Source organism: Leucopleurus acutus (genome assembly GCF_964270905.1).
Source record: "Leucopleurus acutus genome assembly, chromosome: X".
Taxonomy (NCBI): Eukaryota; Metazoa; Chordata; class Mammalia; order Artiodactyla; family Delphinidae; genus Leucopleurus; species Leucopleurus acutus.
The window spans coordinates 34,956,151-35,026,924 of record NC_139148.1 but is presented as its reverse complement, the minus strand read 5'-3'; the positions used below and the strand labels follow the sequence as shown (position 1 = coordinate 35,026,924).

The 70,774-nt window shown below is 51.1% G+C and overlaps 1 protein-coding gene across 4 annotated transcripts; it reads left to right on the top strand.

Moving 5' to 3' along the window:
• Positions 1–14,835: 14,835 nt before the first annotated feature.
• On the top strand, positions 14,836–39,009 carry BCOR (BCL6 corepressor; the record flags this gene model as incomplete). Of its 4 annotated transcripts, none has more annotated exons than XM_082864115.1 (14): positions 14,836–14,921; positions 16,223–16,301; positions 17,264–20,104; positions 20,770–20,823; positions 21,295–21,481; positions 26,776–27,036; positions 27,492–27,734; positions 28,330–28,655; positions 28,990–29,244; positions 34,096–34,262; positions 35,444–35,589; positions 36,019–36,096; positions 36,299–36,455; positions 37,922–39,009. In XM_082864115.1, the coding sequence occupies 14 exons, from the start codon at positions 14,836–14,838 to the stop codon at positions 38,211–38,213; spliced, it is 5,172 nt and encodes a 1,723-aa protein (XP_082720241.1). In that variant the 3' UTR covers positions 38,214–39,009. The 4 variants fall into 4 exon arrangements, with proteins under 4 accessions (XP_082720241.1, XP_082720239.1, XP_082720242.1 ...); XM_082864113.1 differs by having other exon boundaries at positions 27,390–27,734; XM_082864116.1 differs by lacking the exon at positions 20,770–20,823.
• Positions 39,010–70,774: the final 31,765 nt, after the last annotated feature.

Below are 70,774 nucleotides of genomic sequence, written 5' to 3'. Positions count from 1 at the left end.
CTGGAAACTGGAGCAGAATTTCTGTAAGTTCGTTCCAGAGACAAAAGCCCATTTAAAGGTGTGAAGAGGGTCACTTGGAAACACAAAAAGCATTCACATGCATACATCCATGCTTAGATACACAGGCTGAATGACAAAAACTCCTCAATGCCTGATGAAGATTTTCCTGCCCAGTGAGACAGAGCTGGGCACGGAAGTGTGGGCCACACAACCACATTCGCACACTCATTCACTGGGAAATAATGTGTCTTTGGCTAGAGGGAAACTGAGGGCAACGGTGCCTAGCTAAGGGTGGGTGGCCCTTGGTTACTAAGATTGCTTCTTGTTACAGTTTCTTCCCATGTAGAGTGGGGAAGAGACTTGAGCTGGTAGGAGGATTTCTGAAAGATTTCTGAGTTCTTGACCCTGAGAGGATGGATGGTGGAGGAAAAAGAGGAGTAGCTTTGCATTCTGGGTCGGGAGCAAGGGATGTTGCGCTCCTCTAAGTCCTGTTTGCTAAGGTGGCGCGGGGCCTAGTGAACTGATAGAGACTGAACCGAAAGAAGTGCGAAGCTCGGCCTCTGGGCGGAATCGAGGGGAGGTATGCTTTCTTTCCCTTTTTTTTTTTCCCCCTTGAGGAGACCGTGCGGGGACGGCCAGCGTAGGGAGGATTAGCAGGCGCCTCTGTGACCCCAGACGCGCGCGTAAACTCGGCTTGGGTTTGGTTTGCCCGCGGCGTCGATTTGCCGCGGTCCCTCTTTGTCTGAGCCCAGCCGGGAATTCCAGCTTTTATTGGGAAGACCGCACTCGGGTGGAGTCCGCGCTGGGTCGGGCACGACAGCCGGGCCGCGGGGCTGGGCAGGAGGCTCGCCGGCCTCCGAGCCGCCCGAACCCCAGGACGGTCCTCGGGAGTGCCCGGCGGCCCCGGCAATGCCACCTCGGTGGTTTCCTCGAGGGCGGCGGGCCCGGCAGACCCAGCCCGGCGGGGCGGGGGGCCTCACGGGTCCACTTGGGCCGCCGTACCGCTCCCCTCCCCGCTGGCCCCACCCCTCCCCCGCCAGCCCGAGGCCGAAAGGAGCTCTGAAGGCCCTTTGTTAAGCTCCAGGGTCACACCCGTGCCCCGGGGGCCGCGCAAGGGCGGGAGGACCTTCTCCTGGCTGGAGGCCTCCAGCCCTCGGCTCACACGGTTCGGGCCTGGAGGGGCCTCGCCCAGTCAGGGGAGGGGAGGCCGAAGCCGGCCTGGCCCGACCGGGCTGCTTCGCCCGAGTGTACGGCCGGCAGGATTCCGTCTGTTTGCAAGGCTGGCTGCGCTGCCGGGGCCTAGATGGTGGCGCTGGCTTGAGAAGCAGCCGGGGCAGGAGTGGAAGGTCTTCTCAGGCCACCCCCGTGGCAGCCGAGCCGCCTGTGCCCCGAGCACTTGGCCGGGGACGTCTCCCAACCTCCAGCCCGGCCCGACGGCTTTCGCTGGTTGCCCCCCATGTGTTCTTCCGGAAGGGATAGCTGACTTTCTGTTGGATGGGAATTAACCAACGAGCTTTTCCCCCGCAACGTTTCTGTAGAAGGCCCCCTTTCCCAGCGCAGGCTCATTTCCGCCTGCCCCTAGTCGAGGGTGTTGGAAATGGCGGCGGGGGGGGGGCGTCCCCGCACTTTGTTATTTCTTAGAACCATGTCTCCCCGGTCAGCCATCGCCTCTCAGCACCCATGGGCTCCGGCGCCCCGTGATTAGACTAGCGGGGAAGTCCGCTAGGAGAAGATCCCGACAGCATAAAATATAATTTGATCTAAAAGACAGTTTCCAGTATAATCTCATTATGCATCACAGACTCCCGGTGTTATTTTGTGGAAGGCGGACAATGATCAATTTACATTGACCCGGGGCTGGGCGAGCTTTTAGATGGTAATTGCCTATTGATTTGCATGCAAAAAGGAGACCTGCTAAAATTAAAGACCGGAAGCTAAATTAAACTAAATTTATTGTCTAGGTGCAAACCAGAGGAACTACTGGGGGGAAGAGGGTGAGTCAGGTCAGGGTGCCGGGGCAGAGCAGGTGAGAGGTCCAAGAGCTCCGGGAGGTCACAGATTTGGGAGCGGTCTTTGCCCTGGTGATTTCAAAACGTGAGGAGGGGGCTTGTTTAGGGTACGGGGACCCAGCAGGGAAAAGTTATAAACAGGCACTATTGCATTGAGGGCACTGGGATCTTTTAATGCTCATAGTAAGTGCTGGGGGGAGGAGAGGTTTATAGGGTTATAGGGGTCTTCCTGCACCATTTCCGGCACCCCCCATTTCTATTGTTCTACCCGAGCGCTCATAACCGTGCCAAGGGCACCCAAATTCTTGCATCTGAAGAGTTAAATTTTTTTTTTAAAGACAGGCCTTAAACTCCCTCCGCCCCCCCGTCCCCCGCGTCAGGTCTTTCGGAGAAAGCAAGAGTAGGGGGCGGTTCTGCATGCCGCCGCGGGCAGGCCTGGACCTTTGCAGGCTGCGGGAGTTCCTCCCCGGACGCAGCAGCAGTCCCAGACTCGGCCGGACGCCGATCGCTTTGGGAAGCGGCTCGCTCCAGGTGGCCCAAGTGGCGGGGGCGGGGAGGGTCTGCCGGGGCCAGGGACTCACGGTGCCCGGGGGCGGGGGTCACCTCCCTGGAGGTTGGAAGGGCCTCCACGGAGGGGGCGGAGGAGGGAAGGCGGGGGCTGGAAATCCTGTCCCAATAGGCGGTGATCGCCAAGGCCGGAAAGTTTAAAAAAGAGAGAAAGCCACAGGCTGCGAGCCACTGGCCGGGGCGTGTTTGGCTGGCTCGAGGGGTGAGGACCCGGCTCCGCCATCGCCTCGGTCCCTCCCGCTGCGGAGGCCCTGGCCTGCCCCAGGCGCTCCTGGAGCCATTTCACACATCCGGAGCCTCGGCCGCTGGAGGAGCCACCCGCCCGGGGCCGGGAAGCCGCAGGGGCGGCCGAGTGTCCGGCGCTCCTGCCCGTTCCCCTTCCCACCGAGCTGAGCTGGAGACGGCCCTCGGTCGTGGAGCCTGTGGCGTCTGTGGCATCGGGTGTGGATAGTTCCCGAAGCTTCTGAAAGCCCGGGGCCGACCAGGAAATTGAGGATGGGGTGGGGAGGAGATGTTGAGCGCCGACCCTGCGCTGCTGGGATGAGAAGTTGAGGAGAGGAGAGATCACCCCAACCTCCGGCTTGTCTTGGGACTTGGCTTTTTGTGGGGACCCCCAGGAGTCCAGGAGGGTCTAGCATCTTGCAAGCCGCTTCCCCCTCAGTTGCCTCCCCAGTCCACTTTGGTCCCTGGGTTGTTCATTAAAGTTCTAGGAAAGGTACATGTAGGCACTCTTTCCAAAGGGCTTTTGCTCTGTCTAGATAATTTGATTTATTGCTTTATGTGGCAAAACTAGTGTGGCAAGCCTTGTTCTAGTTCCAGGTGTCAGCACTTTTTACAGAGACCTAAGAGTAGCACCCACCTCCCACTGCTTGTTCTGGGCTCCTGGAGGAGGGGAAAGCGGAGCCTTTTGGGGATCCCTGGCCTCACACCAGGGTGTTCCAGTCTAGGGAGATTGGGTAGGACGTTGGCAGAGATTTCGAAAGACTTCACATGGACCAAGAGATTTCTGGGTGTAGGAGAAACTAGGGTCCAGGCTCCTTGTGGACCGAATTTCATAGGTGTTCAGTGCTATCCTTTTGCTGTGTATTGGAGTCCAAGGGCTAAGGGAGCCTCCCAAACTTCTTGGGGATTCCGGATGGCACAGTTTGACCAATCATTGGCTCCTCTCCGCAACTCCAGGACTGAGTTTGACCGTGGCCCATTTTTACTAGCTGTGTGACCTTGGGGGCAGGTTATTTATGGCCTCCGAGCCTCAGTAAGTTTCTTCATTTGTAAGACTGGGAGTAATTATCCACCTTTAGGATCAAAGAATACTTGGCACATAGTAGGCCCCGAGGATTAGTAATTGCTTTGAATGACTGGTCAGATTCCTATAGTTGCTTCTCTGTTCCTTGCTGCCCCTGAGATGCCCGCCCCCCCCCCCCAACAAGACCTGCGTAGGCCAGTGTCTGGGGACCAACCTGCAGGTTAAGCTCCCCTCCAAGGGTATTCCTGAGGCTGTGCCTCCAGGTCTGCCTCTGTGGGCTCCTCTTTCCCTTTGTTACAGTTATTTGCATTCTGGGCTTTAAAGGATTCCATATGAAAAGGCTGGGATTGGTTAGGAATTGATTCCAGAACCGGTATCTAGGTGCTCTTTGGCAAGTCCTCCCGTCATTCTTTCGGGGGGAGGGAACCAGCAGCGGCTGGAGGGGAGAGACCTGGTGGGATGAGGTGAAAGGGTCTGGCCCGCTGCAGAGGCCAGAGGTGCTGTGGTTTGTTTGATAGGGATTAAGTCCGGATGTTATGAGGTCTCAGTGTGGTTTTCAATAAAGTCTGTCAGGGATTGCTTCTTTTATATCGATATGTATTTTAAAAAATTACTAGCATGAGAAGAAAACCAGACCTGTGTGGATCCAGGCCGGTAGTAAGCTACTGTGATCAGGTTTCCTACTAGACTCCCAGAGGGGAAGTCAGCGTTTGATTGAAGCTACACTTGGTTCTTGACTCTCTGGGGATGCCTGCTCTGAAACAGGAGCCCTCCCTTTCTCTCCCCCCCCACCCCCCTTTTCCCTTCTTCCCCTAAAAGCCTTTGTGCTGAAAGCTTCAGTAGGCATGAGTCCCTGGTACCTCTCTAAAGAATGCCTTCCAGCCTTTGCTGACATTGTTTTGTGAACAGTGGGTTTTACCAGGCCAGCAGTTTTTCCCCCATCTTAGCTCACTATTTTAGAGGTTCGAGTTATGCCCAGGATGCGCCCAACTGCAGTGCTTTCCAGTGTGTGTAGCCAGGAGGGCCTTGCCTGTAATCTGAAGACACCTTAACCTTTGCCCTAGGTGCCCCCCCGGGGGTTGGTGGTGAAGGTGGGGAGAGCAAGGACAGGGGATTGTTGTTGAGTGTCTGTTTGTTTTCTCCAGCCACAGAGGCAGAGGGGTGGAGTGGGGCGAGGCCGAGAGTACGTTCCAGCCTTGGGTCTGATTTAAAACTTGGTTTAATTGGAGAAACTCTTAGGCATTTAACAGTTCTGTACAAATGCAAACTTGAAATAGCTCTAGGCCTACGTCATTTAGGAAAGAATAAATGAAGTACAGAAATGTCCAAACTATGTAAATCCTAGAGTTGTCTGCCCTCCCATAAACACATGACAAGTGCCAAGGCATTTCCAGTCAAAACACCCATGGAACCAGCAGCCTCCATCCTTTGTATTTATTATTTTATTAACAGCATTTTACACAGCATTTAACAAGCACAGCCTGCCTGCTTTCCACCTCGGCTCTCAGCAGACTGAGGGGTGGAAAACAGATGGGGGTGGCGAGGAGTGGTCTCTAGAAGAGACTTCTAAGCTGGAGAAATCTCTTCAGATGGGCATGGAAAAGGAACATTTGGGGTTCCTTTCTCCTGGCCCCAAAGAGAAGACACAAGTAATGCTTTGGAGGAAGAAATCCCCTCTCCCTTCTCCGGAGGGAAGTTGTGCAGATGTGGTCTGTCTAGTCTCCACTTCGATTCCAGAAGGTGTGAAGCAGGGCCTACTTTCCCAATACTCTGCCCATCAGTTATTGGTGCTTTTCAAAGAATAAGTATTTGTCTGCTATCATTATTCTATATCCTGGTGGAAAGTTTATAACGAAAACTAATGCCTTTCTTAAGTCATAAAATGAGCCTTGTATGATTATTTAATTAAAATCTATTTAAGGACCGATTAGGCGTGTAATTTGTGCTAATAATGACGATTATGGAAATGTTCGACTTAACCAAAAATCATAAAGGAGACATTTTAATCAGTGGGGCGACCAGGAAGGATTCAGGGAGTTGGACGGTTTTCCGAAGCACGTGAGGCTTTGGGCTGCAGAAAGTGCCGAGCTGCCTAGCCTCTGGGACACGGTAGAGAGGGCTGCAGGACCCCAGGCCTGGCCGGGGCAGGCCGACCCACGCTTTGCTGAGCAGAGAAACTGACCCTGGGAGTCTGAACAAGCTTTATTCCCAGCTGAGGAAATGGGGGAGGGGGCCTGGGAGGAGGAAACTCTGGGAGAGAGCTGATGAACCCCACAGAACTCTGCGCGAAATGGCTGTGTTCTCTTGCCTTGACAATCGGCAGCGACACACGCATTGCTGCCTCGGCTAGCCTTGGCTGGAGCCTGGAGGGGTGGGGGGAGGGGGGTCTCTTGTTCCGGAGAAACCTGCCAGCTGCTGGGCTTGGTGCGAAGGCAGACACAATGCTGCTGTTGTTGGTTTGATCTCTAACTGTGGATTGTTAGTCTGGCTTTAACTATGTGGTAAGGGGGGAATGTGAAGGCTGTTTACAGCGAGTGCAAATAATGTGACAGCTGTTGGTGCACGAGCAGCGCTGTGCCTCCTCGGCGCTCACACAAAGCGCGCACTATGCAGGCCCGCGGAGAGCTGCAGAGGTGGCCGCCCCTTGCTGGCCCGGGAGCCCTCGGATGCGCTGCGAGACAGCCCGCGGCGGCGGCGGCGGCACCCGCCCCCCCCCCCCGCACCCCGCGACACGCATCTTTCTGGCTCCTGGGATCGTGGTGGACGTGCGCGCTGGTTGGTATGTTGTGGTTTAGGGAACTTGTTAGGCAGAGGTGGCAGGAGAAGGCCTGCGGGGTCACGAGTGTCAACTGTCTGGAGGGGTTTGGCCGGGATCTGTTGACCTGGGGCCTCAGCGGCTTGTGACCGGGTTGTTAAGATTTGGGAAAATAACTTTCCGCCCTAAAGCAAGCCTGTTGGAAAGAATGTATTATTAACTGAAGGCTTTCTGGAAATTGCAGAGGCTCTGAAGGCCGTTGTTCTTCCTCTGAAATGGCCCTGTTATTCAGACAAGTTCAAGAGACAGGCGGCCGCTGTGTTCTATGCCCTCGGCCCTGTTTCCTGGATTGGAAACACAAGTGTGTAGGTTCAGGACCCGAAGGGGGGTGAATGGGGGTGGGGAGGTGTGCAAGTCGGCTTTTGATTACCCACCTCCCTCTGCCTGCCCGGTTTTTAAGAATGCACTTGCCTTTCAGCTGCAGGACCAACGGTGCTGTCTTGAGGTCTGCCCACAGCGCCACCCACTCTGTGACTTAATCAACTAGATGCCCACAGCCGGGCCTTCTCTGAGTTCCTGGTCCTCTGCCAGGCACTGTGGGGAGGCGCCAGGGTGGGAGGGAGAACAGTTGGTGGGTGGCAGCAATACCCCGCTGGGCCGGTCCAAGCTGGCGGGCTCTGGATGGTCCGGAAGATGGGCCTGCTGCCCCTGGGCTGTCCTGGGGCAAGCTGGGTGTAAAAACCACTCCCCCCAATCTCAAGGTTGAAGGCTTCGCAGCCCTGGCCCCCGGGCTTTGGAGGATCACTTAGAGCTGACTTAATTCTATATCCTGCCCTTCTGTGTGACTTTGGCCCCTGAGTGTACAGCTTGCAGGATATCTGCAAATTATGGGTCCACCTCCCCCCCCACCCCTGCCCCCAGATCTACTCTCTGAGTTATAATGTGGACTTCTACATCTAGTTGGGTTCCCTAGTGGGGAGCTGGGAGATGCTTCTGGAATGATACATGAACTTCGGTGCCAGTTCTATAAATTGGTCTCTTTTTATGACGTGTGCCATTTTCTGTAGGAATGTTGCTTGCAAAACGAGTTTCGCCTTGGAGGAAAGGCGGAAAGATAAACAAGCCTGCAACGCCAAAACACTGGCAGTCTTTCCCTCCTTCCAGCTCTCTTAAAGCAGCCGGGCTGTATTTCCAGGATTAGACTCGTGCTTGTGAAGAGGGACTCTGGTTGGCTTTTTTTTTCCCCCCAAGCAAATGCAAATTAGAGAAAAATAATTTTCTTTCAACGATATGCAATGTATTAGTCACTTGTTATCGTGCTCCGAGGCAGGCCTCATTTGCGCGTCTGCCAGCTCGCTCACATCTGCTCGGCGCTGTTTGGGGCATTTTAACCTTGGCGGTGTCGTGTCTGGTCCTACGGATCAAGGAGGAGTAATTAAGCTCTGAACGGCTAGAAAAATTCACGGGCCCCCACGTCTACCGCAGTTTTCCCACAGCTTTGTTTGGGGTGTTCCGGGTTCCAAGATGAACAGACGTGGGGTTCCTATTGTTCCTTGTAAAGAAAGTGGGAGCCCCTGTCCTCCCTTGACCCTCATCCCCAGCCTTCCAAGGACTCCCAGTCTGCACACAATCAGCAGGGAAGCCGGGTGCAGATCACAGGACCCTGTGTTTTACGCATCTTTTATTCGTAAAAAGTTCCTTTGTGCTTCCTGTGTGTACTAATGATAGCTGTCGTTAATAGCTTTATGGTATAGCTTGTTCCTTGTGGGGGGAGGAGTTTACAGTGAGTTCACTTTATTTCTACAAAGCCCTGATGGAGGCTGCAGTGCAGTGACACCCCCTCTAGAGTTGTGGTCTATGGATCGTTCATTCTGGGTTTGCCTCCAGGTTGTGTAGACTCCAAGTGGGACCCCAGCCTGTAGGGACCAGACCCGAGGGGGTGTGTTGGCGGGGAGGAGAGGAGTAAGGTTGATTCATTGCATTCAACCTAGGTTTCCTGTCCTGGGCTGCTGCCTCCTGTCGAGGGACACCAGCTTCCAAATGGGGCCCCCTCTTGCATACACACGTGGTTGTGTGTGGCACAACCGTGAAAGAAAGTGAAAGGAACAAAAAGCCGAGGCCTGGCGTCGGGGGTGGGGGGTGGAGAAGGGGAAGTGTCTGAGGTTGGTCCAAGAGCTGACGGGGAGGTGGGGTGGGGGACGACACGGCTCTGTTTTTGGGAAAGAGGGTGTGTGGCGGGCAGCCCCGGTTTGGCAGCGGCTCTCCCGGTCGATCCTTGCTGGTGCCCCCCTCCCCAAGCCCCCGAGCCCCCTTTTACAGTTGGCTACACCTGGCTTGCATCTTTCAATCGGGGAAGGTGGGGGAGGCGTCCACGGAGAGAACACTCCAGACTGGCCGAAGGGAGCGCAGGACGATGGCCCGGAGCGGTCTCCAGTCAGTGCCCACTCCCCTGGGGCGCGCCGCCGCACATCCTGGGTTTTCCGTGCGCCCACCCAAAGTTGCTTTTTGTCAGAGATTCAGCGGCAGGCGCCTGGGAAGGGGGAGCCCAGAGGAGCGCAAGGGCGGGGTGAGCTGGGGTCGGGGGCTGGCCGAGAGAGCCGGGGGTCCTGGAAGGTCGGGCGGGGGGTGCGTGTGGGGGGGCGGCCCCGCGCTGGGACCTGGCGGAGGAGGGGCGAGGAGCCAGCGGCAGCGCGGGTGTGTGTGGTGGGAGAGAAAATCCCTTTGTTGCCGACCGATCGCGCTCGGGGCTGAGGCGGGGGAGGGGGCGCCCCTCCCCCACTCGCAGCCGCCGCCGCCGCTGCGGGCCAAGTTCACTCCCGACTGACCCGAGTGGCTCGCTGCTCTATTCTGGCGCCCTGGGAGGAGGCAGGGAAGGTTCTGGTTGCTCGAAAGGTCAGGGCCGGCCGCGTGAGTTTCCCGTCCCCCACCCCGTCACACCCCCACTCCTGCTCCGCAGCTCTGTTACTAATGCAAAACTTGGGTCGTGAGTGGGGACGCCTCTGGAGGCGGCGACAGCCATGACTTGGAGTGTGCCAAGAGACAGCGCCTGGGCAGGCTGGATCACTCCTCCCACCCCCCACTCCCCCCCAGCACTCATGCCCGGCTGCAGGACCCAGTCGGCGACCTCCTTCAGCCACACCCCAGGAAGCCTGCGACCCTCCCTCCGACCTGGGGGCATCCTTGGGGTTCCCCTCTCTCCACTGCTACACATACTGGGGAAAACATCCCAGGAGGACTTGCCCCAACGCTGCGCACCCTGGACCGCTTTTTCTCATCTCCCACCTCCTCGCGGCCCCCAGTCCTAAAATAGGAACTTCTTCATCCCTCCCTTCCTTGACGCCAATAGAGAAGCGCCTGTGTGTGACTCAGTCTGCGCTTGGAGCAGTCCCAGGAAGGGCTCCCGCGCCATGAGCTTTGGGCTTCCATGAAAGCCACACACTCTGCAGAAGGTCACCCCTCCCGGGCCCCCTCTGTGTCCCTGCCTCAGCCTTCCCTCTGCCGCAAAGAAACTATGTAGCCGTTCTGGGGTTGGTTTGTTACATAGTATGTTTAGTAGAGTCAGATGCTGTTTAATGGGTTAGATGTGGCCTGCACCAGCTATTGCCAGGCAGAACTCAAGTCCATAGTGCAGTTTAATCCTCTGGAAAACACGGTGCCAAATATTTACAGATGAGGGGGCCAAAGTTGAAGAGGTCCGGCCACCTGCCCAGAGACACGCCGTGGATGAGAGTGGGAGCTGGGAGGCTGTGGTGACTGCGCGCGCGCGTGCGCGCGCGTCCTCCACAGAGAACCAGCCATGCCCATGCAGTGAGGGACACCCCTTCCCCGAGGAGGTCCCCAGCCTACGGAGGACCGTGGCACATGGCATGCTGGCTGGGAGCCCTGCCGTCTGCCCGGCCTTCTGAGCCGGAAGCTCCCCAAAACCTGTCCAGGTCTTCTTGGTCACTAACTGGAAAAGTGCCTGATGCGGCAAGGGGTGCCTAGAGAGCGAGGCCCTAGGAAGGGGCACCGTTAGTATTGGAGTGGAGTTGGGAGGGTTTGGTGACGCTGCTTCCCATTCCGTCGCTGTCACTTGACAAGCGTGCTGTGCAGACTTGAACCAATCCATCAGCGCCTCAAGGGCGGAGGCAGTGGAAAGTGGCCCGATGCCAGGAGGAGCTGGGGTGGAGAGAAAGGAGAGGTGCCAGGAGTGGCCTGGTGCTGCCTCCCTGCACTCACGCCAGCCTCTCACGGCCACTGCTCCTTCCTTTGCAACCTGTTTGTTGCCTGCCAAGGGAAGTCGCCTTTAAAGAAAAAAACAAAACAAACGTTCTCTCCTTTTCCTCGTTCCATAATGGTGTCTTCATGGCAGGGGTCGGCAGAACGGTGGTGGGTGCAACTGGGGACCCGTGTGCCCCCTCGTGTCTTTTCACAGAGGGCCAAGGTGCCCTCACTCAGGGATGCCGAGGTTGGGGTGACAGCTCCTAATTTTGGTCCCTCTGACCTCTTTCCGCCAATCAGGCTCTTCTCCCCAGTGTCCAGGCCAAGCTCCGATGCTAATCATAACTCTTGGCTCCTGGACCAGATGACGGCCCAAGTCTGTCGAGGGAGACTCAAGCTCTCCTGTGCTTGCCCTTAGGGCCAGACCGAAAGCCGGAGACCACGCTGCCGAGTCTGCGTTTTGCAAGCCGGGTCTCTCCCAGAACTGGGTGTTCAGCGGGCAGCCACCACAATTCCTGGTCTGTTCTTCAGAAACCAGACGCTCCTCCGTCTACCCGGCTGACCCCTTCTCTTGGCCACCTTCCCTCTTCATCCCTATCCCACATCCTTGCCCCCTTCTCTCCACTGCTGGGAAAAAGGGTTAAAACCCAGAGCCAAGGTATAGCTTAGCAGCTCCCACTGGAAACAGGTTGGTGCTTGTAAAGTGCTTTTCATGACTGACTTCACACATCTTGGCACTTCCAGAAGCATCACCCACCTGTGGAAGAAAAGGGGGGGGGGTCGTTGAGAAATAAGGGCAGATGAGCCTCTTATATACAGCAGCAAAGCGCCCGCTCTGTCATCTGAATCACGTCATTTGCCCCCCTGCACCATGACCCACGGCCAAGGGTCAGGGAAGTCCCTTTTGAAGAACTTTTCCTAGGAGGTTAAAAAAAAGAAGAAAGTAAGAAAGACCCCCCAACTGTTTCAATAGTCGCTTCTAGAAGAGGAGTGGGGTGAGCATGGCTGTGTCTCTGACCCCGTCTCTGTGTCCCTTGTGCCCAAGATCCCCTTAGTTAGTTCTGCATCCCAGCGAGATGGGGGGTGGGCCCGTTCGTCAGTGATGGTGGGGTGTAAGCAGTATGGCCTTTGCCCAGGATGAGGGCTGTCACTCTGGAGAAGGGCCTCACGCCAGGCAGGGCCCCGGCTCCTTGGCCCTTTCCACCCAGGTCCATCTTTGGCCCGGAACCTGAAGAGTTAAAAGTCTTTAGCTCGTTGCAATGAAATTATGGCTGGCAGTGGCGCCGCTGTTTGTTCAACAGACCTCCACTTTTAAACAGTTCACAAAAAGTTCATGGGGCAGCTAAAGATTATAAGTGTGTGTGTGTGTGTGTGTGTGTGTGTGTGTGTAGGTGTAGCCAGCAGGATCCAATACTGAGCCTTACCCCTCCTCCTCTTGTTTCTTCACGGCCAGCCCCCCGCCCCGCCCCCACTCCCATGACACCGGACCACGCTCAGGGCCTCAACCCTCCATCTGACCCTGTGCACGTAAGAACACTTCATCCTGACACTGGGTGTTATTTATCTGTGCGGCGTTAATATTGAAAACCCCACCAGACAAGACCTGGAAGGGCGGGGAGAGACTCTGGAAGCACCCCGTGGTCCCAGGTGTCTCTAAACTGCATTCCCCTCTCATGCTAAGTCCAGGCCGCCCTTTCTAAAGAAAAGCCCTTTCAAGGGAAGGGGGCTCCTGGCCCTTTTTGAGGGGAGGGGAGAGGATTCAAAAGGATGATTGTGGCAGTGGCCTTTCTGTTTCCTCAGTCAGGTGCTCAGAGGTCCTTGTCCCAAGGTGACAACTAAAGGAGACATGTAAGAGGCAGCTTGTGTAAGTTTTGAAGCCTGGGGCACCAGAAGATTGGGGCTTCGAGGGCACACACGCTTCTTCCCTCATCCTTTTCTTAAGGGTTTGATGGAGTGACCCTTTGGCTTCTGGTATAATGTCCAAATTTCATCGTGACACCCAGCCAGGGGGTGGCACGGTGTGGTCCTCCCGCTGCAGCCACGGCCAGGACACTTGCACCGAGGAATGTTGCTCCTCCACCTTTTAGATGAGGCTTCCCTGGACATCTTCCTTTTGGTCTTCCTTTCGTTAGAAGGGGCGGCAGGGGTTAGCGAGGGGACACTGTTGAATGTGCCTTCTCGTCGGCCCTGCACTAGTGGTGGCCTGCCCCCAACTTGATGTGTATGTTCGAAACACGGAAGAACAGCCCATGAGCCCCCCACAGAACCTTCCTTGATGCCCAAGTCCATCTGAGTCCACCTTTTCGGGGCACCGTGGCCAGCCACTGGAAGTGCCCCAGTCTGTCTAAAGTAAGGGATGCTTCCTAAAGAAATAGCTTCTCTAGAATCCCACCAGGCCGGACACAACTGGGAGATCTCTGCCTCTCCTCAAGCTTCATTGTTGAGTTCTAACTACGGGCCGTGTGACTCTTGAGACGGTGTTCTCTTCTGTATAGGGGCCGCCGGCGGGGGATGCTGGTGGACAAAAGCCTGTGTTAGGACAAAGAAATGCAGAGGGATAGCCTGACTGGCTTTGGGATTCAGGTCTCCCAGGTGCTCCCTGACCCCACCCCTAGTCACTCTCGGAAAAAGAGTCCCCAGTCCTCGGTGGCTCCCACCCAACAGACCTGGCAGTCAGCTCCGTGTGCTAAAGTGTGAAAGCAAGCATTTGCATATTTTTTCCTGCTAACAAAGGAAATGTGTCGACTTAGGGAACATTTGGGCTTTCGGAAACTGTGTGGGTGGGTGTGTGAGGGAGGAGAAAGAAAAGTTCCCCCCATGAGCTGCACACCAGTGATTTCACACTCAGGTTTGGGCCCTGTGTAAAGAGGTCGTGGCTGGGGGGGGGGCCCTCCCCTCCCCTCCCCTCCCCTCCCCTCCCCTCCCCTCCCCCGCCACCCCGCCCCGGACAAGGGAGTCTTCGAGCAGGGGAATTGCCTAGGGCCATCGGTCCCAGGCATTAAAGTCTCCCCTACTTATTAACCCAGCATTTAACAGCAGGATATGGGGCTGAAGCGCAGTCAAAAGAAACGGCTCAACCTCCAAAGAGCAATTAAAATCCTGCACGAGGATAAATCACGCGCCGTGATAATCCTGTTAATAAAATGCAGCTTGTCCTGACCCTTCACTCATGCAGCAAACTAGAATGTGATGTGGGTGGGGCTGGTGGGCCGGGAAGTTAAGGAGGGGGCGGGGCTCTCCCCTCCGCCTCGGCGGCCTCCCCCCTCCTCCCGGTAGACGGTTAACGGGTGGCTTCTGCTTGCTCCCCGCGGGCCGGAAACTTGCAGCCCCAGCCCCAGCCCGGCAGCCTGGGCTGCTACGATTTCTGCACTCGCTACTGATTGCTGGTCCCCAGCGAGCAGGCGTCGTCGAATTACTCCGCCGCCTCCCTCTGCAGCTCCCAGGCCAAACCACCCAGGTTTGGGGCTTAATCTAATCTAGGGCCCGGGTGGGGTGGCTCGCCAGCCCACTGACTCTTTTTAACCCTCCATCTGTAAGTCACACGCACCGCAGCCGTAGAAGTGAGTCGCCGTTTGGGCCGCCACACCGGACCGTTGTGCCTTTTATCCCACACCCCACCCCCGTCCCCAATCCTTTCAGCCGCAAGAAGAATCAGTGTGGGGCTCCCCGGAATCAGGCACCGTCTGCTTTCAATCCAAGTGTGTTCTCCGAAAGGCTGGGAAAGGGGAAGGGAGAAGGGCAGGTTAAGGGTGACATGTGCTGTACCTTGAATGGTGTGTGGCCTGTGGCTCTGGAACCCTCTCTGCATCCCCAGCGCCTCCTGCCAGGGAAGTTCCAGCTCCCTCCTTGAACCTCTGGCTCAGGCGTGTTCCTTTGCTCCTGGCCATCTGTAGAACATGGAGCAGGGTCTGCCTTCCCAAGTGCGTTCTGTATGGAGTGCCTAGAAGGAGGGTTTCTCTTGTTCCCTCTTTGGCTCCTTTTTTATTCAACCTTCTGGGATTCTTTTTGTTTTAAACAGACTAGACGCTTGAAGAAAAGCTGCCATCCAAGAAGACGACATGCTTTCAGCAACCCCCCTGTATGGGAACGTTCACAGCTGGATGAACAGCGAGAGGGTCCGCATGTGTGGGATCAGCGACGACAGGTAAATGCGCGTGTCCGGCTGAGGCCTGGGGAGAGCGTGGGTCCTTCCCCAGGGCTCCTGAGCAGAGCCCCCCCTTCACGTCCTCACAGCCAGAGTGGGCCCAAAGGGGGTAGGGGGTCGGGGGGAGATCTCCTGCCTAGCTGGCGGCCCTTGATTTACAGTTTTAACAGGCAACCTGGCTCAGCGAAGCATTGCCGCCCTTTAAGAGATTAGCCCCTAAAGCGGCCTTTCAGTGCACTTTCGTCCTTAATTTATTATTTCATATTTATGAAGGAGAATTAATCCCAGTCTATATGCTGCTTTAACTCTAAATGTCAGGAGTGTGGGCCCAGGTGGATCGGCATTCGATGTGCTTTTAAAACAAATAGTTTGCTCAGTAATAAATGGGGCGATAGCCACCCTTCACATCATTGAAGCCCAGGGTTTCTCTGCGTCCTCCGCCGTCTGTTCAGCGAGGCCATTGGCTCCTGGTTTCAGTCACCCGACAGCTCTGTTATGCTTCCTAATCAGTAATTTTGGAGTGCGGGGTAGAGGCAGCTAAGCAGTAGATAATTGAAGCTGCTCTTCCGGGTAATGATGAAACTTTTCTCTGCCGCTTGTCAGTGATTTTATCCTGGGGATTTGGAAGTCGGCACCAAGCACTTTCTTTACCGATGCTCTCTGATAACAAGTTCCAGGGCAGCCGCAGCAGCCTGGCACAGATGTGCGGCTTCCCCTGGAGCAGCTGACATTTGTAGAATATTAGTGTGTATCCCCCATCATTTTGATAGAGGCAGTCAAATATGGCTTCATTATCACCATGGAAACCAGTTTCGTAGGACATGGTACCTAACTTTGTTTGGGGAAAGGTTTTTGAAAGCCTGTCCTCACGGGTAACACAGAAGTGATTGATGTAGCCAGCTTGCAGACTCCAGCCTTGAGGTCCCCACTTTGGCTTTGGACATTGTATTACTTCATGCCTGTCTGCTAGGACAGCAGAGCCTGGACTGCCCTGCCCGGCCTCTCTAGAGAAAAAATTGTGAGGGTGACGTGGTTGTGCAGAATTTCTGCCTTACCCAACTCGAGGACGTATTTGTGATTTCACATCCCTGTTGCCCTGCCTTTCCGTTGTTTTTCCCAGTCCTGTTGGATCACCATTCGGGGACAACTTTCAATATGGGCCATTTGGGGAGGTTTTTTTTTTTTTTTTAAAGGCAGCTGGAAAAACGGAGTTATTAGAAACTGATCTATTCTGGGGCAATCTATGAAAGATGGATTAAGTGAGGAATGCTTTCATGAAGTTGGTGTGTCCTTCTAAATAGGAAAATTCCTGTAAACGATGGTGACGCTTCAAAGGCCAGACTGGAACTAAGGGAAGAAAATCCCTTGAATCACAACGTGGTAAGAGATTCATGGCTTCTGTTGATGTGCTGAGTATCAGTGATCTGTAAATCAATCGTGCATTCATTTGCATACCATTAAAGGGCCTTTTGGGGGCGGGGCGGGGCGGGGTGTTTCAGGGCAGGGTTTGAGTAGAAAGCAAGCCTAGGCCGCAGGACGAAGCCTCACCCGATTTCTTCCTGGCTCCATTTCTTGGCTGTGCTCGCCATTTACGTCCTCGTCCCCTGGCGACTGGTGGGATATGTGCCGCCTTTTCTTCGATAAGCTACGTGCCACGTCAGTGCTCCCAGCTGGATAAATTTGTAGCCTCCAAGTAGACCCTTAGGGTTTACCTTCCCAGTAAAATATGAAACAGAGCTGTCTTCAGATACCAGGGAGAGGAAGTCAAAAGACACAACTACAGTTTGACCCATGGCCTCTTTATTGATTTAGAAACGAGGCAGCTCAAGTCCTTCATTCCTTACTGTCCCCCTGAAGATTGTTTTTTGTTATGTTAAATAATGCCTCGCTACATCCGGGGTGGGGGGGGAAACACGGTGAACATCGCCCCGCCCCAACCTGACAGGGCCTGGGGAGGGTGAGTCCGAGTTCTGTACCCCACGAGGGTGGTTCTGAGAGCAGTGGAGTTGGTATCACCTCAGTTGCAGCAAAGAATTTCTGCTGAGAAGGTGGATCTTCCAGAGTGAATAGATGGCTGAATTAATGCAGGGGCCTCAAGTCTAAAGGCACCAGCGTTTTACGTGCTTTCAGGATACTAGTTGGACAAAAGTGAGACGGCAGGCAGGAGGAGGGTTCTGGATAAGCGGGGAGGGGGCCACAGACCTTGTGAATCCTTTATTTTTAAACCCTTTCGGCTCAGATGTTGAGGCTGATGTCCTATTGAGCTAGTCCGCGGTTTCTCTTTGGGATGGGCTGCTTTGAAGGCGTGTCCTCGGTAATACCCATGTTCTTCTTCTGCGAAGGTGGACGCGACCACGGCCCATCGGATCGATGGCCTGGCAGCGCTGAGCATGGACCGCACCGGCCTGATCCGGGAAGGGCTGCGTGTCCCCGGAAACATCGTCTATTCTAGCTTGTGTGGACTGGGCTCAGAGAAAGGGCGGGAGGCTGCCACAACCATAGGTGGTCTGGGGTTTTCTTCCGAAAGAAACCCAGAGATGCAGTTCAAACCGAATACGCCCGAGACGGTGGAGGCCTCCGCTGTCTCCGGAAAGCCCCCAAATGGCTTCAGTGCTATATACAAAACGCCACCCGGAATACAAAAAAGTGCTGTCCCCACGGCAGAAACACTGGGCTTGGACAGACCTGCTAGCGACAAACAGAGCCCGCTCAACATCAATGGTGCTAGTTACCTGCGGCTGCCCTGGGTCAATCCTTACATGGAGGGGGCCACGCCAGCCATCTACCCTTTCCTCGACTCGCCAAATAAGTATTCCCTGAACATGTACAAGGCCTTGCTACCTCAGCAGTCCTACAGCCTGGCCCAGCCGCTGTATTCTCCGGTCTGTACCAACGGGGAGCGATTTCTCTACCTGCCGCCACCTCACTACGTCAGTCCCCACATCCCGTCGTCCCTGGCCTCGCCCATGAGACTCTCGACGCCTTCGGCCTCACCAGCCATCCCGCCTCTGGTCCACTGCGCAGACAAAAGCCTGCCCTGGAAGATGGGCGTCAGTCCTGGGAACCCGGTCGATTCCCACTCGTATCCTCACATCCAGAACAGTAAGCAGCCTAGGGTGCCGTCTGCCAAGGCGGTCACCAGCGGCCTGCCGGGGGACACGGCTCTCCTGTTGCCCCCCTCGCCTCGGCCTTCACCCCGCGTCCACCTTCCCTCCCAGCCCGCTGCGGACACCTACTCCGAGTTCCATAAGCACTATGCCAGGATCTCCACGTCGCCCTCGGTCACCCTGTCCAAGCCATACATGACGGTCAGCAGCGAGTTCCCCGCGGCCAGGCTCTGCAGCAGCAAGTATCCTAAGGCCCCAGAAGGAGCCGAAAGCACCCAGCCAGCTCCCGGGCACACCCGGAAAGCAGCAGGTCAGGACAGAAAAGATGGCAGCTCACCTCCTCTCTTGGAGAAGCAGACGGTTACCAAAGACGTCACCGATAAGCCACTAGACTTGTCCTCTAAAGTGGTGGATGTAGACGCTTCCAAAGCCGACCACATGAAGAAGATGGCTCCCACGGTCCTGGTTCACAGCAGAGCTGGGAGCGGCCTCGTGCTCTCCGGAAGTGAGATTCCGAAAGAAACTCTATCTCCTCCAGGAAACGGCTGTGCTATCTATAGATCTGAGATCATTAGCACGGCTCCCTCGTCCTGGGTGGTGCCCGGGCCAAGTCCTAACGAAGAGAACAATGGCAAAGGCCTGCCGCTGAAAAACAAGGCCTTGGACTGGGCCATCCCGCAGCAGCGCAGTTCTTCGTGTCCCCGCATGGGCGCCGCCGACGCCGTGGTCACTAACGTTTCGGGGTCGGTGTCGAGCGCCGGCCGCCCAGCCTCTGCGTCGCCGGCCCCAAATGCCACCGCCGAGGGCAGCAAGACCAGCAGGAGCTCCGTGGATACCACGCCATCCGTCATCCAGCACGTGGGCCAGCCCCCGACCACACCTGCCAAGCACAGCGGCGGCACCGGCAGCAAGGGCGCCAAAGTCAGCAACCCAGAGCCGAGCTTCAAAGCGAACGAGAACGGCCTCCCGCCGAGCTCAATATTTCTCTCACCAAACGAGGCGTTCAGGTCCCCACCCATCCCCTACCCCAGGAGTTACCTGCCTTACCCAGCGCCCGAGGGCATTGCCATAAGTCCCCTGTCCTTACACGGCAAAGGCCCTGTCTACCCTCACCCGGTGTTGTTGCCCAACGGCAGTCTGTTTCCTGGGCACCTCGCCCCAAAGCCGGGACTGCCCTATGGGCTCCCCACGGGCAGGCCGGAGTTCGTGACCTACCAGGACGCGCTGGGGTTGGGCATGGTGCATCCCATGTTGATACCTCACACGCCCATCGAGATCACTAAAGAGGAGAAACCGGAGAGGAGGTCCCGGTCCCACGAGAGGACCCGCTACGAGGACCCAAGCCTCCGGAACCGGTTCTCTGAGATGCTGGAGGCTGGCAACACCAAGTTACATCCAGAAGTCCCCGCGGACAAGAACCTAAAGCCCAGCCCCAGCTGGAATCAAGGGAAGACCGTAGTCAAGAGTGACAAGCTCGTCTATGTAGACCTCCTCCGGGAAGAGCCAGACGCGAAAACCGACGCTAGCGCGTCCAAACCCGGCTTCACCGCTGAGAGTGTCGGCCAGAGTGCCGAGCCCACCAAACCCCCGCCCGACCCGGCCCTGCAGCCACACCGGGATTTCATTGCCCTGAGAGAGGAGTTGGGGCGCATCAGTGACTTCCACGAAGCCTATGCTTTCAAACAGGCTCCGGGCCAGCCAGTCTTCGGCTTAAGCAAGGAGAATGTTCCGGCGGGAACCAACAAGGAGAACCTGGCGATGCCGGTCTCGACTTCCTTCCTGGAGCCGACCCTGGGGAGCGATGGCTCTGCGGTCACTTTCGGGAAAACCCAAGAGGATCCCAAACCGTTTTGCGTGGGCAGTGCCCCACCGAGTGTGGACGTCACCCCCACCTATACCAAAGACGGAGCTGACGAGGCAGAATCAACCGATGGCAAAGTTCTGAAACCGAAGCCATCGAAGCTGGCAAAGAGAATCGCAAACTCCGCTGGTTACGTGGGTGACCGGTTCAAGTGTGTCACTACCGAACTGTACGCAGACTCCAGTCAGCTCAGCCGGGAGCAGCGGGCATTGCAGGTGAGCCCCCCACCCGAATTTCAGGAGCCTGACCAGTTGTCAGGTTTTTTTTTTTAATGTGTGAAGAGGAGGGGGCCGGGGGTATGATAGGGCAGGACACCGGGCTGATTTGGTTAATGAAGCTTATGATAATTTAAATGTTTGAAATGTGTCCAGTAAGGGGACGTAAGTGGATACTTAAGTTATTCTGTAGATTTTAAGCGAACTCCACTCGAATGCGGATAACGGAAGTTTTAATTATTGCGAAGGATGTCTAAAAGACTGCATGACATTTACCTATCAATCGCTTTGATTTCTCTGCCGTTACTGTACGTTAACAGATATACCTAAAAGCGCTGCTTAGAATGCCTTACGTGATACTTGGTGGAGGTGTGTAGCGGCCGCATGTCTGTGAGATTCGTGCAACTTTTTTTTTTTTCACCAAAAAAACAAACAAACAAAAAAAAAACAAAAAAACAAACCTTGCTTAAAGGGATAGAGTATGTATTTAACTTGCTAGTGAATGATAGATGTTGTATAGGAATTTCCTTAAGATATTTTACTTTTAATTAAAAGATAAATAAAGCCAAATTGTTTTGCAATGTTAAGAAAAAAATTGGTTTATGCTTATAAAAATGGATGAAGTTATCTAAATGATCCATTGAGTGCCCATTTTAATTACATAGATGGAAGGATTACAAGAGGACAGTATTTTATGTCTACCCGCTGCTTACTGTGAGGTCAGTTCTTCAAATTTTTATTACTAGAATCTTACATAAACCTTTTGAGTTAAATTTCATTTCCAAATATACAAAGGGAAGTTTGTGGGCCATGGTCGTCTTTATTCACTGTGCATTTGTTTTCTTTTCTGTTGTGTTTTTGTTTCGCTTTCTTTGCGTTGTGTTTTTGTTTTGTTTTATTTACCTTCGAAAGAGAATGTCTGTCTCTATGCCACAGTGTATGTATGGCTATACATACACACCACATATATCTCTACATACATATGGCTTTATGAATAAAGAGTGTGTGACTAGTTACATATAGACACTCTTACATTTTTATCGTTAAATTTTAAAATATCTCAGTTGTATCATAAATTGTGGTTGGTTTTGGGCAAACTTTTCTTTGAAGATACTTTCCTTTAAGGTAAGGGCAGTGAAGTAGCTTTGGTGGTAAGGTGTGTCTTTTTTCCATCTCCGTTCTCTTTCTAGCGTGCAATGATGCGCTTCTCAGAGTTGGAGATGAAAGAGCGAGAAGGTGGCCACCCCACGACCAAAGACTCCGAGGTGTGCAAATTCAGCCCCGCTGACTGGGAAAGGCTGAAAGGAAGTCAGGACAAAAAGCCAAAGTCGGTCGCCCTGGAGGAGGCCATTGCCGACCAGAACGACAGTGAGAGATGTAAGTGAACCCGGGCGGCTCGCGTGTGGTACCACGTCGGTGGGAACGGGGCGGTTCCGCTCCCAGTGCTGAGGGAGGTGAGAGGAAACAATACGCTTCCGATGGCCCAGCATCTGGGTGGTGGCTGTTTGGAGAACGGGCTGCTCTGGCCATCCTTCCCAGCTGTGGATTGCAAGGCTGGTCGCCCTTTGGAGCGCTGCGGCATCCAGGAGTGGAGCGCCTATGAAATGTTGTTTCCTGGCACGCATCTCCTTTTTCCGGAGAAACGCTAGTCCTGTAGTTAGTAATAGCCCGATACAGTGGGGCAGAGGAATGGCAGTGCAAGACCTCCAGCGTAGCAGGTATGTGTTCCGTTTTGTAGCAGGTACGGAGGCAGGTTTTTGGTAGCAGTGTGGCATGACACTTGCAGCCAGAGCCAGACCCTCCAGAGTGACAGTCTCCTATGGGAGGGAGTGGAGAGTACTCGGATTCTCCCTCCAAAGGCAGAGGTTTCGTTAAAATGAGATGAGGGCTGATAAAGGCACCAGCAAGATGAGCATAATTATTTTCTATGGCAGGCTTGTTTGCAGTCATTAGGAGTTGACAACACGCTCCAGGGGCGTGGGATAAACGAGGGCGTTCTTCCTACCAGACGGGGTGTATTATGTTTTGGAGGCAAAGTTGGAGAGAAAGCTAGCGTCTGCCTCGAGTCACACTCTGCGCTCCCAACAGCTGCTTCCGCACTGGGGACGACTTCGGGCTTTGCCCTCGAGACTTCCCGGGCTAACGAGATGTTGTTGGCAGCAAGTGGAGGTCTTCCTCCCGCTGTCTTCAGTGTGCGTGCTTGTGGCCTGCAGCCCGCTCCGGACCCCAGAAACCTCACCGGTGATGGTGAATGAGGGCATCTAGGTGAACGTCGAGGACAGGGTGGGCGTGAAATCCTCCTGAGACAGGACAGTCGGGGGTGGTGGGCACGTCTGGGAGGTCCAGGCCCTCGGACCCAGTCATAGGGTCGGCGTTCCCGCACACGCTTAGGTCCCGGTTGCCTGATGCAGTTCGGGAAAATTGTGGTCAGCGACAGCGTGTGCCTCTCTCAGCTGCTTGGAGCACTGCCCTCCCTCAGCTCATCTTTGGGGTCAGACAAAGGCCTGTGGCCGGGGTTCTGGGGAAGCCGCACCGGGACCGGTTTGTCCTGCGTGGCTCCCGTGGAAGGGGATTTCTGTGGCTAGTCAGCGGCGACCTTACCCGAGTGATGGGGCTCTTGATGTGCCTGGAGTAGACGATTCCGAGCTCCTCCCCCTCGGGATTGGAATGAAAGACGGAGGGTCCAGGCCGCCCTGGAGTAAAGCAGCAAGAAAGCCTCCCTCCTTGCCTGTGCTCACAGCTGACACGCAGCCCTTACCCTCCTGAGTGGCCTCAGAGCTCAGCTCTCGGGGAAGTTTCTCAGAGAGATCTGATAAAAGTGGGCAAAGGCCAAGTTCACGGGGATGCACTTTTCTGAGGAGGGGCTCTGCCTGTTCTGGGTGGATGGTGAGGGAGGCTGGAGGAAGGGAGCGGGAAGTTAACCGGCCTCGAGTCTTCTTGCCCTTTTCTCCAGCAACATGGCCAAACCCAGGGTGGCCGCTGCCCTTCATGTCTCAATGGCCTCACCCCGCCCTTCTTCCCAGAGAAGTTTGTGTGTGTCCTTCCCAGTCTTTCCTTCCTGCTGAGCGTGGAGACAAGAACTCAGTGTGGCTGATGGGGAGCAGGGCCTGAGCCCCAGATGATTCCGAAAGCCCCCTCCCCCCACTGCCCGCCTCCAGTCTCAGACCGACCGACGGGTCTCTTCCTGCAGCACCCGGGACATGGCCCAGTGAGCCATGAATCTCCACCATGGGAGGGCGGGAGAAGGGTTGGGGAAGGTGAGGGGCTCCGTTTGAAAGATTGGGGCAACGGAGGTGGGTTCACCATCCACCCTCTGTCTTGTAGAGACTTGTGGTTTGTAAATAGTTGGTCAAGAAAGGTCACCTAAAGGAGCCATTGTTCTTCCTGCCGCCTCCGCATGCAAGGTGCACAGCAGGTGTTCATTCCATTCAGCTGGAAATAAATGGGCCTTCTTGTTCTTGGGCCATCACGTTTTGAGCTGATATGGACTCGGGTCCTTCTCATGGGCGTCGGTGTGGCCGAGAGCCGAGCTGTGAGCACATGGGAGCTGGGGCGGGGAGTTGGGGCGGGCAGGGGTCACAAAGAGGGTCCGGGACGCCTTCCCCCTTCTGAGGCAGCCCCTATCCGTGGAGGGACCAGGAGCTTCTACGATGGTGGGTGCTATCTGCGCGGCCCTGGTTGGCCCGGTGTGGGTGCATCTTGTTGCTAGGGGCTTGTTTAAAAAATGAATTAACTTGAAAACACAGTGGCTGAGATGTTCATTTATTCTGTATGATCGCATGGGTGGCTGAGTTAAATTTTTATTTTGGAAGTTCACCAGATGAGTTTGGAGGTTCCTCAGACTTGGAAGTTCATTACTAGGAACCCTCAGTGGCGTTTGAAGATGGGGCGCGGCAAGGAGGCATTGGTCCCTTCCTTCTCGAACTTGGAGTAACCATCTCCCTTGCCAACCACTTGGCTGGGACAGGCCTAGGCCCTGCTCAGTGGCAATGCCTGGCCAGGAGCCGGAGGAAGCCTTGGTCAAGGGGCTTCATGAAACTTCTTTGCTCGGGGAACTTCTCTTCCAGCTGAGCACCTGCACGTTTGTAAACTACTTTGGAACAGAGATCCCCTGCACTCCTTCTGTAGAGGGTGTAAGTTTTAACAAGGTTAGCCCTTACTGGAGGTGCTATAGTTAAGCTACAGAGAAGGGGGTTTTAATCCTGGGGAGCCTTCCAACAACTCAGAACCCTCTCACCTTGTTTAGGCCTCACTGGGCATGGCTCAACAGTGGTGAGGGCGCTCTGTTGCCACGGTGACTTGTATATGTTGCTATGGTGATGCTTCTGTGAGGTGATGCTATGGTACAACCATAATGAATTTGGGATATATGTGCTGTGAGTCATATGACCATGCTGCAGGGAGCAAGAATTAAACCTCAGACAATACAGCCACGTTCACATCTTGCTTAGACTGGGTGACCAAGGGCACATGGCTCCTGTGGGTGACCAAGGGTAATCCTCCTGTGGGTCGTGGTTAGAACAGTCGTTGAGAAGCTCCAGGTGACACGGAGCCTCTCCCCCATAGCTGGTGGCCGTGGGTATCTTGGGCAGTCGGGGTGGGTGTCCTTCAGGGTTATTACTGGCCTGGGTAAGGTCACACTAGCGTAAGGTCTTGGGGGGCCTTAGCTGAGGGGAATTGAGATCTTTGCCCTAAAAGGCTCCGGGGCTGGGGGAAGGGTGGATGGACCTAGTTTGGAAAAAGAAACTTTAAAATTGGACACGGGGGGTTCTTAAGGTAGCCCTTACCTTCCTCCATGGATCCCCTCCCACGGAGCTCTTAGGGAAGGCCGATTGGACCAGAGAAGTCCAATGGTGTAACCAGGAGGGCTCACCTCTTAAAACTTCATACATTTCAGGCCTGAAATTGAGGCTGGTCTGGCGGTCTTGGCGTCTTTTGGTTAAAGGGATCTTTCCAGCCTTTCTCTGTGCTGAGCCCGGCCCGTGATTATGAAGCCCACCCCTGGGAGGAGGCTAGCAGTAACATTCCCACTTTACAAGAGCAGCCGGAGTGAGAGTTGCAGCGCACCCTCTTCACCGGGCCTGCAGTAGCGTGGGCTGCATCACCCGTAAGCACAGGCCAGGAGTTTGGGGTTTCTCCTGCTGCCATGACAGGAGACCCTCGCGGTTGGGGTGATTCCACCATTCCGGCAAGAGTAGACAGGGATCTGTCCCACCTTGGGATACCCTTGGAGAAAAGTGGGTTCCACCATTGAGAACACAGGTCAGGCTAGCCAAGGCCAGGGTGAGGTTCATTCCCACAACTGACTGCCGTTAAATGCTGGGAATGCCCCCCAAGAGAGGCTGATTAGGGGACCAGCCGGCTGGGCAGAAGTGGGAGTGATACTTGAAGTGGTCTAGGGAGAGGAGGAGGAATGCTAGCAGCATGTGAGGGGTGTGTCCATGATTTCATCTAGGAAAACGGGGCTGTGGGAGCTTAGCTCAGGTGTTAACGAAATACAAACTCATACACCCACCCCCACCCCCGGCCGGTGACGGACAGGCTCATCTTCGGGGAACTCGTTAACATCACAGTGATCGTTAGGGAATTATTTGTGTGTTAGAAACAGTGTGACTAGCAAAGCGGTTGAACTGTTTCTTTGGCTAGAGCAAAAGTGAGGAGTGATGTTAGGCTGGGGTGATGGGAGGAAAAGCCCCAAGTGGATGCTAGGTTGAGCAGAGAGGGCGGAGCTGGGGTGTGAGCAGTTTAGCCCCCGCCCCCCTCCCATGAAGGGGGTTGGAGTCGTGTCTTTGAAATGTCCTTAGATGCTTGTTGCCTGGGAAGGAAGGCGTGGAGAAGTACCAGGTGGGGTGACGGGTGTCCCTGTGGGTGTGCCTAGTGTCACTGAGGGCCTTCTTCCGAGACAGGAAGTAGGAGCAGCCCCTTGATGGCAGTGAAATGCTTTTCCCCCCACGGGCGTGGAAAGACGACAGACGGACTTGTAGCGATCTGGTTGAGTTCTTTGAAACTGCCCCTGACCCTTGTGTGTGCACCAGGAAGCCTTTCCCTTAGCTTTGCCAGGCCCCTCTTCCCTTGGTCTCCCCAGCTTCCCAGCCTCCCACCATTCTTTCCTTACCCTCTTTCTTCACCTTTGCCCCTGCTGACCCAAGTGAACATTGGTGCTATCTCTGTGTAGACGACATTTGGGGGACATTTGGTCTCTTTATGACATCAGCCTTTTCTGTTTATTAGAAGATAATGACCTCAGCAGCTGTTTCCATAGTAATTTGTAGCTCTGCCCTGGATTGGTTGGATCTCACTGTGAGGTCACTCACCCTCAGTTGAAGAGTAAGCCACCTTGGAGAGTTAGGCAGTTAGGGAGTTAACATCTCACGTGCCTATAGAAGGGTCATCTAGGCGCCTCTCCTTGAATCACTACTGCTCCGGCTATGAACCGGAGGAAGGGAAATTGTGAGTGGGCTACACGCCTCATTTTCTGCTTTCTTTGCTGGTTGTGTTCAGCTGCCCTTCCTTTGGGACATTGTCTTTCTGAGGGTTTTGTGCTTCCTGCGTGCGAGGCCCCTGGCCTCCAAAGGAGGGTCTGTTGGTAGCAGATTGCCTTGGGCATGGGGGTCCTGCCTGCTCCTGGTGACCTGTGTTCCCTCCTTTCCGGGTTGTCTCCTCTCCCCTAGGCGAGTATAGTGCTGGAAACAAACACGACCCCTTCGAAGCCCCAGAGGACAGAGATCTTCCCGGGGAGAAGTACTTCATGGACACGGAGCCTGCCAGCGAGCCCCCCGCCGACCAGGCGGCCCCGGACGTGCCACGCAGCCCCACCCTCCGGCTGGACAGAAAGCGCAAGGTCTCTGGCGACAGCAACCACACCGAGACCACTGTGGAAGAGCTCCCGGAGGACTCTCTGCTGAAAGCCAAGCGGAGACGGGTCTCCAAAGGTGAGCTCGGTTTGGCTTCGGGCCCGCAGGGCACCCCGCGGAAGTCCTGGAGCGGAGCAGTGGAAAGTTCCAGTCCCACCCTGGAGCCCTGGGGGAGCCACTCACACCTCCCCACCCCCCCACCCCACCCCCACCCCCACCCCCCACCCCCCCAAAGCCAGGTGCCGGGGCTGGAGCCCAAAGATGGCCAAAGGCAAGTAGGCCCCCTCCCGAGACTTGGTGACAAGTTCCAGCCAACACAGTGACCACACCCCCTCCCCTCCCCCCACCCCTCTTAGTGATGTGTAAGACAGTTTGTTCCCCCCCACCCCCCGGGGGGCTTCTTCATTAATTTGTAGTTATTTCTCCATTAGATGACTGGCCTGAGAGGGAAATGACAAACAGTTCCTCTAACCACTTAGAAGAGCCACATTGTAGTGAGCTGACCAAGCTGAAGGTGTGCATTGAATTAACAGGGCTCCATCCCAAAAAGCAACGCCACTTGCTGCACCTTAGAGAACGGTGGGAGCAGCAGGTGTCGGCAGCAGAGAGCAAACCTGGCCGGCAGGGCAGGAAGGAAGTGACCCAGGCGGTTCAGCCTGCGGTCACCCCCCAGGGCAATAGCATCTCCGAAGAGAAACCTGGCAGGAAAAGGGCAGAGGCCAAAAGCAACAGAAGCTGGTTGGAGGAGTCAGTTAAACACACTGGCAATGAACAAGGTACGCACGGGGCGGGGGGCGCTCCTGGAGGGTGGATCACCCGCCCTCTGTGGGAAATGGCCCTGGAGGGGACCTGAGCGCCATCCAAGTTGACAAGAGTAGCGTGTGGCGAGCGGGGAGTTTTCTTCATGAGGTCCTTTCAGCCTGCACACTTCCTTATGGAATGTACAGTGAGGCGGGAACTCGGCTTCCTCATTACCCAGCGCGCGGCTGGGCAGGAAGGGAAGTCTTGGGTGACCCCGGGCGCTTGTCAGCGTCCTCGTTCCAGCCTCAGGCTGTCCCCAGTCGCCCTGTCCCGAGCACCCAGGCCCCCCACGGGTGGGGATGGGAGTGCACGAAGGGCTGGCTTCTGCCCTCTCTTGCGGCCCTTTGAAGCACCTTGCCATTTGGCGTGTCGTGGGTTAACCTATTTGCCGGTTGAATGTGGGATAATTAAAATATTAATGCTTTGAAAACATAATTGGTGTATCTTTAAAAACTGAAGCCGCTCCAATGATCAGTGCTAACAATGGGCTTTTCTTTCCTCACTGGCTACAACTGTGTAACGCCCGCTTCTTCTCCCCCTGCCTCCCGCCCTCCCCCCCTGTGGATTCAGCCTTGCCTGTGTTCTCCGGCTCTCCGCCCGTGAAGGGCCTTTCATCCACCAATGCAAGCGGCCGAAAGCACACTCAGCCAGGCTGCACGCCAGCCTCAGGACTGCCTACCAAACATGACCAAGTTAAAGAAAGCCAGAAGACAGATGTGGTGTGCATGGACGTCGAAGAGGACTGCCAGGCCACGTCCCTGCTGCAGAAATACACCGACAACAGCGAGAAGCCATCCGGGAAGCGACTGTGCAAAACCAAGCATCTGATCCCTCAGGAGCCCAGGCGGGGCTTGCCGCTGCCAGGGGACTACTACGTGGACAATGCCGATGGCAAGGTACCTCTTGCCCCCGGCTCTCCCCCGCCCCCCGGGCCCGTGCGAGCACAGCCCGCCTGCCTACTTACTTCTCTGCTTCTGGGGACAAAGCTTTCCTTTTCCTGAACCCCTCCCCCCAGAACGTCACTGCCCCTTCCTAGGGGACCTGTCTCCTGGGTGGTGGTGAAGTTTCCAGCTAGTAAAAATGCAACCCCTTCCTCCCACCCCGCCTCCCCGAGACAGAGAGGAGGAAAAGTGCTTTCCTCCACTCAGGTTTGTAACTCAGGGAGGAGGGGAACCAGGCGGCTGGTGGAAGGACAGCCTGAAATGTGTGCGCTGTGTGGTTTCGTGATAGGTGACCGTCCGGAGATTTCGAAAGCGGCCTGAGCCCAGTTCCGACTACGATCTTTCGCCGGCCAAGCAGGACCAGAAGCCCTTGGACCGCTTGCAGCAACTGTTACCACCTTCCCAGGCCTCGCAGCTGACATGCGCGAGCTCCCCTCCAGAGACCACCCAGTCCCGCCCAATGCCACCGGAAGCGCGGAGACTCATCGTCAATAAGAACGCGGGCGAGACCCTCCTACAGCGGGCCGCCCGGCTTGGCTACGAGGTGAGCATCCTCGTGGGTGCCCCGGATTCAGGATCCGCCGGCTGCCGCTCCTTGGGTGGGAGACGCACTGGCTGGGGATGGGGGGCGGGTCTCAGAGCCACGTGGCGGGCCGGGCTGGGCGTTCCAGCAGAACGTTTGTGTTGGCCCCCCCCCCGCTCACACTGCCGGCTCTTCGGTGGCTTGTTCAGTCGTGGTGTGAGAAGAAAGGCCTCTCTGATGTTCCGTTCACGTTCAGGCAGGTAGGCTGCTTCGGCCAGTCCGGCTCACTTATCTCTGATATAAAATCTGACCTAACCCAGGGCTTGGCGACCAGGGGAATTTTAATGAGCCCTTTTGGATCCCGAATAGCAAGAGAGAGAGTAGTTATTAGCTCTATTGGGTTACTTGTGCTGTTTGGGGCGGGGTGACGCCCCTGTGGGGTAGCGGGTGGGAAGTGTCTGTGCAGAGTAGGGGTGGGAGTGGGGCAGACCTGAGCAGCCTCTTTCTGAGAGGGCACAGGAGCCGAGGGCTGATGGGCGGGGGGGGGGTGGGGTGTTGAGCCTTGCACAGAACTCCCTGTCCACACCGCTGTATCCCAACCCAGCACGGCTGATGACAGTGATAGTCTCTATTGCTAGAGCAACGTAGACAGAAACATAGCTGATATCTTTCTAAGCCCGTGTGATCTGTAGTAACTCCTTTCACCCTTTTAACATCTTCACGTGGGAGTAACTAGTACTAGCCCACTCTCGGATGAGGAAACTGAGCCCCAGAGGAGTTAGCTGATGCCCGTACAGGTAGCCATCCAGCAGTACTGCACAGCCCACCACTCCCCACCACGCTTCTCGCCAAGACTGGCTCACATTGGAGTTGCCCTTTTTACAGTTCAAAACCTCTGTGAGACAGATTACTCCCTCTGCGCTGTGCAGTTCCCCCACCATACTTGTCGGTAGAAATTGTGATGTAATAGCCCACAGGGCAAAGGCATTTTTTTGTGCTGGCATCAGCCCTCTGGGAGTTGAATGGTGACAGTAAAATGCGGCTCAGCAGGCTGAGGGTGGAGGTGTGGACGAGCACTGGGGTGGCAGGACCCAGGCTGGCCCGGAGCCCTGGCGCCCACACCCTCAGCCAGCTCTGTGCCCCTGTCCCCCGTCTCCCCCCCCACCACCGCCACCGTCCATAGTGCCATGAGCCCTTCGAGGTGAGCCTGCCTTGGCCCTAAGGCATGACTGTGGGTGGGAAGTTGGAAGCTCTAGGGCTATGCTTAGTTTGGGGGGGTTTTTTTGTTGTTGGTTGAATGTGCTGTTGTTTATATCTACACGTCTCTTGGAGACCTCTCCACTAGCTAGAGAGCACTTTCTGGTAGTTAGCACGGTTACTTGGAGGTGAAGTCCAAGGAGCGCGCAGTTGGTTTCCCAAGAGCTGAGAGCAGCAGCGCCTAGGAGGACAGAGCAGACAGACGTCGCACAGAGTGCTGAGCTAGACCCCCCGTGGTTGAGAAAATAGACTCCTTGCTTCCAGCAAACGCTGGAGGTGGGGGGGAGCCCCCTAACCCCAACTTTTGGGTTAGGGTTGAGAAAATAGATTCCCGCTTCCAGCAAATGCTGGAGATGGGGGGGCGGGGTGCTCCTGCACCCGCCGTGGAGGGCGGGGCTCCTAGCCCCACCTGTGAACCTGGCATCATTTCCAGCAGTCTCCCTTTGGGACCAGAGACCTCAGAAGACCCTCGTTGGTCTTCTAAGAGAGTTTCCATTTCGGTTTGGTGGGTCTGAGGCCTGGACCAAGGGGCACTTGATCCATACTTTTTCAGGCTACCTGGCCTTTGATCGCACAGGAAGCCTTGGGAATGTTTATGGTCGGATTTGGTTTTTTCTTCAAATGTAAATTTCAATATGTAGATTACACAGATCACCAGTTTTGATGCTGAACGTTGTGACAAGTAGATGAACGCTTTCAACTTTGAATCCAACTTTCTGGGATTTCTCTGGGCAGAATCTTAAATGTTGGGATGATGGCCCAGTTGGGAGATGGGGCAACTTAAACCTTTTAAAATTGAAGGACAGTTTGCTTAACCAGATAAGGGTGCGGTTTGGGAGGGTTTTCCTGAAGTTCTGTCTTCAGCATTCTTGGTTGTTTTCTTCTGCTTAGCCAAAGATACCATGTGCAATATAAAGGCTGTCTGAGCTTTATGTCGTGATAATCTGGTTCTGGAAGTCTAGAAACACACTCTGGCTTCAGATCCGCGTTCAATAGATCACTTGCGTGGCCAAAGACCTCAAACCTTTCCCTCCCGGGAAAAAGGCTTCTATTTCTTCGGCTAAAACGCCAGTGTGCGACCACGTGCTTGTGCCTTTAGCGGTGATGGTTAAATTTTCTATGAATTGAATAAATCATGTTTTTTAAAAAGTTAATGAGGCATTTAATTAATTAACAACGTCGGGTTTATGGCCTTTATGGTTACATTTTGCGGGTAATGGCATTCGGCTTATAGCCGCTGAACAGACAGTTGTCCAACAAAAGCAGTTTGATTTTGCTTGGGAATGGGTGGGCTGCCCTTCAAACACTCCCGTTTATTTCTAGCGGAGAAAATAAACCAAGAAATGTGTTGCGTAGACAGACTCGCCCCACCTCTTCACCTTTCAGTTAGAGAAACTGTTGGTGACGACGGTTGCCATCCATTTAGACGCCATCACCCTCCTAGCTAGGAGAGTGTAGTTAGCCCACTTGACCCCCAACAGAGAAGGCCTGTGGGATGCTCGTCACAGCTGGATTGCATCCCTCTAACTGGGGCCCTCTTGGGCCTTTTGAATCTTCCCAGCTGACCAGGTACCAAAGACCTGAGTTACAGGTCTAGTAGTTCACGTTAATTGAACTTGGGGTTTAATATCTCTGGGCCTCAGTTGCCAAGTGTTGAATGAGGAGGATAGTACTACCTTCCTTTCCTGATATCTCCTGGGTTCCCGTGGGTGACAGAAGACGTGGTATCAACGTGGTTGAGTTAGGACAGCCCGTGGCAAAAAGTCTGACCTGGCCGTGGGGCTACTGCTGCCTTTGCTGCCATCTTCCAGGAGGAGAAGAGAGTTGACTTACCCATCAGCTTGGACAGCCTTTCGTTTCTAGGTACCCTTGAATCGGCCCTAGCAGTGATGAAGGTTTCCAGGTGAAGGCCATGATTGTCACAGCAAATAAACCCAGGGTTGCGTAAATTGATCTGTGCACAGCAGTTGGTGGCGTTCAGACCTGATCCCAGAGCCACGTGACAGGGCCTCTCCCTGGCTGGGGCACACAACTCATTAGCTTGCAGCCGTCCACTCAAGTCTGGCTGGTGAGGGCCTGCTGAAAGAGCAGCAGCTTCATGCGGTATCCTGGATACCAGGGCTCGGGGCAGGTGGCCTGGGAGCCCAGAGGATTGTGGGCTTTACGGCAGGTTGGGATCTGAGCGGAGAAACGCATTCGTGGGCGTGCCTTTTCTCTTCCTCCTCTTGTTTTGGAAGGGAGCTGCCGCAGTGACCTGAAGTAACAGGGCACCGATGGCCAGGTTTACCAGCATGCCCCATTAGGTTCACGTGGTGAGCAAATGGAACATTCTGGTTCGCTCCCAAGTGAGTGGCCACCTTTGATTGGCGTGTCCTCCAAAGGGCATAAAAGGTTTCACAGAACCTATCTCGCACTTACGGGCGGCTAGAATGACCCCCGTTTTAGGTTTAACAGATGAGTTGCCTGAGAGATGTCACAAGGAGGCCTGCTCTGATCCCATCCCATCCCCCCTTACCCAGCCGACCATGTGTTGGGCCACATGCAAGTTCTGCCTACTCCCAGCTCTCAGAACCTGACAGCTCTCTGCTGGGCGTGACTTAACCAGTATAAACAGTATAACGTATTTTCTGGTGGCAGACGTTTTCGACGTGTTTGAAAACTTTCTTAAGGTGATAAAACATTGAATAAATTACTGCTCTGCTTACTGGGAGTGGCTCATATTAATATTTTAACAAGCCAAAGAAATAAGATTAAGAACAGTGATTCTGATGCACAGCGTTGACACAGAACACCTTCGGAGCGGGGGAGGGTGAACGTTTTATTTGAGTCTTAAAATGTGGACGTTGCAGCCTGTGGTATATCAGGTTCCTGTCGTTAACTTGAGTAAATATGAAAATATTAGACTGATTCTGCCCCGAGAAGCTGGAGTGAAGCAAAATACAGGGTGGGCTTATTGGAAGCATTTTGTGTCATTCCTCGAGGATGGAGAGAGAGAGCTTCTCTTTAACTCTACTTAACATACAAACAAGAGCGTCTGAGGCCCAGGTTCTGATTTGGGGTCTTAACAGGGGGCGCGAGGATGTAACCGACCTGGGTGTCCCTCCTCGAAGCTGGGGATGTTCTCTGGCTGACTTACGCTCTCTTTAAGCGTTGGTCGGCCATACTTTGATCTAAACTTGTGTTATCACCCACTGCCACCGACTGAACGGACCCATCAAGTGAGGATGGTCTGTGCTTGGCGATGTGGCATCTAAGATGTTAGCAGCCGTGACACCTCTGTACTGGTCACGTCGGGCCCTGGGCTGAGGGCTTTCGACGCTCTCCGAATGCGTCCTCTCAGCAGCCCTGTGGACGCTTGGAGAAGTTCAAGGGGAACTTGCCCATGGCCAGGCCACTGGTGCAGCAGAGCCTTAGACAACACTATCTGCATCTCCAAGCCCTTCGCACGCACTCTTGCCCCCCACTAAGATGCCTGCCGCCTGCCCGCGCCATGGTGGGCTTTTGGACCCACGGATGTATGCCTTTGAAAGCGGGCACCACCAGCCTATGGAGAGGTCACCCTTGCAAGGTTCACTGTATGGTGGTCTGATGGCATCTCCTCTCCTCTCCCCGTAGGAAGTGGTCTTGTACTGCCTGGAGAACAAGATTTGTGATGTGAACCACCGCGACAACGCGGGTTACTGTGCCCTGCACGAGGCTTGTGCAAGGGGTTGGCTCAACATTGTACGACACCTCCTTGAATATGGCGCCGATGTCAACTGCAGTGCCCAGGATGGAACCAGGTCGGTGGCGGTCTTGCTCTTGACCTGGCCCTGCTGGGGCGTAGGCAGTGGTTCTCAGGGTGTGCGGGGAACCCCAGAAGGAAAGATGGAGAGTGAGTGCCATGTAAGCACACTGATGGCGGAGTCCTCTAGAATGGAATCGGACAGATCTTTCTGGCAAATTTCCACAGAACTTTAAAACTTTGTGACGCTGTTATTGCAGGGACAGAAGTCCCTGAAAATGTTGGGCCTGCCTGAATAATCTTTTAAGACCCTGGACTCTCCACCAGCGTCTGTTGAATCACAATATTTAAAATATATGTGAGTTGAAAGTGCTCGGAGTACAGACAGGTCCGATGGCGACTGGCTTGATAGGACCTGCCGTGTCCACCCACATCCCCGGGCCTGGCCCCCACTCTGTCCTTGACCTCGGTTTAGTGGCCAGAGGCCCAGGTCAGCCCGAGTCAGCCCGAGCATCTTCCTGGTTGTGGCTGGGATGCTACCACGAGGCAGGGCACTGGTGCTTTCCTGACAGTCATAAAATTAGCAAAACCGAAAGGTATTGGGTGGTTCACGGTTTCCAAATAGCATTCTTTCTGGATGGGACTGCGGACAGTGCTCCTGACCCCAGCGGACAGAGGCAGGAGGACTCTGTACCCTCCTGAGAACTCGCCCCGCCTGTCGACTGCTTCTGGGCGAGAGGGTTGATCTCTCATCTCCAAGTTGGTTTCAGGAGAGGTTCCACTTTGCCCCTAGTTTCTTTTACAAACTGCACTTTTTTGGGTTTTGTTTGTAATGGTATAACGATTGCTTGTCGTATTGGCTTCCGTCATGCTGGGATTCTTCCCCCCACCCCGCCGTAAAGTTATCTTCTTACAGTCTGTCACTATTTAAGTTCATTGGAAACGTTCTCGTCGTGGCCTGAGTTCCTCCTTGGGCCGTGCATTAAGAGAGATTTGCGTTTAAGAATTAGGCCTGAGATAGTCCCTTCACCTGTCCTGTAAAGGGTTATGTGGCGAACTAACAGAGTCACGGGCCAGTCACAGTGCCTCCGTTCCCTACGTGGAACGGCAGTGACCGTACACTCGCCTCCTCGGTGAAATAGCGCGCCTACAAGGCTTGGCCGCACACGCTCGATTTGGCCCTGCGTCGCTAGAAGCGCGCGTCGCGTGCACAGGTGTAATCCCCCGCGCCTCTCCTAGGCCTCTCCACGATGCTGTCGAGAATGATCATCTCGAAATTGTCCGCTTGCTCCTCTCCTATGGTGCTGATCCCACCTTGGCTACATACTCAGGTAGAACCATCATGAAAATGACCCACAGCGAACTTCTGGAGAAGTTCTTAACAGGTATGACGGAGGTCAAGAAACGGTCTTGTTCAAGCATCTAGACGGTGACTTCACAGCCTTTCACCTGGCTTCCCCCTATCCCCACCCCCCCCCCCACCCCCGTTTACCCTAAGTGACACTTTACCGGGAAAAGTGGCCTAACCTTGGTCTGTCAAAGAAGAGATACATACTTTGAGTTTGGCAGGGGAGTGCTGGAAAACTCTTAGCTAGCCAGACTAGCTTTTGTTTGGCAGGCTGGGGCGCTGAGGCGGGCAGTCCCTCAGGGAGGTGGGTGGACGCGTGGGTAGGTTTCAGTCAGATACCTGGAGGCGTGTGCAGTGGGACTTGTCGGCCCCAGCGTGAGACGTTCCCGAACTCCAGCGGCGTTTGCCTCTTGCCAGCAGGCGTTATCTTGTCTCTCTCTCTCCCTCTCTCCCCCTCTCTCTCCAGACTATTTAAACGACCTGCAGGTTCCTGATGACTATGACCCCAGTGGCTCTTGGGAGTTCTACGGCAGCTCTGTGTGTGGTGAGCAGCCTTGTTCGTTTCATTTGGGCGGGATGTGCGCGAGTTACAGAACGTTTCTCTCCGGTGCGGGCGAGGGCTTGCGGGGGCGGTGGTGCTGTGAGCAGGGCTCACTCGGGAAATAATTTTTCCAGGGTCCTTTTTGGAGAACAGCTGGAATCCTGCTCCAGCTCACTGACCTCTCTCTTGTTTGCCTCCCGGTTAGAACCAGATGATGAAAGTGGTTACGATGTTTTAGCAAATCCCCCAGGACCGGAGGACCAGGATGACAGCGACGAGGCCTATGGTGACCTATTCGAATTTGAATTTTCCGAAAGCCCCCTTTTGCCATGTTACAACGTCCAGGTGTCCGTCGCTCAGGGGTGAGTGTGGCCAGTGTGTGGTCGAGAGCCAGCCCAGCTGCTCTATGGGGTGGCAGGAGTTAGAAATCCCCTTCAGCAGATGAAGGTGGATGGGTGGGGGGTGAGTGAATTCCTCACCAAGTGTCCACCGACCTCACGTAATGCAGTAGAACTTTTCCAGAAAAGTGTGGGGGGTGGGAGGGCTCCCCAGCAAACTGCCTTCATTGGAACACACCCCTAGGGCCCAAAGGACACGGGAGTCAGTGACTGGAATTGCACAGTTTCAGTCACTAAACTCTTGGGGAAGGGATCCTCCCCAAACGGCTACCGTAGGGGCCTTCCAAGGCGCGTGAGGTCCACGGGACGATACTGATGTACCCTCTTCTCGTATAGGATTAGAGAAAGCCATATGTGGCACCTGGGTTCTTATGTGTCTTCAGATTTGCTTAGATCGAGTCTTGTCCCCACGGTCGGGCCGCTGTGCCCCATGACCAACCCTTCGGAGTGAACACGTCAGGAGACCTTGCTCTGCTGTGTGTTGACCCCGGGGCCTAAGGAGTAGCATCCTCCTTGGACTCTGAGGCTGGGAACGTGTCTGCCTTTGTGGTGACATTCTATTCGGGATGGAGGCCATAAAGCGTGGCAGGGTACCAGGAAGGATTGCACCACCACCCTTCTCGAAAGAGCCTCACTCCCGGAAGCATTGAGGGGCGGGTTGCAGGTGTGGGAAAGGAAGGGAAAGCCAGGGGACCTCAAGTGAGGGCCGGAGGGGAGGAGAGATCAAAGAGGTGTTTGCCATCTCCCTTGGGTTGGCATACAGACTGGTTTTCCCCAGTAAGTTTTCCCCAGTGCACTTACTTGGAGAGGGGTGACCTGAGCTGTGACCAGAGCCAGGGCAGCACCGGGGTGGCCCGCAACGAGGCTCGTTCAGGGACACTGCTCCTTCTTTGGTCTAAGTTGGCTGATCCGCCCTAGATGGTCTCTTAACACATGCACACGAGTCCAGAGTTCCCCCCCTAGAAGTAGATCTTCCGGGCTTCCCTGGTGGCGCAGTGGTTAAGGATCCGCCTGCCAATGCAGGGGACACGGGTTCGAGCCCTGGTCCGGGAAGATCCCACATGCCACGGAGCAGCTAAGCCCGTGCGCCACAGCTACTGAGCCTGCGCTCTAGAGCCCACGAGCCACAGCTACTGAAGCCCGTGCGCCCAGAGCCCGTAACAAGAGAACCCACCGCAGTGAGAAGCCCGCTCGCCGCAACTAGAGAAAGCCCGTGCGCAGCAACAGACCCAACGCAGCCAAAAATAAATAAATAAATAAAATTTAAAAGGAAGTAGATCTTCTAAGGACAGTGAGAAGTGGGGTGGGGGTGGGGTAATCAAAGTGGAAGTAATGGGCCCTTTCACCGCCAGGAGACGGGTAGTTCATAGTTGGGAGCGCTTCTAATTTTGCCGGAAACTCAAACCACCACTGTCCTTTCTCTGGTGCAGGCCTCGGAACTGGCTGTTGCTGTCAGACACGCTCAAGAAATTGAAAATGTCCTCCCGCATATTCCGCTGCAATTTCCCAAATGTAGAAATTGTCACCATTGCGGAGGCCGAGTTCTACCGGCAAGTGTCAGCAAGTCTCTTATTCTCTTGCCCCAAAGACCTGGAGTCCTTTAATCCGGAAAGTAAGGAGCTCTTAGATCTGGTGGAGTTCACGAACGAGCTTCAGACTCTGCTGGGCTCATCCATGGAGTGGCTCCACCCCAGCGACATGGACTCAGACGACTACTGGTGAGCTCGCCGGGGCCCGCCGTGTACAGTGTGTCATAGTGTTAATCCTTGTGCATATGTGTCATAATACGACTATTTCTGTAAAGAAAGGACACTATTACATATGAAATATCTCTTCTTTATATAAGAGACACGACTCCAGTCGGAAGGACTTAGAAACATGTTTTTTCTTTTTAAACTTTTAAGTCAGTTTTTATGAAGTTGTTATAATGTTTCTTTACTTTTCAATGCACACATGCTTTGGGATATGTTTGTTTTTACTCGGAACAATTGTTTCTTTTCTTTTTTAAGGAGAAAAAAAAATAAGGAAAAGGAGCTCCACACTTTGACTTAATTTCGTACAAAGCTCCGACGACAGAGGCCATAACTGTTGAGAGTGTGGTCAGAACCGTGTGGTTGGTTTGGGGGGTTGAATTCGGGGAAGGCACTTGGCGACGTTGTAACTTTATGTTTTGTTTACAGAGTACCTGCTCAGGCCAGGTCAATGCTATTGGATGTGATCCAGTAGTGTGTAATATAAATTCAGACCATATCCACACACAACAACTAATTGTATGAAACTTTTATATCCTAATTTAAAAGCTGTGAAATTAGTTTTCACGCATCAAACCGGATTGTTTATATGTTTAAACATTTTATGCTCTTATTTAAAGAAGACTTTGAGCTATTTTTTTCTGTACCCTGTAAAATACTGAAAACTAACATAATATGTTGAAGTTGCTTGAAATTGTACATAAAACTAAAATTTTCTGAATTGTGTGTTTATGTTTGAAATCTGTGTTTTAACTTTGTAAGTAAATTCTCTGCCTTTGTATTTATATTTTACAAAAATTTTCTTAAAAGGCAATAAACCTGTTGAGGAAAGGAGAAGATTGAAGTACCTTGTTTCCTATGTATTTTCCTAAAACATTACTGTTGTCACAATTTTTTTTAAAGCGGTGTTGACGGTCGGTTCCCCATAGATAACTTTAGGGCAATTTATAGTCTCTATGAACTGAAACAGACTAGAGGATTTCAGGGGAGTGAGACTCTGAAGACAATTTGAAGTTCTATCCTGAAAACTCAATTCATAGACATATATGTTAATGTTTCTCAGATCCTTCTCAACCCTGTCTCCTCTGATGCCCTAGTAGGATTTTACATTGCCTTTGACCCTGAGGGACTACAGTAGCTTCATCATGGCCAACCCTTTATCTTTAGGAAGACTTTTTCCAGAAACAAGACTTTCATTGTGTCACTTCTCCCTCCAGACCTCGTGTTTTTCTGTTACCTTTTAACATGAAGTCCAAACCCGCTTGGCCCAATAGTCAAGGCTTGTAGTTTTGACCACTCAGCTACTCTACTGCTCTTACTTCTTGCAGCAGTATCCCTGTTGGGTACTATCAATTTCCATCCTACATCCTTTTAATTCCTTCTTTCATTGCAGAGGCTAGAAACCTGAACACCACTAGACTCCCTTGCCGCTAGGATTCTGAATGGTCGGTTTGGAAGGCAGAGCGAGGTAGAGGCATCTTCCTGCTCTACTGGCTGCTGGTAAGAAGGGTTAGGGAGACATGCTGGCCAGTTTTAGTGACTTGACCAGCCTTCCAACACTGGGTCTTCAGCTTTGTGGGTAATGAGACGCAGTAGTGATTGTGGTGACGCCTGGATGACAACCTCAGCAGACTGTTCTTAAATCCAGTGGTTCCGGTGTCATCCCCGATTCACATTCCTCTAGCCCAGCATCTGATTCCTTGTATCAAGTCCACTCGGGATCAGGATGCCCTTAGTGCTTTTTAGTCTTGCAATGAACCCTGAGAACACCTAGGCAGAGTAGACGGAAGGGGCCATGGCGATGATGTACTGGAGTGGGGTCGTAAGGTATGCAGAGGGAGGGGACCTGCAAGCTCTGTGACCTGGCAGGTGGGAAAAGTGAGCCATGTTTGGGAATGGGGAAACCCAGCACTGTCAGAGGTGGAAATGAGAGAGAGCCCATGTTGGTGAGTACCAAATGATGCTTGGGCTGTATCCTGAAGACAAAAGGGAACCGACAGCGTTCTTGATTTACTAATTTTTTGATCATAAACAAGTACACTTTCATCGCTTTAAAGAAAAATCCCAGCATTCCAGAAATAGAGGTTCTTGTCACCCCAAGCCAACCCTTCCTCCCATTCCCCACTCCGGAGTTAAAACCAGTGTTCACAGTTTGCTGAATATTGTTTATTAGGAAGTCATCTGAAACAACAGGAGAGAAAGACAAAGTAACTAGCAAGACCTGAAGAAATGATCGAAACGAAAGAATACCAGTGAGTCTGAACTTCTATAGGTAACGAGGAGCTCCTAAGAGCCCAAATAAAAGCAACGAACAACTCCAAGTTACTTCGCTGTATTTGTGCTGGCAGTACGGGGGGGGCCCGAGACCAACTGAGGTTCTATCCTGGATGAAGGTCATTTTATTAATAAAGCCAAGAAAATAAGTGAGAGCCACAGGTTTAAGGGGTGCAGGGGAAGTAAGTAATGGGCTCGGTTTAGGAGACATTTCAGGTTGTGGTTTATGCGGTTGGAGGAGCTGTTGTTGAGTTAGAACATTTATTGTAAGAACCATCAGGGTGTTAGAAAACGTGGACAGAGGATAACTAGGGTATCTGACCCAGGGTATAGATGAGCTGCCCATGGCCTAGAAAAGTTTGGATGTCAAGGAATTCCCCATGGGTAAAGAGGAGGTACCGTAGGTGTAGACGCCCCCGCCCCCCGCCCCCCCCCCTCCAATGGGAGCAGAGGGAGTGCACCCGCTGGGCGTAGAGGAGCTCTCCACAGTGAAGATAGGGTATAAATGAGGTCATACTGGCTGCAGCGGGCTCCCAGGTATAGATTCGCTCGTACTGCTTACCAAGGTGGAGAGTAGAAGTATGGTTCTTCTGAAGGTGCCTCTAAAGGTCAAGGTCATTCCCTTTGTCTGGTCCTACCTCCTGGCTACAACGTGGTTGGGACCGCTATAGCCACAGCACCCACCCTGGACCATGAAGCATGGAAGTCAAGCACTCAATGTGTTTGGAGGAGCCTGGGTACCTGAGGACCTAGTGGCACAGAGCCACCATACCAGCCCTGCCCTGCTCTGCCTGCCTTTTTATGTTTGAGAAAAATAAACAGTTCTGTTGAAGCCACTGTTATTTTGAGTTTTTCTGCGACTCCCACCAAATCTGATCTTAATATGCTTATCATCTGTGTGCACTTGGGTATCTTCCTCTTTCAGCCTCATCAAATTGGCCCAAGAGTGTAACAGCAAAGGAGTGAAAACACCCAAATCACCATCAGCCGGGCCCTGTCTGAAGTAACAGTGGTACATCTGCACAGTGGGTACTGTGCAACTGTACAAGGAATTGAGAGCTAGCTCTAAATTGCTTTAGAAATGGTTACCTCTGGGTGAAGAAGAACAAGGTGCCAGGAAAAGGGGTGGAAACTTCACTTCTCTGAATGTTCTTACAATATTGATCTGACTTTAGAGTTTACATAATTATAAACCAAAAGCAACGTCAAATCAAAAAGCAAAATGAAACCAACCTTAACTATCCAGTCAGAAGCATAACCACATGGAAAGGAACTACTTCAAGTGACTTTAAAACACAATAAAGTGATTGTATAATCCCTTGCCCTAAGGACAAAAAAGTACAGAAACGGTTTCGATTATTTTCGCTAATCCTATCCTTGGCGATAGTGTCAGCATTGTTACGCTGTCCTGTTCGTGTCCTGAGATTAAGCAAAAAGTATTTGGCATGGTTGAGATCTGGGATTTTTAGCATGGGAGAAAGGAGGTGCAAATATAGGATTGGTGAGGTTAAATAGAAATTGTGTAGTCCTTGGGAATTCCCTGGCAGTCCAGTGGTTAGGACTCCATGCTTTCACTGCTGAAGGTGCGGGTTCGATCCCTGGTTGGGGAACTAAGATCCCGCCAGCCACGTGGTGTGGCCAAAAAAAAAAAGAAACGAAAAGAAAAAGAAATTGTGTGGTCCTGAACTTGAATTGGAAGTATCAGTATGCACTCATGATGAATTTAAAAAAAAAAAGGTTTCCTTCTGTCCACTGAAAATGCTTAGAAATAATAACTAATAGAAATGAGCACCACCAACTCCCAGACTGTGGTTTCTAAATACCTTTTCTCACTAAAGAGAATTGAGGTTCCTTTGAGAAACGGTTGATCCCAGTGAGAGTTGGCAGGGAGTGTGGACATACACAATATAAGCTGGTAGGGCTGTGTCAGACTCAGTAGCCAACTTGGAGAAGCCCCTATAAATATGGGCCACTTTTAGCATCAGTGAGGATAACTGCAAAGAATATAAAGTAGTTCCCTACCCCACCCCTCACATCTGCAGTTTCGCTTTCTGAGGTTTCAGTTACCGACAGTCAACCTTGGTCCGAAAATATTAAATGGAAAATTCCGGAAACGATTCATAAGTTCTAAATTGTGCACCGTCCTGAGTAGCATGATGAAATTTTGCTCCGTCCTGCTCAGTCCTGCCCAGGACGTGAATCGTCCCTTTGTCCAGCTTATCCACGCTGTATATGCTACCTGCCTGTTAGTCACTTAGTAGGCAACTGGGTCATCGGATCAACTGTCGCGGTATCGTAGCCCCTGGGTATAGGGTTTGATACTGTCTGCAGTTTCACGCATCCACTGGGGCGTCTTGGAACGTATCCCCCATTGATAAGGGGGGAGTACGGTAAACATTAAATATGTTCAAATCCGCGAGTTCATGATGAATGATATATATAAAACAAACTCATGGATCTCTTTGGAGGGATGATAGGGAAAACCTCATCATTTGAAACTGGCAAATATAGGAGGAAAAATGAAGCATTTCCCTGCCTTTCCTACATGAAATGTTTTGCTTTACAACAGTACTACAGCCAATATAAGGTGTTACCAGGTTACAACCCTTAATGAGGTAGTAGATCCAGGCAATGACCATTCATGAATGCCAACATTACCGAAAATAGAAAGAAAACATGAAAAGGAACAACCAGGTATTCTGAGCCTCCTGATAAGCAAACACTTCACCTCCTATGAAGTAGTCTTGCCAAAAAATTGAACCTGAAACTGATGAGCCTCCAGACCAGCGCTGCCCAATAGAAATATGTGAGTCACCTGTGTAATTTAGAATATTCTAATAACTGCATTTTTTATTTAGAGGTGTTTTGGGGTTTTGTTTCTTTTTTTTTAGAGGGTTTTTTTTTCTTTGTTTGTTTTTGGCCATGCCACGCGGCTTATGGGATCTTAGTTCCCCAACCAGGGATTGAACCTGGGCCCTCAGCAGTGAAAGCGTGGAGTCTGAACCACTGGACTGCCAGGGAATTCCCTAGTAGCTACATTTTAAAAAGGGAAAAGAAACAGATGAAATTAATCTTAATATTTTAACTCAATGTATGCAGAACATTACCATTTCAACATGTTATCAATGTAAAAATCATTATTAACGAGATAGTTTACTTTTGTTTTTTTCTACTAAAACTTTAAAAAAATCCAATTTATATTTTATAGCACTTTTCAGTTTGGACTGGCCACATTTCAAGCACTCAGTAGCCACGTGTGGCAAGTGGCTACCATACTGGACAATGCACGTTTAGGATCTATTTACAATTTACAGGAAATACAGGGGACAGAAGAACGTGTTAGGACATTATGGGGATGCATTCAGCAAAAGCCAGATTGAGGCTCTGTAAGGCACATGATTTGGTTTCTTCAAACTGTAAGTGGAAAAAAAAAAAAACAGATGGAGGGGGGAACCTATAGACTAAAAGAGATTTAAGAGAAATACCAACTGCAAAATACGGATCTTAGAGTCCGGTTTGAACAGACAAACTAAAAAAAGAAAATATTCGTGAAAAACACGGAAATAGGAACACTGAACATTTTTTTGGTAGAGGCCTTATCTTTTAATAATACATGCTGAAATATTTCTGGATGAAATGATAAGATATCTGGGATTTGCATCGAAATCATCCAGGAGGCGGGGGAAGGGGGAGGTATGTATAGACAAACAAGCCTGATCATCAGTGGGTAATTGTTGAAGCGGGCGATGGGTACATGGGGGTTTATTTGCACTATACTCTTCTACTTTGGGGTATATTTGAAATTTTCTACACTAAAAGGTTTTTGTTGTTTTTATTAATGAGCATCAATACTTGTCTTTCAGAGGTGTGAGGATTCAATGAGAGCACCAAGCACAGTACCCAACAGGTAGCGGGCACTAGATAAATGCTTAGATTCCCCTTTCTAAAAAGCTGGATACTTCAAAATAAATCAATAAATAAAAGGACCCTGAAACGATCCTGTCTCTTCACATACAATTTGTAAATTCCTGCAGATTAGATTTGTTTTCTGCATCTCTACCTTCTGCTGATGACCTGGTCACTGGGAAAACTGGCAGAGAGAGGAATTACGGCAAATGCTAGTCCTCAATGGCAAAAGCTCAGTCAGGGGTGGCGCAAAACTCTGTGTACACCTATTATATAGTTTTTAATGTTTGAAATATTCAAAAACAAAAATAGATGAATAAAGAGAAATGCTGAATTTGAATATAAATAGGAACAAATGAAACTTTGTATCCCATTGACAACATTACCACACAGGGTGTACATCCTTAGTGGAATATATTCTAAGGACAAACATAACTGCAAAGATATCATGAACTTTACTTAGCAGATCTCTTGTGGTGATGTTTGTATTGAAATTGTATTTTATAGGCATTATAAGATAGAGCAAATGATAAATACATTGGTAATTTGGGGAACTTCTGTGTGAGAAGGGAGGTATGAATATGGAATGTGCAGAAGGGAGTAAGAACCTTGTGATGTTGGATTTGAATTGTCAACTCAGTATTTAAACAAACACAAGCTCTGTCTGCCCACTAAAAGGGCCTGAAAAACATTAATACCCCAGTAGCAATGAACACATCCAGGACCAAGTTCTTGGTTTCTAAATACCATTCTCCACGATCAAGAACCAGGGGTTGCTTGAAAAAATGGCTGACCCTGAGTCTGTAGCAGGGAACGTACAAGGTGAGCCTCACCCGTAGAGGAAGAGACTGGCATCACATGCCTCCCAACGTGGTGAATGAGAGTACGAAGGACACAGCATCACCTCTGCAGCGTTCTTGTCAAAAATTCGGAACCTGAATCCACTCATGAGGAAACGGATAAATCCAGAATGTGGGATATTCTGCAAGACAAGTGGCCTGGCTTTCTTTTATTTCTAGTTTGTAATCACTGCCATGAAAAACAAAAGTAGGAGGGAATGTTCTAGATTCGAGAAGATTGAAGAGACAAGACAATGAAATGCAATGCATGAACCTTGATAGTATCCTACCTAGATCAGGGAAGAAATAGTTATAAAACACTTTTGACTAATAAATTGGATAATAAGCAAAACACAAGAACAACAACAAACCACTTTTGAGACTACTGGGGAAAATTTTAAACTCAATCTCATTGAGGTATAATTTAGATACAATAAAAGACACCCATTTTAAATGTATAGTTCTGTGAGTTTTGACAATTTTATACCCATGTAACCACCACTCCCAGTCAAGAATCTAAGTGCCTTTGTGCCTCTGCTTTCAACATTCCCCTCACCCCAGACAACCACTGATGTAGTTTCTATCACTACAGAGTCAATGGGGAAATTGAAATAAAGACCATAAATTAGAGGATATTATTGAATAAATGTAAATTTTCTTAGGAGTGATAATGGCGTTGCAGCTATGTAGGAAAATGCTCTTATTCTTGGGCGATGTATGCTAGGGTGTTTAGGGATGAACTATCATGATGTCTGTAGTTCAGTTTCAAATAATTCAGCAAAAAGAGTATACACACAGATAACAAAAGCATGGCAAAATAATAATTGGTGAAGCTAGGCAAAGGGTATATTAAAGTGTTCTTTCAACTTTTTACAGGTTTGAAAAATTTCAAAATAATAAGTTTGGCGGGGGGGGGGGAAGAAAAAAATGTAATTTTCATCTCAGACTTTTTCCAATGCCTCTCATAACTGCTTCCGCAGAGAGAGATGAAACGAAGACAGGTTAAAACACTCTTCTTCCTTTTCTAAAAGGTCTTAGGATTCTGTCACAAACAGAAGGCTCAAAAGGTTTTGCAGCCTCTCCCCACTAAGGCCCCTCCCAAAGCCCAGGTTCAGAGTTTGGGGTTTGGGTCTGGTTTGGGGGAGGGGGTGTCTCTCCCCCTCACACTGAAGTCACTCCATATCTTAGTCTGTTCAAGCTGCTATTAAAAAAAAGCCATAGACTGGGGACGTTATAAACAACAGAAATTTCTTTCTCACAGTCCTGGAGGCTAGAAGTTCGAGATCAGGGTATCTGCATGGTTGGGTTCTGGACAGGGCCCTCTTCCGGGTTGCAGATTGCCAACTTCTCCTTGTATCCCTACATGGCAGAAAGGGGCTAATTAGCTCTCTGGCCTCTTATAAAGGCACTAATCCCGGTCATGAGGTCTCCACCCTTATGACCTAATCACCTCCCACGGGCCCCGCCTCCAAATACCAGCACCTTGAAGGTTAAGCTTTCAACATATGAAATTTGAGGGAGACACCAACATTCAATCCACAGCACCCTCCTTCCCAGAGCCCTCTGGCTTGGACAAACGGGAGGATTGATCAGCCAGGCCTCACCCTGAGCAGGCTGTCCCTGCATGAAGTCCCTGCAGGCGGGCAGCCAGAACCACGCTGCTGGGGAGGGAGGCCGTGCCGGCCATGAGAGCGCACTGTTCCAACCTGCCGCTCGGGGAGCATATTTCATGGAAGGCCCCAGCTGTCTTTCTCCTCTGGAACCACTACCGCGTTCAGGCCGAGGCCACATTTCCCCGGGGGGCGGAGACTGTTCCAGCCAGTGACTGCGCACAGCAGCAGTACAGAGGCCGCTCGTTCTGGCCAGATGTGGGGCTCCTCCAATGGTTGACTTTAGCTCCAGACTCTCCACAACCTGGCTGGAGATTTCTTGGCACTACACTGCACTCTGAGAGTGTTCCTTCCCCTCTCCTTCCACGAGTGTCTGACCTGATTGAGGTCTGAAAGCTGTCCTTTCATTTTCCTGCTTCCTCGCCGACGGCTGGCTTTCCTATCTAATCCCATCTTGGCCTCTACTTCTTGGGCGACCCAAACGCATACAACTTTCCCTCTGCCACACATGCTATAAAAGAAGACTAAGACCAGAGTTAGCAGGCACCCAGTATGATTTTGGAAACTGCTTTTTTTCCTCAAGGTGTTTTTTTGTTTGTTTGTTTGCGGTACGCAGGCCTCTCACTGCTGTGGCCTCTCCCACTGCGGAGCACAGGCTCCGGATGCACAGGCTCAGCGGCCATGGCTCACAGGCCCAGCTGCTTTGCGGCATGTGGGATCCTCCCGGACCGGGGCACGAACCCGTGTCCCCTGCATCGGCAGGCGGACTCTCAACCACTGCGCCACCAGGGAAGCCCAAGGTGTTTATATTAAAAGTAGGCAGAGGAGGAAGAAGAAGAAAGAAAGAGTCCGTTTTAGATGACTGGTCAGGACAGAGAGGGCCTCTCTGGGAAGGTGGCGTTTTGAGCAGGCAAGTGAATAAATAAACTGGTTTACAGTCAACCAAAGAGATACTAGACCCCAGCTACACCAACCAAGACAGACGCATGTCACAAATGTAATACTGACCAAAATAGAAAGTGAGTTACAGAAGAATGTGTACAGCATGACATATTTCTGTAACATTTCCAAATAGGCCAAGTACCGTGTTATACTCTTAATGGGTTTCTGACCAGTTACTAAAGATATAAAAACAAGAAGAGTGATACATACTTAGTTCAGGATAGTTGTTACCTCTGTGGGGTGGGGCGGAGGGGGGCAGTGGAGGAAGGGAAATGGTTACTAGAAGGACGAGGGCATGGGAGGGGGGAAGAAAAGGAAGGAAGGAAGGAAGGAAGGGAATGCTAAGGATAAGAACTTTGGAAGCAGAAATTTTTTTTTGACCGAAGCCTGTGTGATGCTTAAAATAAAATAACAAATAGTTTCTGGTCTTCAGGCACATCCTATGTCCACAATCCTAGAAGGAAAATTACAAGAGTTTGCAATTATAGCTTATCTGTCTGCCTTACCTCTACAGATTAATCTCGCTAGCAGGTGGGAGCACCACCCTGAACACGTTTTGGAGGTAACTGTGAGCCTGGCTGTTTGGCCCGAGACTGAACTTTTCTGCCTCTGTCACTCCCATCCCCAAATCTGCTAGATTTGCAAGGTCTATACAAGTCCTAACAATGCCCCCAGCCAAAGGCTTCAAGCTAAAAGGATGCGCCAGAGAAGGACAAGCCTGAAACCTTTGTAAATTGGCTTCCTTGTTCTGTTCCACCACAAGATTGCAGTTCCCCAGAAATGAGCAGTCTTCATGGCCCACTCCCTGGGGTCGGAAGAAACTGCTTGTGCATGTGCAAGGCTGGCAAATTTAAGCAAAAGATAGGCTTAAGGAGACTCAACAAGGAGCAAGGAAGATTCCTGTCTCTTCTTCCTTCAGCCACCTTTCTCCTCCATCTTACACTTGATCTCTTCTAGTCAGCTCCCCTCCTTGCTTCCTTCCTGTTCCAGTTACCATGGCTGCATGACAGTCACTCCCAAGCTTTATGGTTTATATTGGCATAAGGACAGGTACATAGATCAATGGGATAGAATAGAAGAGAGCCCAGAAAGAAACCCTCACATAGATGGTCAACTGACTTTCAACAAGGGTGCCAGGACTATTCAGTGGGGAAAGGACAGTCTTTTTAACAAATGATGCTGGGAAAACAGGATCCACCTGCAAAGAATGAAGTTGGATCCCAACTTCATACCATACCAAAAAAGAAACTCAGAATGGAGCAATGACCTACATGTAAGAACTAAAACTACCAAACTTTTAGGAGAAAACACTGGAGCAAATCTTGGTTAGGCAATGTTTTTTAAGATACGGCACCAAAAGCACGAATAACCAAACAAAAAATGAACTGGTGTACATATATATATATATATATATATATATATATATATATATATATATATATATATATATATATGAATCACGTTGCTGTACACCTGAAACATTGTAAATCAACTATACTTCAATTTAAAAACTAAAATAAATGAGGTTAAAAAGAAAGAAAATGGGCTTTCTCAGGATTAAAAACTTTTGTGTTGTAAATGATACCATCAAGAAAGTGAAAAGAGGGACTTCCCTGGTGGCGCAGTGGTTAAGAATCTGCCTGCCAATGCAGGGGACACAGGTTTGAGCCCTGATCTGGGAAGATCCCACATGCAGGGAGCAGCTAAGCCCATGCACCACAACTCCTGAGCCCGCGAGCCCCAACTACTGAAGCCTGCTCGCCTAGAACCCGTGCTCTGCAACAAGAGAAGCCACCGTAATGAGAAGCGTGTGCACCGCAACAAAGAGTAGCCCCCGCTCGCCGCAGCTAGAGAAAGCCTGCGCACAGCAACGAAGACCCTACGCAGCCAAAAATAAATCAATTAATTAAAAAAAATAAGATTGGAACTTAAAAAAAAAAAGAAGATATATCGATATAAACAGCCAAAAAGTACTTAAAAAATATGTTCAAGATCATTAGCCATCAGGGAAATGCAAATCAAAACCACAGTGAAGTACCACTTCACACCCATTGGATGGCTCTAATCAAAAGACAGAAAATAACAAAAGTTAGTAAGAATGTGGAGAAGTTGGAACCTCTGTACATTGCTGGTAGGGATGGAAAATTTGCAGCCACTTTAGAACACAGTTTGGCAGTACTTTAAAATGTTAACTAGAGAATTTTCCATATGCCCCAGCAATTCCACTCCTAGATATATACCCAAGAGATATGAAAACACTTCCACAGAAAATCTTGTACATGAATATTCATAGCAGCATTATTCATGAGCGGAAAAAATGTGGATATAGGGATTTCCCTGGTGGCGCAGTGGTTAAGAATCTGCCTGCCAATGCAGGGGACATGGGTTCGGGCCCTGGTCCGGGAAGATCCCACATGCCAGGGAGCAACTAAGCCCATGCGCCACAACTACTGAGCCTGCAAGCCACAACTACTGAGTCCGCAAGCCCCAACTACTGAAGCCCGCTCGCCTAGAGCCCATGCTCCACAACAAGAGAAGCCACCACAGTGAGAAGCCCGCGCACCACAACGAAGAGTAGCCCCCCACTCGCCGCAACTAGAGAAAGCCCGCGTGCAGCAACGAAGACCCAATGCAGCCAAAAATAAATAAATAAATGTATATTTTAAAATGTGGATCTAAATCCAATGTCCATCAACTGATGAATGTGAAAATGTAGTCTATCTATACAGTGGAATATTACTTAGCCGTAGAAAGGAATGAAGTACTGACACCTGCTACAATGTGGATGAACCTTGAAAACACTGTGCTGAGCGAAGAAAGCCAGACACACAAGGCCACGTATTACACAATTCCACACGTATGAAATGTCCAGAATAGGCAAATCTATAGAGACAGGAAGCAGATTAGTATTTGACAGGGGCTGAACAAGGGTGGAAGGAGCATGGGGCTTCTTTGGGGGGTGATGAAAATCTTCTAAAAGTGATTGTGGTAATGGTTGCACAACTCTGTGAATATACAAAAACCATGGGATTATATACTTCAAATGAGTGAAGTTTATGATATATGAATCATGTGTCAATAAAGATGTCAAAAAGAAACTTCTTGTTTCAAAACAGCAACAATTATTTTTGAATCCGTAACTCGAGCAGGCCTCCTTTGGGAGAGCTTACCTATACTCCACTTGGCATCCCCTGGGGTGGCTCAGAGGTTGGGGCTGGAATCTTCTGGAGCTCCTTCTCTCACACGTCTAGTGATTGAAGCTGGCTGTCGGCTGGGGCTCCACTGGGGGTCTGGCAGCTGGAACACCTACACTCTGCATGTGGCCTGGGATGCTTCCCTCCACAGTGGCTGGGTTCCAAGGGCCAGCATCCTGTAAAAGCGGGGACCACTCTGAAGCTTTCCTTTTATGATCCACCTCTGAAAGTCACACACTGTCACTCTCCCCACATTCTATTTGTTAGAAGCAAGTAACCAAGGCCAACCTGTACTCAAGAAGAGATGGATTAGACCGCGCCGCGCGGCTTGTGGGATCTCAATTTCCCTACCAGGGATTGAACTCGGGCCCTCGGCAGTGAGAGCGCGGAGTCCTAATCACTGGACCGCCAGGGAATTCCCTAGACTCCGTCTTCTGCAGGAAGAGGATCAAAGAATTTGGAGGCATGTTTTCAAGCCATCACATTCCCTCTGCTCCATACGTGCTCCAAATCTTTATGGAAGGGAAACCATTCAGTGAGTGTAAACCAAGGAACGCCACTGAATTTACGTTTCACAAAACGACATAAAGGAGAAATTTGGGCCAAGTACTCACACGCGCCTGACTTGGGGTTACACCTGATTGCGACAGGGGCTGTGAGAACCATCGGTGCCCTGTCGGAAGGGGCAGTGCGGCTCTGGGATGCGCTGTTGCTGCGATCAGACCCTGGATTGTCAGGTCTTCTGACCTTTCAGAAGAGAAGCCAGTAATCTGGATTTTTACGTGAACTCTCACTAGCATTCATGACATTGATGGCCAAACAAAACCATCCCAGGGAGGCCCCGGGCCCACCAGTTTGCAAACTCTGATGTTAATCCGTGGAGGTTTTTTTTCACTCACACGAAAATATGGAATACAAACTTCCGGAATTGCCCATGGAAATTGCCCATGGATGATTCACCCCCTGTCGGGGCGGGGGCGGGCAAAGAGACAATTTCAAGAGCCTCTGCTTCAAACGTCCCCCGAGAAGCAGCGCAGTGAGGCTTTTGAGCCTGGGGTCTTGGTTAATTTCCTGGTAAATAAATAAGTGAATCCAGTATAGAGCGTGACCTTAAAAAATTCTTTTAATTTAAAAATTTTAAATTTTTTATTACGCAAATGAACTGCAAGCCGATGGGTGGGGGGAGACAAGGTTTTGGTGAATAGCCTTTCGACTTTCCTTTTCTGTTCATATATCTGTTTTGTTTTTTCATATCATACAGGTGTTTTTTTTTAATTTTTAATTTAATTTTTTTTTGGCTGTGCCACACTTGCGTCTTAGTTCCCCGACCAGGGATCGAACCCATGCCCCCTGAAATGTAAAGTGTGGAGTCCTAAGCACTGGACCGCCAGGGAATTCCCATACAGGTTTTTCTTCTTGAATTCCCCTTCTCACTTTATTATAAGAATGTTAGGGCTTCCCTGGTGGCGCAGTGGTTGGGAGTCCGCCTGCCGATGCAGGGGACACGGGTTCGTGCCCCGGTCCGGGAAGATCCCACATGCCGCGGAGCGGCTGGGCCCGTGAGCCATGGCCGCTGAGCCTGCACGTCCGGAGCCTGTGCTCCGCAACGGGAGAGGCCACGACAGTGAGAAGCCCGTGTACCGCAAAAAAAAAAAAAAAGAATGTTAGTCCCATGAGTCCTGGATCCTGTTCCCATGGTCACTCACTACCATCACCCTGACACTCCCCATAGCTTAAGAGCAACGTTTCCTAGACCCAGCAGGTGGGTTAAAGACCAGACACGGCCACAAACTGGAATGGAGGCCAAGGACATGTGGTGAGGTCTCACAAGTCCCCCAAAGTCCCCTCTTAAAAAGTAGCCTCTTAGATTCCATATATAAATGATAACATACAGTATTTGTCTTTGTCTGTCTGACTTATTTCACCAAGCATCATACCCTTCAGGTCCATCCGTGTTGCTGCAAATGGCATTATTTCATTCTTTTTTATGGCCGAGTAGTATTCCATTGTATATATGTGCCACCTCTTCTTTATCCATTCCTCTGTTGATGGACACTTAGGTTGCTTCCATGTCTTGGCTATTGTAAATACTGCTGCCATGAGCATTGGGGTGCATGTATCATCTCAAAGTAGTGTTTTCGTTTTCTTCGGATATACACCCGGAGTGGAATTTTTTGAGTTTTTTAAGAAAGACTCTTATCTTGAAAGAATTAGAAATGTAATGAACAAAATAAACTTTGAAACAGGCTAAAAAAGAAAAAAAGTAGCCTTAGGCCCCTTAGCCCTGATGGATCTGTTGATGTCACCTGGGTCTTCATGTAAAAACTTCTGCCTTCCCTTAAATTTCTCCCTTCCTCTGCCTTCCCTTATCCTCAGTCCCTGACCTGTCCAAGCCCCTGACTCTCCCCCAGAATCTCCAATAACTGGCCCCGCTCTCCTGACTCACCTTGCTTGGGGCCAGGGGGGAGATAGGGTGGAGGCAGATATTCTGAGCAGATTGGACGCCCAGGAGCCCTTAGCTGAGACACTTGGTCTCACCTCAAGGAGCTCTCTGGAGACTGCAAGAGCGCCATTTTCCACACACTAGGCCCAGTCTCAGTGAACTCTCCTGCTTCTAGCTCCCACTTCTCCCTGGCTGAGGCCCACATGACACTCTGCTGACTGAGACCCCTCTCCCCTTCCCAGCTTCCCCCATCCCACTTCCCAGCTCCCTTTCACAGCCCGTCCTTCTCTCAACCCCCAGATCAACCCGTGTTTGCTACCATGTCCCTCAGAACCATTCTCCTCTTATTCCCCCGGTCCAAGGCCAGAACCCAGGCTAGTCAGGGCCCAGCAGCAAGTCTGGGTAGCCTCAAATATCACCCCTGCCTCTATCCCTCTCTCACCCCAAAGCATCCAGGGCTTCACATTCCCACCTCCCCTGTAATATCACCACCACCGACCCTCCCCTTCTGCACCAACCTTTCCAAATCTTTCCTGTTCCCATAGCTGTGGCTTCACCCTCACAGCTGCCCCCTCCTTTAGCTCTCTCAGAAACCGTCCCCTACAACGCCGTTCTAAAAGGAAATAAAGGGACTTTCCTGGCAGTCCAGTGCTTAAGACTCCGTGCCTCCACTGCTGGAGGCCCAGGTTCGATCACTGGTTGGGGAACTAAGATTCCGCAAGCTGCGTGGCACGGCCAAAACAAAAGACAAACAAACAAAAAGGAAATAAAACAAATGAAGTAAAAGGTAAGCCACCACCAAAAATTCCTGATTAGAATGAAGCTTCTGGAAACCCAGGAGGAGCTTATGTCTTTTCTGGTCCCTGGAACGGAACGGGCACACTATATTTCTGCCCTGTGGTGTTGTAAGTTCCTTGAGGACAGTGGCCAAGGTTTTTTGTGTCCACCTGAGTATTGAGTCTCCTCAGAAGTCTGCTAGGCCTTCCCTGGTGGCACAGTGGTTGGGAGTCCGCCTGCCAATGCAGGGGACATGGGTTCGAGCCCTGGTCAGGGAAGATCCCACATGCCGCAGAGCAACTAAGCCTGTGTGCTACAACTACTGAGCCTGGGTGCCACAACTACTGAGCCTGTGCTCTGGAGCCCGTGGGCCACAGCTGCTGAGCCCACGTGCCACAACTGCTGAAACTCTCGTGCCTGGGGCCCGTGTTCCGCAACAAGAGAAGCCACTGCAATGAGAAGCCCGCGCACTGCAACGAGGAGTAGCCCCCGCTCGCCACAACTAGAGAAAGCCAGCACGCAGCAACAAAGACCCAACGCAGCCAAAAATAAATAAATAAATAAATTAATTAAAAAAAGAAAAAGAAGTCTGCCCACCATGGCCCCTCTGTCAGTGCTCACTCCGTATACACCAGCCACTTTGGATTCGAGCAATCTACCTGTAAGAATTTGCATTGTCAGTCACTAAATTAAGCTGGTGAGGGTTTTCTTTGTATTCCCTCAGCCTGAACACCAGGCCTGAGTCAGGGCAGGCCCCGCCTAAATGTGTGCAACTGTACCTCTTTCCCCCCATCAGCAAAGAGAAATGACCCAACCCAGGAATCAGTGTTCCCTCAGGGAAGCCTAAAGCAGAGGGACCTATGCTTTTGTTTATTCATTTATTTATTTTCTAGTTAATTAAACTATCCAGAATCTTTCTGGACACAAGAGGTCCAGCGATTTCAGAATTGAGGCCACCCCTATGCCAGGGCCTTTAACCTTGGAAGCCTCATGCTACATTGTCCTCAGACAGCCGTCCCCTTCCTGCTTATCCATGTGCTCCTCCAATTTTTTCTTTCCTTTTTTTTTTTAAACTTTAAAAAAAAAACCACATTTCTTTCTTTCTTTCTTTGGCTGAGTTGGGTCTTAGCTGCAGCACGTGGGATCTTTGTTGCAGTGTGCGGGCTCTTCGTTGTGGCGCATAGGCTTCTCTCTAATTGTGGTGCACGGGCTCCGGAGCGTGTGGGCTCAGTAGTTGCGGCGCCTGGGCTTAGTTGCCCTGCGGCATGTGGGATCTTAGTTCCCTGACCAGGGATCGAACCCGCCTCCCCTGCACTGGAAGGCGGATTCTTAACCTCTGGACCACCAGGGAAGTCCTCTCTATGTCTTTCAATGGAAGAGAAATAAGCATGTGTCTTGTCAAATAACTATGAGTAGTAGGAAAATAAAACTAAAGAGAATATGATCAGACCTGTCTCTGCAGCCCAAGTACTACTGCAACCAAATTTTCCCTCAGAAAGCAGAAGCTACCCCAGAGGTTTTTCACAGAAACTTTTTTGGAAGTGTAACATACAAAAAATACACAAATCATAAATACACATCTTGATGAATACGTGAGTTTTCACAAGCTGAACACGCCCATCTAAGCGGCACCCAGATGAAACAGAACGTGACCAGCACCCCAGAAGGCCCCTCAATGCCCCCTTCCAAGCACCTCCCCACCAAGGCTAACCCCTAGTTTATATTCTATCACAATACATGAATTTGGCCAGTTTTTATATTTTATATAAATGGAATCTCACTGTGCCTATTCTTTTGTTTTTGGCTTCTCTTACTCAACGTTTAAGTTGGGAGATTTACTCGTGTGGTCATGCGTGGTTGTAGCCTGTTCACTCTCATTGCTATGTGGTGTTCCACTCTGTGAACTGTCCACAATGTGTGGATCCAACACAATGCACTGATCCATTTGACTGATGACAGTTACCTTGTATTTGAGTCCCAGAAAACTCTCTTGATTTGGGTGACACTCTCAATGACTTTATTTCCAACAACAAAGTGGTGTTTAGGGAAGACCCATGAACCCGAAATGGCCTCAATCGATGCTGGTTTGCAATGCTTAGAGAGGTCACCTAGCAGAATTGGTTTATTTAAAAAAAAAAAAAAGAAGAAGAAGAAGGAAGGAAGAAGAAAGAAAAGGAGGGGCTGTTCAGGATGTTATAATAGAATACCACAGACTAGGAGGCTTAAAACAACAGACGTTTATTTCTCACAGTTCTGGAGGCTGGGAAGTCCAAGATCAAGGTGCTGGCAGATTTGGTGTCTGGTGGGAACCCATTTCCTGGTTGATAGACTGCTGTCTTCTTGCTGTGCCCTCACATGGTGGAAGGGACCAGGAAGCTCTCTGGGGTCCCTTTTATAAGGGCACTAATTCCATTCATGAGGGCTCCACCCTCATGACCTAATCACCTCCCAAAGGCCTTGTCTCCTGATGCCGGGGGGTTTGGTTTCAACATATGAATTTGCGGGGGGACACAAATATTCAGTCCTTTGTAGAGGCAAAGAAAGGTAACCAAGATTTAGTCATTATTCCTGGTTACAACACAAATATTGGATGCTGTTTTGGACAAGCCCTTGAATGCCTGCTTTCAAAAGCAACACAGTCAGTGGTTCTGTTGTGGAGGCCACAAATGCACACAGAAGGAAGGCATGAAAGAGAGAACCTAATGGTTGGACAACAAGTGCTTATAGCTTTGGATAGAATTTCCACACAGAAGGCGTAGGGTCTCAAACTACTCAGTGAGTAGTGCAGATGAAATCACTAACGTCAAAGATTTGTGGAAAGTTTAATAAAGTGGCTTTGGGCTATGCCAGTGGAAAAGGCAATACAATCTCAACTTATGTGTTATTTTAATAATAAGTTCTTCTAAATAATAAAGGTAACTGGGATGGTTTTAAAAATACATTCACAAATTCTTTAACACTCTTCCCTTCAAGAGGTGGAGCCAAATCCTCTTTCCCTTACTGTGGGCTGGACGCGGTAATGAGGTTGCTAATGAATAGACTAAAGGGTACATGATGGTGTGTGTCTCTGGAGCTTAGGTCATGAGGTACTGTGGGCATCTACTTGCTGGGTTTCCTGCTCTCTCTTAGATCACTGTGTCTGGGGAAAGCCATCTGCCATGTTGGGAGGGGCCTGAGGGAGAGGCCCACGTGGTGACTGAGCGAGAGAGGCCTCCCTCTGGCCATCGTAAGTGAGGAACTGAGGCCTGCCAACAGCTATGCGATTCTCCAGCCCCTGCAGCCCTGCAGCCCTGGCCCACATCGAATATTCTAGGCCTAAAAGTTCAAGATAGTCACAAAAGGTGTTCGGGGACCTTCTCAGTAGGACAACATGGGATCATATTATGTTTGGCCATCGAAGACATTTCATTCACTGAACGGATGGATGGATGGATGGATGAATAGCTGAAGTAATGAATCTGGGCTTAACGATGGCATTGTTTTTTGGCGGCGTCACACAGCTTGCGGGATCTTAGTTCCTCAGCCAGGGATTGAACCTGGGCCCTTGGCAATGAAAGTGCAGAGCCCTAACCACTGGACAGCCAGGGAATTCCCAAGAAAGGATAGATTTGGGAAGAAGGATTTGACATGAAGAGCCCAATGGCAGAAGCCAATCAGGATGCTATTGCAGTGGTCCAGCAAGAGAGGATGGGAGGGACTTCCCTCGTGGCGCAGTGGTTAAGACTCCGCACTCTCAATGCAGGGGGCCTGGGTTCGATCCCTCGTCAGGGAACTAGATCCCACATGCATGCTGCAACTAAGAGTGCGCATACCACAACTAAGGAGCCCCGTGAGCCACAACTAAGAGGAGCCCGCCTGCCGCAACTAAGACCCGGTGCAACCAAATAAATAAATTAATTTAAAAAAGAATAAATGTTCAGTTAATAACGTGTTTCTTTCAAAATAAATAAAGACTATGCTTTAAAAAGAAAAAAAAAAAACAAAAGAGAGAGAGAGGATGGTAGCCTGGGCCAAGGCTGAGGCTGTGGGGAGTGGACAGAAGGAGGATGCTTATAATCAGAGGGACATTTTGAAGCAGAGGTTCTCCATCATGGACCCCTGTGCCGGTCTGATAAATCAGATAGCCCCCTTCTCAGAATCGTGCTTTACAACGCATAGACTAAAACAACAAGATTACAAAGGAAACCAATCATATTGAAATATGCTAGCAAAATACCCAAACCCCACTAATTTGTGATATTGTCATTGTGGCCGCAAGTCTTTTGACACTTACCCCATTGAGAGGTGGCGTCTTTGTCCCCTCCCCTTGTATCTAGGCTGACCTTAGTAAGAAATTTGCTTGACCAATAAAACGTGGCAGAAGCGACATTCTGGACTTCCTTTTTTTAACTGAGGTACAATCGACATACAATATTCTATTAGTTTCAGGTGTACAACATAATGATTCGATAGTGGTATATATTATGAAGTCATGACCACAATAAATCTAGTTACCATCCCATACATAGTTTCAACATTTTTTTTTCCTTGCGATGAGACCTTTTAAGATCTACTCTCAGCATCTTTCAAATATGCAATGCAGTGTTATTAACTATAGTCACCATGCTATTATATCCCCAGGGCTTATTTATTTTATAACTGGAACTTTATACCTTTTGACCCCCTTCATCCATTTTGCCCACTTGACATTCTGGAATTTCCTTTTTCTTAAAAATTAATTAATTTATTTTTGGCTGCGTTGGGTCTTCGTTGCTGCACGCGGGCTTTCTCTAGTTGCAGCGCGCGGGGGCTACTCTTCGCTGCGGTGCGCGGGCTTCTCATTGCGGTGGCTTCTCTTGCTGCGGAGCACAGGCTCTAGGCACGCAGGCTTCAGTAGTTGCGGCGTGCGGGCTCAGTAGTTGTGGCACGAGGGCTCAGTAGTTGTGGCTCATGGGCTCTAGAGCGCAGGCTCAGGAGATGTGGCGCATGGGCTTAGTTGCTCTGCGGCATGTGGGATCTTCCCGGACCAGGGCTGGAACCCGTGTCCCCTGCATTGGCAGGTGGACTCCCAACCACTGTGCCACCAGGGAAGCCCGACATTCTGGAATTTCTAAGGCTAGATCAGAAGATGTCTGGCAGCTCCCTCCCTATTCTCTGGAACACTCTTTTTGGGGCTGTGAGCCACCATTTAAGAAATCCCACTACCCAGAGGCCGCCCAGTTGGGCAGAGGACATGGGGGAAGCTAGGAGGCTGCCTAGGGGTGCAGAGAGACAGAGATGCATAAAGGAGCCCCCAGTCATTGGGATCATCCAATCTGAGGCCCCCGACATTGCCTGGAGCAGAGACAGCCCACCCAGCCCTGCCCAAAGGGCAGGTTCATGAGCAAAAGAAATGATTTTTGCTGCTTCCAGCCATTACCTTTTGAGGTAATTTGTTCCGGAGCACAGATAACCAGAACGCTAATGGGTGGGCCTATTAATGATGAATTAAATAGTAAGATCTAACAGCAGTCCTAACAAATACCATAATTTCAAATTAGTGATGCGCGCAATCAGTATATTGAGGTATCGGCGTCGACTATACCGTGACATGAGAATATCTGTGGTTTTGAGAGGTGACCGAGTCACAGGTGCTGCTGATACAGTGATAATGGTTGCCTACACGCAGGGCTGAAGGAAATGCTAAATTTCAGGTAAAGCTTAATGAAAAGAAAAATAAAAAGATTTCCCAACCAAGTTCACAAGTCCCCTGAATTCTATCTACGGATCCCAAGTTAAGAAGCCCTATTTTAGAGAGAAATCGGGGCATCCCTTTGATGACTGAGTCTGTCCTTCTTAAGAATTCAGTGAAGCAGCTTTTATAGACAGCTGAACAGACTGTATTTTTAAATGTGTTTTACCGGAAGCTTTAAAAATACCCCTCCTTTCATTCTTCTCCCCGCTCTCTGATGTTCTCTCTCATTTTTCTCCTACAGCAGCTCTTGCTGTCGCCTTAGTGTTCTCTGCTTCTCTCCATCCCCAGAACCCAGCTGCTCTGGTGCCCATGCTCCTGGCCTGGACCACGCAGAAGGTTCTCTCAGTCCTGCCCGGTGCCACCCACCCACTGCCCTCCTGCCTGAGAGAACTTTCTAGAACACAAATGTAATCCTGTTCTCTCCAGCTCCAGCTCCCAAGTCCACAACGGTGAGCGAGAGGGAGAAAAGCTTCTCTGACAAAGACAAGCCGGAAGCAGGCCCCTCTCTCCTGGCCACTGTTATCCTACGACACTTCCCTTATCGTTCCCCGGCGCTCAGGCTGCTTCCAGCCCCCCCCCCCCCCCCCCCGGGTTGCTTTCGCCTTTCTGCCCTCTCCCAACATCTTTCCGAATTCATCCCCAAGGCTAAGGCGGGTATACCTGTGAAAACCAGGCCAGCATCACCTCCTCCAGGAAGTTTTCATAAGCTCCCCACCCTAAGCGTAACTAACAATGTCTTCCTCATTGACCCACCTACTTGCTCAAAGGGTGGATTTTTTTTCTTATACATTTTATTGAGGGACAGCACACATGCAGAAAAGTGCACGCGTCGTAAGTGTATCACTCTGTGGATTTTTGTGGACTGGAGAGACTTGTACTTGCGTGTAAGCAGCTCCCAGAATAAGGAACAAAACTTTCCCAGTCCCCCAGTGGTCCCCCGTGCCTCTTCCCACTCACTACGCCCCTCCCCACCTGAGGAGAGCTATTATCCAGACTTCTAAGTGCAAACACTAGTTTGGCCGGCTTTTAAACTTCAGATCCGTGGAATCACAGAGTAGGTGCTTTTTTTTTTTAAAATTGAAATATAGTTGTTTACAATGTTGTGTTAGTTGGTGCTTTTTGATGTCTGGCTTCTCCCACTCAATATCATGTTGATGAGATCCCTCCCTATTGTTAGGTGCAATTGTGGATTGTTTATTTTCACTGCTGTATAGTATTCCGTTGTGTGAAGACACCACAGTTTCCTTCCCCATTCTGCTGTAGATGGGCATTTGGGTAGTTTCCAGTTTGGGGTCATTACCAACAGCACTGCAATGAGCCCTGCCTTTTGAGGAACATGGGTACACAATTCTGGTTGAATATATTCCTAGTGACCTACAAAGACAGGTTAGAACAACTGCAACATTGTTTTGCAAATCGCTATAATTTTTTTTTTTTTCGTTGCACCGTGCAGCACGTGGGATCTTAGTTCCCTGACCAGGGATTGAACCCATGCCCCCTGCAGTAGAAGCACGGAGCCTTAACCACTGGACCGTCAGGAAGTCCCAACAAATCACTATCATTTGTGTCTCTGTTTCCCTCTATTAGACTGCGAACATCTTTTTTATTTATTTGTTTTTCAAATAGCATGTTCCAAAGTTTAATTTTACTGTTATTCAGAGTGCCACAAAGAACTGTTCTGTTTTTATTTTTGTTTTTGGTTGCGCTCGGTCTTCTTTGCGGCTCACGGGGCTCTTCGTTGAGGGCTTCTCTCTAGTTGCAGTGCGAGGGCTCTCTAGTTGTGGTGCTCGAGCTCAGTAATTGTGGTGCGCGGGCTTAGTTGCCCCAGGACATGTGGAATCTTAGTTCCCCAACCAGGGATCGAACCTGAGTCCCCTGCATTGGAAGGCAGATTCGTAACCACTGGACCACCAGGGAAGTCCCTAGACTGTGAACATCTTTTTTTTTTTTTTTTGGTTGCATTGGGTCTTCGTTGCTGCGCACGGGCTTTCTCTAGTTGCGGTGAGTGGGGGTTACTCTTGGTTGCGGTGCACGGGCTTCTCATTTCATTGCTGTGGCTTCTCTTGTTGCGGAGCACAGGCTCTAGGTATGTGGACTTCAGTAGCTGCAGCACACGAGCTCAGTAGTTGTGGCTCGTGGGCTCTAGAGTGCAGGCTCAGTAGTTGTGGTGCACTGGCTTAGTTGCTCCACTGCACATGGGATCTTCCTGGACCAGGGCTCGAACCCGTGTCCCCTGCATCGGCAGGCGGATTCTTAACTATAAGGAAGTCCCCGATCTGTGAACATCTTTAACAACGGGCTGTGTCTTACATATTTTTGTCTCATCATCATCTAGCTTAGAGTCGCTGTTCAAGAAATATTATTTAAATGAATGAATACTGAATGCTGATAAATTGCTAGGAGAAAAGTATTTCTCCTGTGGCCTTCATATTGTTTCATCCTTCTGTTCCTAGATTCTCCCAGATTCTGTTATTTACTATTTATGTTTTTCGATCAGTTTGTTACATTTTTATTAAAAATTTACTCAAAATCCTTTGTGGAAGAATGTGACACACACACACACACACACACACACACACACAGAGCTTCCTTTTTCCTATCTAAATTCAGAAAGCAGTGGGACTAATTTGACTATGTGATGGTCTATCTACTCTTTTCTAGGAGGAGAGTCTTAGCTACCTTAGGAAGTCCCTGTTCCTGGGACAGGAAGCAGCTTGAGTCATTTAGGTCACACTCCAAATGTTTGATCATTTCAGTTGTTGAAAAATACCATGCACACAGAAAGGAAGTTATTTTATCTTTAAGTAGCACTCCGGGGCATACCTATAGGAGATTCGCTCCTCTAGAACTTAATCATCCCGGTTTAGCTTTTCACACTTTGGGTGACTTCTTGCAGGGTATGAGTGAGTGTTTTGTTTCGTTTTGAATCCATCTCCAAGAATGGTTCCTCTCTGTAAGTTAAAATGGTAATGAATTCTTACAAAGATCTGACTTTCAACTGCAAAGCGATCAAAAGAAATAGTTAAAATCGTTTTACTGCCTCTGCTAGTTTATCATCACCGCTATTGCTGGAGATATTAATTCGCCATATATTTAGTTCACTCTTTTCTCTCACTCCCCGCAGTGTGATTTAGGTTACTTCTAGAACACGGTTCTCAAGGTTGAGAGTTGGGTGGGTGTCTTGCTTTGGGGGTTGGCAGAGGCATATCCACCCCCCTAGGCAAAATAGAAATGTGTTTAGTGTTATTAGAATGGTTTAGAGCTGTGTCCAAATGCAAGGTTGACTCATGTATTAGTTACCTATTACTGCATAACAAATTACCCCACAATTCAGTGACTTAACAACAACAGAACATTTATTATCTCGCAGTTTCAGGAATTCGGGAGTCAGGGGCCTTCGTGAGGTTGTATTCAAGAGGTCTGTCTGAAGATCCCACTGGGGCTACCAGATCTGTTTCTAAGATGGCTCATTCACATGGCTGTTGGCAAGAGGCCTCAGTTCTTGGCTCACCCAATAGGGTTGCTATGTGCCCATGACATTCAGGAGGCTGAACGTGCCCATGTCATGGCAACTGGCTTCCCCAGATAGCAATGAGGAAGCCACAATGCCTCTTCTATCCTAATCATGGACGTCACATACAGTCACTTCTGTCACATTCTATTTATTAGCAGTGAGTCACTAAACACCACCCACAATCAAGGGAAGGAAAATCAGCCTCCACCTCTTGAAGGGAGGAGAATCAAAGAATTTGTGGACATATTAAAAAACCACCACAGGGTTTCCCCGGTGGCGCAGTGGTTGAGAGTCCGCCTGCCGATGCAGGGGACACGGGTTCGTGCCCCGGTCTGGGAGGATCCCACATGCCGCGGAGCGGCTGGGCCCGTGAGCCATGGCCGCTGAGCCTGCGCGTCCGGAGCCTGTGCTCCGCAACGGGAGAGGCCACAACAGTGAGAGGCCCGCGTACCGCAAAAAAAAATAAAAAAATAAAAAATAAAAAAAAAACCCACCACAGGTGGTAAATATGTTAATTGAATCCAATCAAATGTTGAGGCAACATGGGTGGTAGCTACGTATTTCTCTCTCCTTCAATCAGATGACAGGGCAGAGAGAAATCAGAGGTTAGAAAAGAATCAGGGTAGGATTTACCTTGAAGTGGGGACCTGAGATTAAGAAAACAAATTCCACCTGAAGGGTATGGCCGTGGATCTTCGGTTGTCATAGCAACTATAAACAAAATTAAGAAGGGCTCTGGTTGTCTGTCTGGGGTGTAAGCAAATTCTCCTTGGAGATCTGTAGGGCCCATATCCTGCATCTTGGCCTCCAATTTCTAGCCAGCCACTAATGTTATCTATGTAGTGTGATGAACTCTCGACCAACGTTAAAGGCTGTCTCGAAAGAAGGCAAAATCATGACTCTCATACAAATATAAAATGAACACATCACAGGTTTTATATAACCCATTAATAAATAAATGAGGGAATGGGTGAGATATAACTGGCTCAAAGGAGCATCCCAAGAACAGAAACATTTGTAGATCGGGAATATTGAAATAAATTTGCAAATGGACGCAGAACTGGCTTTTGGGGTGGGAGTAGGGGTTCTCACTGCCCCAGAGAGAGGTTATTTGCTTATCTATAGGCGAGAAGTATCCAGTACTATTAGTTCTCTGCATCGTATAGAGTTGTAAAATAGCCTGGCAAAGACAAAGGTTCATTTTCTGTAGGTTCAGAAAATACCCCCACCGTCAGGCTCCAGCATTCCATTGAAAGAATAGCCGGTAATCTTTTTTTGCTTATTCCAAAGCCTTACATTTTTCCTTGTATCAAGTAACCTCAACTCTCTTGAGTTGGCAAAACACGCTCCTCAGAGGGTGTCCTTTGAACCTTGGGAAGGTTGAGAATTGAATATGGAGAAGATGAAATCAATCAAATATACTGTAGTGATATTTTGGTGTTAAGTTCAGGAACGATCTATGCATGTGATTTGATCTGTAGTGTTTGTGACAAGTTGAAGGTAGTAAAGAATCTCACAGATTAGCCTTATGAGTCCAACTTAAAATCGTATAATAGACTTTAGACTCGCAATTTTAAGGTAAAAGGAATTAAAATTTGACTTGGAAAGCAAGAGTTGCAATGTTTAAGCCAACTGGATATTCACTATATTTACACATTTAATTGATTCGATTTTGCTTTTGGTCGGCCCTCTGTATCTGCGGGTTCTGCATCTGAGGAATCAACCAACTGCGGACCGAAAATATTCGGGAACAAAAAAAATTCCAGAAAGTTCCAAAAAGCAAAACTTGAATTTGCTGCATGCTGGCAACCATTTACATATCATTTACATTGTATTTACAACTATTTACATAACATTTACATTGTATTAGGTACCATAAGTAATGTAGAGATGACTTAAAGTATATGGAAGGATGTGTAGGTTACATGCAAATAGTACACCACTTTATTTAAGGGACTTGATCATCCTTAGATTTGGTATCTGAGGGGTGGTCCTGGAACCAATCCCCTGTGGATACTGTATTAGGTTCATAAGTTTGCCCATTCAGACATTCGAATGTTTAAAATGAAAATAAAACAAATTATATGTGTGTGTGTGTGTGTGTGTGTGTGTGTGTGTGTGTGTGTGTGTGTGACTATATATAAAATGTTTAGGGAAATTTAGCTAAACTTATAAAGGAATGGGACAGTTTAAGAGCATTTAGTCTGTTCAACTTGTCTTGACTGAACCTTAATCAAACGCCTCTCTGAAAATGACTGCTCTAATTTTGTATAAAAATAACAAGGTTAATAAATGCAAGTTAAAAACTTGTGAAACTCTAGATTTAAAAATCTGGAACTTGAAAAAATCAACAGTAACTTAACACCTGAAATTGAATGGTTTTTTTCTATATACACCCACACAAATTAACCGGGATATCAAATGATTCCCACTGATGGTTTGGAGGAAAGAGATGTGGAAGAAAGCAAAGGAGGGGTAGGAGGGACTTCCCTGGCGGTCGGTCCAATGGCTAAGACTCCTCGCTCCCAATGCAGGGAGCACGGTTCGACCCTGCATGCCACAAGGAGGGGCCGGGGAAAAAAAAAAAAAAAAAAAAAGGAGGGGTAGGACAGGAAGCAAAAAATGAAGTTATGTGTTCTATTTTCATTTAAAATAAGATACGTGGCAGGTTTTTGTTTTGGCCACGAAGCGTGCTTGAGGGATCTTAGTTCCCCGACCAGGGATTGAACCCAGCCCGTGGCAGTGAAAGCACAGAGTCCTAACCACTGGACTGCCAGGGAATTCCCTAGGCGGCAGTCTTAAAGCAGAGCCCCAAGATTCTTTGACACACTTCCCATTGAAAGATAAAAGGGAGGGGTTGATGTCCTCTCCCCCATTGAATCTGGGCTCTGTAACTGCTTGACCAACAGAATATGGCAGAACTGACACTGCTAGTTTCCAGGCTTAGTTTCCTTAAGTAACTGGCGGCTTCAATGTTCTTGCTTTCTTAGGTGCTCACTCTTGGCACCCAGCCACCATGCTGTGAGGAAGCCCAAGTGATCCTGTGGAGAGGCCCACGTGGAGAAGAACTGGAGCCAGCACCGACTTGCCAACCATGTGTGCGAGCCATCTTGAAAATGGATTCTTGAGTCCCAGTTGAGCTGCCCCAGTTGACGCAGCGTGGAGCAGAGGCGAGTTGTCTGCCAAGCCCTGCCCAGACTGCAGATTCTCGAGCAAAATAAATGCTTATTATTGTTTACATCACTAAGCTTTGAGGTGGCTTTACACAGTAATAGATAAACAGAACAAAATGTAACTTACACATGGTAAAGCATACAAATCTTAAATGTACAGCCTGATGAATTTTTTTTTTTTTTTTTTTTTTGCGGTACGGGGGCCTCTCATCGTTGTGGCCTCTCCCGTTGCGGAGCACAGGCTCCGGACGCGCAGGCTCAGCGGCCATGGCTCACGGGCCCAGCCGCTCCGCGGCACGCGGGATCCTCCCAGACCGGGGCACGAACCGGCACCCCCCGCATCCGCAGGCGGACTCTCAACCACTGCGCCACCAGGGAAGCCCCTGATGAATTTTTATATTTGTAAATAATCAAGTCGTCATCAATCAGGTTAGATATAGATATTTGCATCTCCCCAGAAGGTTCCCTCGTCAAACAGCTTCTTGAAATACTAACCAGGCACCTGAACTATTAGCCCACAGTTCCGGGCAGCTCAGCATTTGTTTTTTCTCAGAGATGTTTCCAAACGTAACCGGATTAGAAACATTCTCTTCAGCATCCATCGATGGAATAGAAACAGGCTGTGACGTGTAGGCCAGAAAAGAGCAAAGGCTCGAATAGAAGACGACCGGTTTTCAGTCTGTAACCTCTGGGAAGTAGGTCAGCAGGAAAATGAGCCGATCTGCTCTTAAACCTCTCATCAGCGCACAGGGTGCTTTCTTAATACCTGTAGTAAGGCCTGTGAGGCCCGATTTAGTACTTACGGTCCTAACTCTGTCCGAAGCGACAGAGACCGAAAGGGCTTTGGGGAATCTTTAAGCTGGTTGGAGGAGATCCCCCCAAATCTGCTTCACCAACTGCTTTACTTCAAACTGTGGGCTGATTTCCATTAATCACACTTGGCCCTAATTACCCTGGAACAGCCTTTCTTCCTTAGGCCTGGAGCAGGAATTTGAAGGGGCTTCTGACAAAGCAGGTCCCTGAGACCGAACAATAGTGGTCTCCAGGAGAAGCCTGGGTGAGGAAGTGTCCATCCCCACTCCTGTCCTTCCTGGAGACCCAGGTTCTAGGCCTGCTTGTGATCTCCCCAGGTAGAAACCCGAGTTCCTCCACTAAATAGATTTTCCTTTTGTTGTCACATTAATTTGCAACTCATTAATAGTGACAGAAGTGAGGTACTGCACCGATGTCATTTGCATATTCATGAGTGACTTATTATTAAACAAATAAGATTTTCCTATCTTCGCGAGCACCCAAAGTAAGGCTGAACAGTACATGACGCCGGCCCCGATGCTTTATTCTCTCTTTAATATGTTAATAGATGCAGTTGATTTCTTTAAGTAAATACGCATCTGTAAAACAACACGTACTTTATAAAAAAGAAATCATTTAAGTAATAATCTATTAGCAAAGTTGGCAACAATTTAAGAGGAACAACCCGTTAATACCAACTCGTGAGAATCAATTTGTGAATTTTAACTCGGTTGGGTGGTGGGTTGCGGACGATCGAGGAGGAGGACCTGCGAGAGTGTGTGCGCGGTCAAAACATATATTTTAATGAGTTTCCGGAGACAAGCACTCGAATCCTTCGCATCTTTCGGGTGCCGGCTCCCAGTAGGTCGAAAACCGCCCGCGTCCTGACCCGGATCAGCGTTTTTACGACATCCGCAGGGCACTGGAATCGTGATCTGAAAGCAGGCCGGAGCGCCACGTCTACCCCGCCGCTTTCACCGTGCCCACCGGCCCCGCATTAGCACCGGGTTAAGCCGGGTGGGGGCGGGGCAGGGCTTGGGCTCCCGGCGAGACTCCTCCACCGGGCCGGGACTGGTGGCCTCCCCTCCTGTCCACCCCCGCTGCGGCACGGGTTTCGTCACAGCCGGTTCTTTCCTGCCGGGGTCAGGGCGGGTTCCCCCCGCGGCGGCGCGGAGCGCGGGGCCAACCGCGCACCCTTATCTCGGCCGAGTCAGACACTCGCCGCGCGGAATCTGTTGACATTTACTATTGTTCGCAGGAGTCCGGAGCACGGGGCGGGGGCGGGCGGGCCGAGACTGGGAGAGGGGAGGGCGGCGAGTGTGGGGCCCGCGGCCGGCCGGGGTGTGTGTTTGTGTGAGCTCGCGAAGGGGAGGGGGGGCGATGCGCCGTCTCCACAGAAAAAAAAAGTGGCTCGCGGGCCCGGAAGCTTCCAAGCCGGCTCACTGGCCGGTGGTGGTTGGGAGGCTGCAAGAAGAAAGACGGGGCAGCCGGCGGTGGGGCCCGCGGATGGAGGGGGTCGGCTCCAGCCGCACGGCCCCCGGTGACCCGCAGGACACAAGTGCATTTGTGCCCAGCCGTGGCGGGGATTAAAGTGCCATACGGCCCGAGCGAGGGGGGCGAGGCGGGTGGAAAACAACTCCCCGCGCGCACAAAGCGCGCATTGTTCCAGCCACCTCCATTATGCCGCGCTGCAGCCAAGAGCCCGTTTCGCAACTGCCCGCCCGGCGCGCGCGCGCGCGCGCACACACACACACACACACACACACACACACACACACACACACATACACGAATTCGCCCGGGCCTAGGCCGGGGGTGGGTGCGCTCCGCGGGACTGGGAGAGGCCGCTGGGGCTGGGGGGCTGGGGGGAGAAGGGGCTAGCAGGCGTCTCTTTCAGCTCGGCTGTTTTGTCTATTCAGGGCTGGGCTTTTTAATGTCTTCTCTCCCTAATCTCCTCCCCGGCACTTTTCCTTTTCTCCGGTTCCTCGGGCCTGCCCCGAGCGCACCCCGGAGCCTGGAGCTCCCCGGGAGAGGCGGCGACAGTGGGGGGTTGGGGAGGGAGCGCTCTAAGCCGCTGTCACCCGCGGATCGCAGCCCCAGGCACGCAGCGCTTGCCTGCTCTGCTGAGGACACGTGCTCGGGAGGAACCGGGGAAGCGTCCCGCCTTCCAAGGAGAGGCTCCCGGAGCGACTCCATCCCGGGCTCTCCAGGACTTCCCCGGGACCGGAGCGGGAGCTGCGGAATCCCGCGCCGCACTGACGGGCCTGCCGCCGGTGCGTGCCAAGTGGGACAGCCCGGCCGCCCCTACCCTCACCAGGCCAGTGCCTGGGCCCTGTTCTCCACTCTCTCCAGCCTTCACGGCACTAGATAGGCTCCCCGAGAGGAATTTAAGGCTTGCCAGCCCCTTAGGACCCTACCCTTTTCTCCCCCGGGAGCGGAGCTGGGGTGGGGATGGGGGGCAGGGAAAGAACCGAGACGCCCCACTCGCCTCCCGCCGCGCCCTCCTGGTGGGCAGGTGGGGAGCGTAGGAGCCCGAGCGCGGCGAGCCAGCGCGGTCTGGTTTCCTTTACGTTTACAAGCTATAAATAAACTTCCCCTTGGGCGGATGCGCGCTGCGTCCAAGGGTGGCTTCCCGCCGAATCAGGCGGGTGGTTTACCATCCAGGCCGGGAGCTGGTCCTAGCGCGGCCTGAGCCCAGGGTGGGGCGCTGGCTCCGGGAAAGCTCAGAGGTCGGCCAGGAGTGGCCGAGTGACCCACCATCCCTGCGGGCCTGGGGCGCCTCTGCGGTGTGGCCCGAGGGTAGGGCTGGGTGATTTATGAGCCGTCACCCACCCCGCCTCTCCCGTTTCACTTGTTTTCCTCGCCTTCTCCAGCTCAAACCCCATTCCCAGAGCCTCGCCCCCAACCCTGCCCGGCGACGATTTGGCAACTGCAGGCTGCTAGAGCGCCAACCCCGGCCCCGGCGGGGCGCGTGTCCGCAGGGCGTGGGTGAGGTCCTCGGTGCTTTCACCCCCGCGCCCCCGCCCGGCGCGAAGAGGGGGGCGGCCTTGGCCGGAGAGGCGGGGAGGAAGGGCTGGCCGCGCCACTCCGGAAACCGCGGGCCTGCCGGGTGGATCACTGACCCTCAAGGTCACGGGGCGCGGGGAAACCACCGACCCGCGCCAGAGCTGAGGCCAACGCTCCAGTCGTAACCCTCCTGGGGGGTGCGCAGCTCTGCAACGGCGCCCAGAGGACGAGATAGAAGACGTAGCGCAGAGGCCACCACGGGTCCCAACACTGCCCTCCATCAAAGGGGAGCCGTTTCAGTCGGCTCGGCGCCCACACTGCCAAGTCTGGGGCCGGGCCTCCTCGAGTC